The following is a 72,089-nucleotide window of genomic DNA, read 5'->3' as shown; positions in this document are numbered from 1 at the left end:
GTGACATTTTTTTTTCCTTAGCAAAAATTTCTTTTAAGGGAAGCTTTAAATTAGCAAAAATTTTCTGTTTTCTTCTTTTGTAATTATTAGCATTAATGCTGGTGCAAAAAACAAGCATACATTTATTTTCTAATCTGTTTTATTTCCATTGTACTTGAGTACTTCCAATCTAATATCAAATAAAGCACTTCCTTGAAAAATGACTTCTGAGACTCCTTATCTTGATTGTTTTAATATAAACTGGATCTACACAGGAGAAAATCCAAAGGTGCTTTTCACCTCTTTGTTTGAACTTGAGTTTTCTCTTCTACAAAGTGGGGATAACAGTATCATCCACTGTGTAAGATTGTTGTGAATGTTACTATGATCATCTGTAGAAAGTACTCTGCACAGTACCTGACACGTTATGAATCTCAAACCCATGTGAGCTATTCTATTATTATTATCATGTCTCTAAATGATGCTTAGTCCACGTTGCCTTCCTCCTGTCCCTTTTAAGTGTGTTAGAATATACTAATATGGCCTTTACCAAAGCTTGTGCTGTATTATAGTATGGCACAACTATAACTAGTAGTCTGTTTTCAGGCAAATGCTACAGTAGAGTGCATCCACACAGACCTGAGATTTCCCTTAGTTGAATCCATAAACATAGCTCAGACCAGTATTTCAGTGGTTTTCTGTGTTCCCAAATCCTTGTTCTGTATGTTTCAAAGGAATTAGAGTGGAGAGTTTTGCTTCATGGAGTCAGCACAAAAGACTTCCTAAAGTAATTATTGAAATATATTTCAAATGAAAGATGCCAAAAAGAAAAGATTGTTTAACAAAATGATTATTTGAAGATGTAAATGATGTAAAGATACCACAAACTGATAAAACATGACATACAGTGGAGGTAAAAAGAAATCCTACAATGACTTTGTGGTTTAAAGTGACACATCTGGAAAGCCCAGTAGCCTGAAGGAGTTAATGTTATTTCCAAAGTGCTAATGTTCCTTAGCCATCATTACTTATTCAAGGGAGAAAGTGCTGAGAAAGAAAAAAGCCAATGGTACTACTGGTAAACCAGAACTCTCTTTCTCTCTGAAGACAGTCTTTAGGAGATTATTAAATGAGCTCCACTGTATTTACTCTTATAAGCTAGAGTGGAAGGATATTGTGATGAAATACAGCCCCTCAATACAACTAGCCCCCAAGCACTTGTGCTCTCAACCAAATGTCCGCAGCTACAGCCTTAAAGTATCAGGCTTGTCTATTACTTGACTACACATTTATAACATATTACCGTCATAAAGCTCAAGGAAATAAAATACATCTCAGCTTTGTACAGTCGAAACCTCAGCACTGGCATTAAGACCTCAAGTTTACATTTAATGTCTCCTGGATATCTGAATTGGGCTGGCCAGCAGTGCTTTTATGAGATTGAACCAGAATGTTCCCTTTTCTCAGTGAGAATGCCAGCTACAAGGCTCACTTCTTATGGTGCTCAAGTAAATAAGGATGTATGTGTGCACAGAACTTGTGGTTTGCTGTCAGTCTGAGATTTTATTGCATTATCTTTACTTATTTCTTTCTGAATTGTCATTGTTGTTGGTAAACCTTGAGAAACGTTTAGCGGTTGCAAATCTCTGCCAAACTGTTGGTGATGAATGCTATTCTGGCTGAATATGTTCATTTTATTGACTGCTGACATTAAGGAATATAGGCAAAAGTGCCAGGATGTGACATGTTGGATGCTATGAAAACCAGGTTTTTTCACAGCATCTGATAGATTTTCTAAGTTTGATCATAAAGATATCAATTTCATTATTATCACAAATAGTTCAAAAAATATCAATTTATTTCTAGGTGACATTTTCTATACACTTTTCCTGAGAAAAAGAATTATTGGAAAATCAATGGCACCATGAGAGAGAAATTACTGAATATTTCAGGGCACATTTAACTTTACTAATGGAATATTGCTAATTCATGCTGTAACTTCCTCGTGTACTACATTTGTATTCTACTTATTGTGGGTTGAAATGTGCATGTCCCCCCAAATCCATGTGTTGAAGTTTAAACCCCCAGTACCTCAGAATGTGACCTTATTTGGATTCTTCCACAAATGAAGAGATGCCAACGATTCCCGGCAAATTACCAGAAGCTAGGCGAGAAGCATGAAACAGATTCTTCCTCTCAGCCCTCAGAAGGTACCAGTGCCTGCTGACACCCTGTTCTTGGACTTCCAGACTCAAGAACTTTGAGCTCTCGGTTTGTGGTACTTTGTTACAGTAACCCTGGCAAACTAATACATTGCCCAACCAGAGGCACAATCAATAGTTTATACCAAGCAAGTGTTCTAATTAGCCTGTCATCAGTTCTATCTGCTTTACCAGTTATTAAATTTGTGAATACTACCTGTTACTCCTCTTTTAGGAATAATCTTCAAGAAAGATACAAGAATGCCGTTGAGCCCAGATATTTGCCTTCAGTTTCCAAATTTAAAATGAAGATATTAGAGTAAATACCTTTTAAGATATTGTGGAATTCTGAAATTTTCTGATTGTTATAATTCTAGGAATGGAAAGAACTAGTATTTCCATGTTAAAGATAAGAAACCTGAGACTCAAAGCAGTTGAGATGGACTAAGGACACATGACCTGGAAGTGTCAGAAGAGGAATTCAATTTAAGACATTTGACTCCAGAGGGTTTTTCAGTTTGCCACTGTGTGCTCAATATGGTGGTTTCTCATACAAACATTGAGTATGCAGTAGAATATAACATGGATATAAAGTAAATCCTGGTCAAGTAAGTTTACCAGTTTATTGTCAAGAAAGTGTTAATTTTTTTTAAAATACGGGATAGATGTTTTCCAAATACCATGTAATTGTAGGCTTTATTATAATGTTATTGTGTCATGGATGTCCTTGAAAGAAAGGAGTTGCTCAAGCAAAGCCAGCTGAAAATCAGCAAACTGTACTTAAGGATTACATCTATGGCTGTAAATAGATTTTTAGAGTTCACATTTTATTTGTGTGTTTTTATAGCAATCAATAGGAAGCCATCTATAGCATTTAGGTGTTCCCATGCTGATTACTGTGACAGCTACTGAATCGCTGCTAGGAAATTCAATGTGTTAACAGCTTATATTGGCTAGCTGAACACATCACTTGAATAGAATGGGAAACAGCAGTAGAGGGTCAGTGTAAACGAAAAATATAAAAGTCTAGTTGAATAGAGAACGAAGCGGGGAGAAAGGCTGTTCCTAAATTTTCTCTTAAGGATTGGAACTCTCCAATTGTACTAGTATTTAATACCAGGTCAAAAATATACATTAACAATAATTCCAAATCTTTTCCTTGTCATATATTCTGCAAGAACAAAAGCCAGATTATCCCAAAAGAGTATACTGAGATTTTGGTTTAGCAGTTTTTGTGTTTTTGATAGTGGAAAGAGGAGAGGGGTGGCCCAAACACATTCCCACATACCGCTCTCCTTAAGTGAAATCTCAGGAAAGTTCATTAATCCATTCCCATAGTATAAAAAAATTGTCTTATCATGTTCCTTGTAATCAAATCATATTTCATATAAGACCTCTCCAGATTAAATCCCAGAATCTTGGAAAAAATGACTCAGAGATTGCTATTTTCTTGACTGGAATTTTAGGAAGTATTCTCTAAAATGATTAGAATCTAAACTACAAAAGAATTTATTTTTCAAATCAATACCTCGGAACCAGTTACAGGCAACCTTAGCATGTTTATTCCATCAGGTCAGGTGCCATCGACTAAACCTAAGTGACAGCACAGCTCCCACTGGATTCACATTCACTTTAGAACAGTCTTCAAAGGATGCTTCTCAGGGATGAAAGTTGCAGTACAATTAGTCTGGAAAAAGTAAAGACAACTTGTGACATATTTCGAAATACTTAACCAGAACATCACAAAACAGTAGAAATAATTTAAAATTGATTTAAAAAGGATCAAGACAATTTAAAGTAAAAATTAAAGAAATTAAAGTTAAAACATGCAAATATAATTGATTATATGTTTGTATGTTTGTTTTAAACTTTATTTGAAAAATAACCTACCTAAAAAATTATGATGAAAACATTTATATATTCTGGGTTTTAAAATACAAATTGAGAGATTTAGAAGAGGCCTATGTTGTTATGTTTATATCAGTATATTAATTACTTATTTGGAGCATGAGTTTCAGTTGCCTGTGGAGAGTAATAAGGTGGGGCAATGTAATTGCATTTTTTAAAGGCATACAGCAGGCAGATAGGTGATTTAATTTGATATATTTCTTCAAACACACAGAGATTCGTGGGAGCTTTATAATGCAAAATAATTAAATTATTAGAAAAACACACCCTTTTAAAAACAACTTAATTGACAATATTCTGATTCTTTTATAGAAACATAACCATCTTTTACTTTGCTTTTCTAAAAAGGGAGGTAAGATGTAATTTAGGCATGAAAAGTATTTCAATGTAAATGTAGTAAAACTAATGGAAAAAATAGATCACTAATTTATATGAAGAACAAATGGAGGATATTAAAATATCTTCGCAGATGATTTTACATTCTTCCATTAATTGTGGAATTTATAGATTTATGATTTCTATTTGAATTACTTATATTTAAATTATGAATAAAAATGCACCCTTAGTCAATATAGGGTCATATTAAATTATTGAGTGGCTTGCTAGTGTGATTTATTTTGTTATAATCTTAACTTCCTCTGATTGTTATTTTGAATGTCCTTACTTATAGATTTAGGAAACACTGGGCAAAAGGAAAGCTGTAGAAAAATTTAGAATTAAAAATGTGTGTATGTATAAAATATCATTTTTTGATAATATCCTTTGGTAATTTTTTAGGAGGAATTATGAGTTGAATTTCAATACACTTTTTAAAACCTGGTTATTAGGTACCATAATCCCAATTCATTATGAGTTTTGAATTTGAACATACCTCAAGGAAGAAAAATGTTTTATCAGCAAAATTATTGCATCTCAAGGCAATATTTAATTATTAATTTTATAAGGCTTCTATTTTGGTGTCTTTTGCTGCCTTAGTAAAGAAAATAATAGAGGATTCAATAATACTGCGGAGAAAATGCATCCAGGCTGGCATTTTAAAATATGTTGGTCTTTGGAAAACTCTGGACTCTCCTCTAAATCAGTGCTTTTTAATCAAAGCCTGAAATGAGAAACTCTTTTTTGTCATTTGAAAAATTATGCTGTGAATTATTGCTATTAAAAAGTTTGCTTCTGATATGAGACTGAAAATTAGCAGAGAATTCTTGACAGAATTTTCTGGTATGCTTAGAGTGTCTGAAAGCTTGGAAGCATACTAGGCAGTACTTTAAAATGTTTAAATGCTAATTTTTAAAGATATCTTTTTGCCTCTTAAAAGTAAAGGAGTCTTGGGGCTGGCCCCGTGGCCGAGTGGTTAAGTTCGCGCGCTCCGCTGCAGGCGGCCCAGTGTTTCGTTGGTTCGAATCCTGGGCGCGGACATGACACTGCTCATCAAACCACGCTGAGGCGGCGTCCCACGTGCCACAACTAGAAGGACCCACAACCAAGAATATACAACTATGTACCAGGGGGGCTTTGGGGAGAAAAAGGAAAAAATAAAATCTTTAAAAAAAAAAAAAAAAAAGTAAAGGAGTCTACTGATTAATGTTTTTGTTCTTCTGTGTTTTAACTGTAATTGTATTTTAGGTTTTAATGGTTTGGAATTCGATTTCTATAGCATTGACATAATGTTATAACACAAAATTTGCGGAATAAATGACACAAGGGCCACTAAGAAAGGATGATTTTAGTAACACTTAACAATTGTAAGATCAATAACCATAATAATAATAAGCATTTATATTTTTTCAGTGCTTAATCTGTTCCATGTTCTATGTTTAGCAGATGATAAACACAATCCCAATTTTCCCTCATAACAAATCCCTAACCTATGTACCACTATATTATCCTCGTTATTTTACACTGAGTACGAGATTTCCCAAGGTCATACAAAGTTAAAAATGTTTTCACTTGCACCTGTTTTTTGAAATAGTCAGAACCCAAATCTTGAGAAAAATGGTACATCAGCAATTGAAATGCCTATTTGACTTTAAAGCCTATATTCTGAATTACTATCCCTTAGCGTCTCATAAATTATTAGACCACGATTATCCTACCCTAGTTGGCCTTTGAGGGTTGTATTGAGAAGATATCAAGAATTTACATTCTTACGCCTATTTCAGTCACCCTCTATGTGGAAAGGTATACATAATTTAGGAAACTCCGTTATCCTTGTTTCAGTGGTACAACTGTAAATAACTCTTTTGTGGAAACTCTTCAAGGATTTGAATATTGATTTGCCTTGAATGTGTAGCTGGCTGACAGGAGATATTGCTGTACTAATCCTCCAGCTATTAAGGGTGGAAAGCTAGCTTCTTGAGCAAATTTGCTACAGTCTCTACTTTTGACCATTAAAAACTCTCATTTATTTCAGAAACTTTCCTATTTTGGGTTTCACAGATCTGTGAAAAATGACTGACACTCTGTCCATAGAGATAAACAGTCCTTGAGTAATTTTGTAGTTGCCACTGGCTTCAGGTTTTATTATTATTATTACTAATATTATTATTATTACCATCATCATCATCAATGTCAGGTAAGGCATTTCTTCTCATTCTTAAATGTAGTCACAGCTATCTGGTGGAGAGAAAACTAGACTGGGATTAAAGAAGCTGAAATCCGTCATCAAATCCTTCTCTCTTTTTGTGACATTGCATTACCTCAGGATACCTCTGTAAGGCATTTAATGTGAGAATCCATCCTGTTTCTAAAATGCCAATGTAAATTTAACATAAACTACTGCATCTCATAGTATTATGAAATAACAAATCAGGTATGTTAATTGATCTTCCGAATACTATGTGATTCTCTAACCATGTTAAAGTGGCTGATTTACAAATATAAACATTTGTTTTAAAGCCCAGTTACTTGATCTACTCCTGAAGGTAGTTCTTTTTTGTACCCAAAAATATATAGTTTGTTTTATTTGGTTTAAGTTTTCAAAGGATAACATTAAATTGAAGGTGACCTTGTCTGGGGCATTTTCCTTTTGCCAAAGAGGGTGTAAGGACAATGGGGGCAGAGAGGACTTAGAGAACAGCAATAATTTTTATATGGTTTAATATCCCCTGAATTCAAACAAAGAAAAATGAGTTGCACTTTGAGTGCATTGGAAGATACATCCCCATAGGCATGGATAAAATGTAAAAGATCTTTCCACTTGTTCTTGTATTTGGAATTATTTGGCATCAGAATACTGAGACAAGTGAGAAAGACATTAAGTTTGGAATCTGATCCCTGCTCTGCCCTTGAATTTCACATTCAATACTCCTTTTTAAAAGCTCCCATAAGAGACCATTTCCACATTATTCCTCTTTATGCTAAACTTGATAGTCAAATATGACTATTTGAAGTCTGATTTTCAAATATAAGAACCCAACCTGGAATTTCAAACACAATTGTATAATAATCTTTGGGCAGAATAGAATGCAACGATCTTCCAATGAATAGAAACACCTGCTTTACAGATACCCCATGGAGGACAAGACATACACATGCGAGCAATTCAACAAATTTAACAAGACCTAATGAGCCTTGAAACTGTAATTTAATTCTTAACTTCTGTGAAGTAAATTTAGTAATGACTTATAAGGATCATCATCATCCACACTTAGAGAGTCATTAACAGGGAAGTGGAAACACCTGTCCTTTTATGTAAGGCGCTCAGTTCACTTTATCTAAGATTTGAAGCTGCTGTCCTTTGCACAGGAGCAACAAAGATTCCAGGGTTAAAATGATCTTATAAACAAAATTCCGTACTACAAGGCATGGCGATCTTTAATATCGGATTCCACAGCTACGAGGTGAAGGCTAACAAACGCTTTATAACTTGTATCACCAGGGATAAGCAGGTATGGTGTGATCGATCTACCCGTGAGTGACAGCCTGTGTGCACGACAGTCATTACAAACAAAGATATGTTGGCTTCATATAGTTGAGTTCTGGAAGACACTATTTTCTTGCAACGAGTTTCCTTTGTTAACATCACAATGAAGTCTCTAAGCATTCTTTCTCTGATATTATTGTTTTAGTGTAAGAGTTTTTGTGTTTGATTTTAGACAAAGATACTGGTCATCATCAGTATTAAGACCATGACTGGATAAGCTGGAGACCAAGCAAAGTATTCCAATACTGAAATTTAATATCTGTTAATAAAGTGCAAGAATAATGTTTCAATACCCATTTTCCTTCCCAATCTCTCTCACATCATGACTTCTCATTTCCGCGAAGATGCCTCACGAAAGCGCTAACAGATCAAATAGTTGTGTGTCCTATTCTCTCTAATACTCTTTTAAAATGAACTCAAGTAAATTAAGCATCAAGGGCAGCTCTGAAGGATAAAATTTGTCACAAAAGCCCAAGAGGAAGTGTAGATTATTGGAAGGGATGGAGCATGAAATCTCAAGCCACCTTCTGCCACCTTCCAGTCTACTAGTCTAGTGACACCACTTGAATTGGAGGTGGCAGGAATGAGTTGATTCCGTTCCAATTCTTAATTTCTGTGTGACTCAGTTTCCTCATCTATAAATAATGATTTTGCTCAACTCCACGTTTCTTGAGAGAACACAATGAGATAAATATCTGATATTACTTTGGAAATGGGCATATTTAAGTGAAATTGTTGTTATTGTTCTCATATTCTGTATTTCAATCATTACACAAACTTAATACTGAATGTTTACCATGATCAGGCAGAAGTGTGAGCCGAGTGTGAGAAGGAATTATTGTTGAGAGGGCTCTACTCCAGGCATTATGCAGAGCTATCCAGGGAGAGCAACAATACGTTTTGTTGTTCTTGCATTACGGATGAAAATGAACTAATTTGGAATTGTTGTTATTATGCCAATAATGGTATCACTATTTATTATTTTATTTTTAGTACAACCCAATGAACACTTATAAAAGAAGGAATGAAGGAGTAAGAGATTGCTTGAAGAAGATGGGGTCATAGGGCTGTAGAGTTATAAAGAGAGGGGACCATAAGCCATGAAAGTAAGGAAAGGGGATATGATGGAAGGAAAGTGGGAGGATGGAAGCAACAACCACGTTTTGCGGTGAATCTCAGTTTTGCGGAGATAATCGGATACGGGAAATTCAACTGGCCTAAGAATATGCACTTTATCTAAAGTAATCTCAAATTAGTGTGTAATAGGAATCACTGAGATGCTAGCTAAAGTGCAGATTTCCAGGCTGAATCACCCGAGACTGTTTCAGTAGTGCTGTCCTGGACCCAGGGCATCAGGTCATGTAGCTCATGTAGTTGGTTTAAGGGCCACATTGAAAAATACAGAGTTAGGGGCCAGCCCGGTGGCACAGTGGTTAAGTGCGAATGTTCTGCTTCAGCGGCCAGGGGTTCGCCATTCAGGATTCCGGGTGCAGACATGGCACCGCTTGGCAAGCCATGCTGTGGTAGGCGTCCCATGTATAAAGTGGAGGAAGATGGGCACGGATGTTAGCTCAGGGCCAGTCTTCTTCAGTAAAAAGAGGAGGATTGGCAGCAGTTAGCTCAGGGCTAATCTTCCTCAAAAAAAAAAAAAAGAAAGAAAAAGAAAAATACTGAGTTAGTTTACCTGAATTAAGTGATTAAAAAATCAAATCAATAAAATTTCCCTTATCACTGTTAAATTGAAAGCTCTATTTTATAGGTAGTTTAATAATATTGCCTCTAGATATTGAATAGCTACATCTGTTATTTGGCTTTGTCTTTTTTTGATGACCAGAAGTTTTTAGGCGATGAAGTCTAATTTATTGTTTGTTTTTTGTGTATTATATTCCTTGTTCTAAGAAAATTTTGCCTACCCAGGGCCATGATAGTATTCTCACGTTTTCCTCCAGAAGCATTATAATTTTTGCTTTTATGTTTGTGATTTGTTTGAAATAAATTGTTGTGTATGGTGAGAGGTAGGCGTTAAGGTCGTCCTCCCTACCCCGTGTGAAGAGCTACTTATTCCAACACCATTTGTTGAAAGCATCTCTTTACTATTGGATTGTTCTGTTGCCTTAAAAAAAAGAAAATCATTTGACCATACAAGCTTGGGTCTATTTCTGGGCTTTCTATACTGTTCTCTTGATCTAATTATTAATTCTTATGCTAATATCAGGATCTCCTGATTACTGTAGCTTTATTATATGTCTTGAAATGAGGTAGTGTGTCTTCCAACATTATTCTTTTTAAAAATTCTTTTGGCTATTATATTTCCTTTGTCTGTCCATATGCATTTTAGTTCAGCTTATTGATTTCTACAAAATATCCTGCTGATACTTTGACTGAGATTGTGTCCAATTTATAGATCTAATTGAGAAAAACTGGTATCTTGAGTCACACTCCATGAATACAGTACTTTTACTAATTTATGTCTTCTATGGTTTCGTTCAACAGTGTTTGTGATTTCGCCATACTGACCTTGCATGCATTTTGTCAAGTTTCTGTCTACGTATTTCATATTTTTGGTGGTATATAAAAGCTCTGGATTTTTGTTTCAATCCCCAATCATTTATTGCCAGTATATTGACCTTGCCTACTGCAACCTTGCTAAACTCACTGATTAGTTATGGAAGCATTTTGTAGATTACCAGAGATTTTCTACATAAAAGATCATATCATGTGTGAATAGACACAGTTTTGTTTCTTCCTTTCAAATATGCATGACTTTTGACTCTTAGTTACCTTGTTATACTGGCAAAGATATCCAGGAGGTTGTTGGATAAAAGAGATGAGACCAGATATCTTTCTTGTGCCCGATGTCAGGGGAGAAGTATTCCGATTTTCTCATTGGATGCAAGGGTAGTAGTGGGTTATTTTTTTGATATCTTTTCTACTCTGAGCTGGTTGAGACTTTTAATCAGGAATGAATTTCTTTTGCTCTTGTCATTCATCTTACGTTTCACATATGCCGTAAATGCATTGCTACTCTTTTGGGTTTGGACAGTTAGCTATTAGAGTCATTAAAAATGAGGAAAAATCTTCTATATTTACAGTTATTTAAAATTCATCAAGGGGCCAGCCCCATGGCCGAGTGGTTAAGTTCTTGCACTCCACTGCAGTGGCCTAGGGTTTCGCTGGTTTGGATCCTGGGTGCAGACATGGCACCGCTCGTCAGGCCACCTTGAGGAGGCGTCCCATCTGCCACAACTAGAAGGACCTGCAACTAAGATATACAACCATGTACCGGGGGGATTTGGGGAGATAAAGCAGAAAAAAAAAAAAAAGATTGGCCACAGTTGTTAGCTCAGGTGTCAATCTTAAAAAAAAAAGAAAATTTATTGAGAGCCATTCATATGTTTGTATAGAGCCAAGTTTCTCTCTGATAATATAATAGTTTAAGAATTTATTTAAGTTTAAGAAATTATCAGGCATCCCTGATAATTTCTTCTAACATTTCTTGTAGTACAGGTGTCCTAGCAATGAATTCTCTAGTTTTTATCTAAAAGGCTTTATTTCTCCTTCACTTTGAAACCCATTCTCACCAGGTATAGAATTCTGGGATGACGGTTTTTATCTGTCAACCCTTTAAAATGCCTCCCTTTGTCATCTAGGTTGCAGAATTTCTGACAAGAAATTTGCCGTAATTCTTATTTTTGTTTTTGGGTATGTGATAACACGTTTATTTAGTGTTGCTTTTCAACAATTTGACTATGACATATCCAGGTGTTTATGTGTGTTTTTTGTTTTCGTTTGTAAATATATCTTGCAGAAACTTCTGTGCTGGACTTCCCTGTCTGCTCATTTATTTGGGCTATCTTTTTTGTAGAGACTTTTACACATAGCTTGTACTTATAGTCTCTTACTTATAGCTATTTTAAATACCTGATCTGATCCAACATCTGTGCCATATCTGAGTTTGGTCCTCTGAATTGCTTTCTCTCTTGACCGTGGGTTGTTTTTCCTTGCTTTTTTTTTAATGTGTCTGTAAATGTTTAACAGTGCTGAACATCATATGTAGGATAGTAAACTCAGGTAAATACTATTTATGCCTGAAAATTGTCATACTTCCTCTCATGCTAAGACATTAATGGGAAAGGAGGGTTGAGTCAATATAGTCAGGAGGTGAGCGGAGTGTGCACTTCGAGGCAGCTATGTTATTGTCCATCCGCTACACACTGCAAATTCTTCCATGGTCATCAGGCACTGAAGGGGAAGGTTTTTCACAACATTTCTGCTCTAACCTCATTTCTCTGCACTCATGCCGTAGAGAGGGTTTCTCACATTTTTGCCCTCCCATAGCAATAGACTGTTATGGCTTTTTACTCAGTGCCTGACAGCCTGGTTTTGGGGTAAAGGGTGTTTTTTGTTGTCCCAGAACCACCTTAGTCTTTGGCTGGGTCTGTGTACCACAGTCTTGAGTAAGAGCCTTTCTCAATGATATATCAGCCCTTGCACCAGCAGTAGGAGACCTCTAATGATCTGAGCTCAGGATTATTACTGCTCTTCCTTCAGGGGTAGGGTTTGATTCCTTTTTCCACTCCTCAGCCACAATAGGTATTCACCTGTTTCTTGGGACAATAGTTTCTGCTGGCCTTCCTCTAAGAGCTTAATCAGTTGTTACTTAGCAGGGACAATCTGAGTTAGTTTGTACCTTTCCTGCTACTCTAGCCCTTCCTGTCCTCCAGGCCCGTACCACTGTCTGGCCCAAGATCTTTCTTGTGAGTGCCTGATAGCGGTCCCTGGAGATAAGCCTATAAGTGGTCCAGTCTCCCCTTGTGTCTGTGACGCCTTGGGTTTTATATTCTCATGCTAGCTAACAATCACATTTGAACAATTAGCTAATATTTTAAACAATTCTTTTTACTCATTTGCATGTCTGGCAGACCTTCCTCCTGTGTTTGATGATAGCTGATCTAATAGTCAAGCTCCATCTCTTTTTGGAATCTCCTGGCTTTCTTCAGATTTCAGATTATTTGGTTTGTGACCTCAGTTCTCCAAAAGGTTCAAGAAAAGCCAGGGTTTTGTAGATTATCTGGTGTTTTTAGAATGAGTAAGATTCTTTCCAGCTTTCTACATCCAAGGCAGAGAGAAATCTCTGCTCTGCTTTTCAGAGACTTTCTCTAATTTCTCAGCCTCTTGTTCTGAATAGCTTTTGAATCTTAAAAATGTTTTAAGGAGGGCCCAGCTCGGTGGCACAGTGGCTAAGTTCACACGTTCCACTTCGGTGGCCCAGGATTTGCCGGTTTGGATCTCGGGTGTAGACCTACGCACTGCTTATCAAGCCATGCTGTGGTAGGTGTCCCACATATAAAGTAGGGGAAGACGGGTACAGATGTTAGCTCAGGGCTAGTCTTCCTCAGCAAAAAGAGGATTGGCAGCAGATGTTAGCTCAGGGCTAATCTTCCTCAAAAAAGAAAAGAAAAAAAAATGTGTTAAGGAGAAAACAGGCCAAATATCAGTTTCAATTTTCTTGTCTCTATTTTCAGTGCTTCTGCCTGCTCAAGTCTCTAACTTTTGAGGACTTATACTAACAAAATTGCCTAAAACTCTGCTGGTTTTTAAAATCAGATATTGATCCCTTTCATCAGTGACTCAGATTCTCAGCTTCTTGCCTGGCACCTAGAAGCAGTGTGATTCTCCTTACCATGTGATCTTGTCCTTTCAAGCTGGGCTTGCCGGTGCAGTTCTCAAATGCTTCATTCATTCATTCATTTATTTAAATGTTTACTTTAACTGTGGAAGCATTAGTCTGCACAATCCATTTCATTTTAGTTAGGAACAGACATCCCTTTTCTCCTGTTTTAATTAATTGCTATTCTCTCCTTTTCTTTTATCAATCTAGCCACTTTATGATGCACCTGTCATCTTAAGCAGATTATTTAATACAATCTGGCAGTTTCATTTTAGGGTACGTGATATGCAGCTGTAAGAAAAAGACTATCCCTTAAAATACATTGGTTTAGACAAGAATTTATTCTTCTCCCATGGAATAATCCAGATGTAGGATCCTGGTCTAAAGAGACTACATCCTGCTCCATAGGTAGATCAACATATTCTGGTTCTTTCTATCTTGTGGTTGCTCCTTCTGCTAGAATGTTATCCTAGTCTTTATGATCAAAAGTGGCTCAGCAGAACCACAGTTTTCAAAGCCTGAATGCTGCTGGTGTAGTTTTGGAGGCTGACATCACTTTAGAGGCAGGGCAATCATAGGCTTTTGGCAGGCAGGGCTTACGTTTCCTTTGACAAGAAAATTCCCTAAAAACTTAATTAGTTACTGGGCTTTTCTTTTCTTCAAAATATCTTCTGAAAATAATCACAGTCAAACTTCTCATCTTGTCGTAATTCTTGAGCTTGGAAAAGATTGTACTTATTGGTCTTTATACCATGCCCATCTCTTTCTTCCTCAACTTAATGATGACCAATTTGTGGCAAAAATGAAAAAACAAAGTCAGCTGCAAGAAAAGAAAGTTTCTGTTAACTGGGCTGTTTCCCCTTCAATACAAATTAGGTAATTCTTGTCTGACTTCATGTCCCCTTGTAGAATTCTATTAAAACAATGATCACATATCATCATTGTAACTTTTGCTAATAAGTTCCTCTAGAGGAAATAATAGGCTTGGTGGGACAATGGTCTACTTTCTGTGTTAATAAAGGCAATAGCTTTATCACCAGCCTTCTCAGTTTCCCCTGCTTCAATATCTATTTGCACCACCAACTGCCCAACCTCGGAGACCTTACTACACATTTTAGGTTTATGATAGCACTCCACCTCCAGGTAAAATTTTCTGTACAGGTAAGTTATGACATGTTATTCACACATGTACATTCCTTCCCACCCAACCACATAATTTTGATGCTGTTAGTGCTGTGGAGTTGATTCCATCTCCTAGTGAAGCTGTGTACAGCAGAGCAGAACCCTGCTCGGTCTTTCTGCATCATCCTCTCATCTTCCAGCGCTATATCAACCAGAAGAATAGAGTTTTCATGGCCAGTTTTTTCAAAAGTAGGAGGCCAGGTCTTAGTCTGTCTTAGTCACAAAGCTGGCAGCTCCGCTGAAACCTGTCCACCATGGGTGACCCTGCTGGTGTTTGAAGTACCAGTTGGCATAGCTTTCAGCATCATAGCAACACACAGCCACCACAGTATGACAACCGATAGACAGGTGGTGTGGTTTCCTGACCTGGAAATGAACCCAGGCCACAGCAGTGAGAGGACCAAATCTTAACCACTAGATCACCAGAGCAAGCTAATCATATAATCATCATGTTAAAAATAAAATCAGGTAAAGAACTGTAAGTGATACCTTATACAGAATCTTTACTGGATAAGGAACTTTAGAATAGCTCTCTTGTTAGAATAACAATATCAACTGTAAATAATAAAAATATTTTGCATGCATGGATGGGTTTCAGAAGTCAGAAAAAAATAACTCCAGGAGATGCAGTATTTTTCCAACTACAGGTAAAACCATTTTTTCTGTCTTATTTAACTATTCTTAATGTTGAATCATTTATAAGTTAATTCTACGTTAATGAACAAAGAATTGGCTTATTGACACTCTTAAGTCTTAGAAGTCAATGCTGAGAAAACAGCAAGAAATTTTCAATTAACACAAGGGTATTTTAAATATGATTATTGAGTATTTTGCTCTGATAGGCATTAGGTTTGATCTCGTGATAAACGCCCACAATTGCATGTACTTTTATTCCAGGCGTGAAGTGAAATTTAATTATAATAGCTAGTACACTTTTTTTACATAAACTTGTAACTTTATTCAAATTATTAAGCTGATCACCAACTGGTTTATAATGCATCAGTTCCTAGACTAATGAACCATCTATCCTTGTCAATTTTAGTAATGTTTTAACAGTTTTTGCCTCAGTGCCTTTGAATTACAAGTGTGTACAGCTGCATTGCTCACTGCTACAATAGGGTTCTCCCTAAGGATGGGGGAGATCATGATTTATGATTTTGAATTGTTTAACCAAGCAATAACATTTGATTATTCCATCACAAAGAAAACAAAACAATTTAATTTTATGATCTTCATTAAAACCTTTGTTCATTATAAAAGTCAAATATAAATAACTTACACAAATACTTAAATATATGACAAAATATGCACATTTAAAAAGAAACAAAATAAGCCCAGCCTCGGTGGCCTAGTGCTTAAGTTTGATGTGTCCCACTTTGGCAGCCAGGTTCAGTTCCCGGGTGCAAACCTACACCGCTCATCTGTCAGTGACCATGCTGTGGCAGTGACTCACATGCAAAAAGAAGAAGACCAGCAGAGGATGTTAGCTCAGGGTGAATCTTCCTCAGCAGAAAAAAAAAAAAAATAATAAACAAAATATTTATAGCACATGAGATAGCCTATGCAGGTATGCAAACCCTTTTCTGCAGTTGTGAAATCCAAAATACTCTGAAAAGCAAATTTTTTAAATAGCCCATTTGATGGCAAAATCTGCTCTGGATTGAAATGAGGCTATTTATTGACTGTATTTATTACACTTAATGTGTGTATTAAATATTTGTTAAAAAATATTAATGTATTTGATCATGAAGTGCTGCTCCAGACTCTGCTGTGAGTGGTAATTAATATTCCATGTATACGTATTATTGCTTTACTAAAATAAATGTATATGTGATATATGTAAATATATTTTATAATTCATATATATATATTTGAATCAAATGTTTCGGATAAAGGATTATAAATCTGTAAAATTAGATTGAACCGTAAAAAGCTGTACACCAAAAAGTAGATTGGCAATTTCATTTAGTTCAACGATATAGTTCAATCTGATGTTCCTTGATTACTTAAAAATAATTGTAAACAAATTAGTTCACTATACATATAGATATAGAGCATAAAAACTACAATTACTAAACCTTATGTTAAAGCTTCTCCCTAAAAAAAGAACTCAATTCACAAATAATTATAAACCTGCATTTCCATTTATAGCTCAAATTTTCCATCTAAATTCCCTTTTGTACTTCTACGTACTCGATAATTCAATCATTCGTTCCTCTAGTTGTTGTAACTTCACTGCACCTATTAATGATATCATGTCAGCCAGACTTGAAACCTCAGTCAGAATTGACACCAGCCTCTTGCTTGCTACTCATAACCTAGTTGTTCTTTCAATCTTTCTCACATCTTATTTTTTTTGCTACCATAGACATTAATCTAGTTTAGAAAACTTCGGGCTCATATCTGGACTATTGTAATAGTTGTCCAAACTGATCTTCTTGTATCTAGTTCTTTCACACTCCAATATGTTCTATCCATAGTTAGGTGCTTAATAGCATTTAACAACTCCTAATTTTCTCCTTAATTTATGTTCAATTTCCATAACTTAGCGGTAATGCCCTCTACAGTCTGGTCATAATTTTGTATCAAAAGCTTTTTTCCTTCAGCATGCTAGGAACAGAGGGGACTTCCTCAGCTTAATAAAGTACGTTTGCAAAACCCCACAGCTAACACCATTCTTAATAAAGTAAAGGCAGAATGTTTTTCCTTAAGATCGAGAAAAAGTTAAGGATATTTACTGTTACCACTTCTACTTAGCATAATATTGGAAGTCTTAGCCAGTGAAATAAGGCAAGAAAAGGCGATAAAAGGCGTACAGATTAGAAAGAAAGAAATTAAAACTTCTCTTTTTGCAGATGGAGTAATTATGTAGAAAATCCCAAAGAATCTACAAAAACTTCCAGTACTAATAAGTGACTTCAGCAATGTTACATTATACAAGATCAACATATAAAACTCAATTATATTTCTATATGAAAAGCACCACATCCTTTACAATTGCACCCCCAAAGTAGAATAATTAAGTATAAGCTTAATAAAACACATACAGGATCTGTATGCTGAAAACTACAAAATGATGATGAAATAAATAAAGGTCTAAATTAATGGAGAGATATAATGTAATCATGATTCAAAAACTCAGCATAATAAAAGTATTAAATCTCTTCAAATTGATCTATGATCTATTTGATGTATAATCAATTTTAATGCAATTCCTATCAAAAGCCCAGCAAGCTTTTTTGTAGATATAGCCAATCTTATTCTAAAATGAATAGCTGAGACAGTTTTTGAAAGAGAGAAAATGCAGGAGAATTCACTCTCCCCAACATTAAGGCTTCCTATATAGCTACAAAAATCAAAACTGTGATATTAGCAGCAAGAATAGATAAATCAATGGAAGAGATAGAGAACCCAGAAATAACCCCACACAAATATGGACAATTAACTTTTGACAAAAATTCATGGGCAATCAAATGGAGAAAGGATATTCTTTTCAAGAAATTGTGCTAGACTAATTGGACATCCCCAGGCTAAAAAAATTAACCTCAACATAAACCTCAAACATTATAAAAAAAATAATTTTAAATGGATCATGGCATTACATGAAAAATGTAAAACTATGAGACTTTTAGAAGAGAACATAGAAGAAAATCTTTAGCATGTAGAACCTAGTGAAGAGTTCTTATATGCGAAATAGAAAGCATGATCCATAGAAGAAAAAAATCAATAAATTGGACTTAATAAAAACTGAAAACCTTTGCTCTTTCAAAGACCCTATTAAGAAATTGAGAAGACAAGCTACAAATGGGGAGGAAATATTTGTAAACAGCATATTTAACAAAGGACTCATATCTTGAATGTATAAAGAATTGTCAAAAACTCAACAGTAAGAAAAGAAACAATCCAAATAGAAAATGGGCAAGAGAAGTGAACATACCTTTCTCCAAAGAGGATAAATGGATGGCAAACAAGCTCATGGAAATATATTCAACATTATTAGTGATTAAGCAAATGAAAATTAAAACCACGATGAAGTATCACTACACATACATTACAGCAGCTAATCGTTAGTTTGCAACCTCTTCTGGAGCTTCCCCCGTGTAGTCTGAAACTGGCTCCGGTACATGGAGGGCAAGGAGAGACTCAAGAAAGAGGCAGACCACTCCAGATTGGTGGGTGGCAGCTTTAACAAACAAGGGAACTCACAAGGCTTATCTTGGGTGGCCGCAAGGTGAGTAAATTTCTGCACTTGCCCACCAAACCTTAAAAGTTTATACAGAGCCCTCAAATGGGTTCAGTCGCATATACAGTCCAGACGGTCTCAACACCACATTTCTGTCTCAAGGCTGTGTCCTTGGGCAGCTTCTAGAACTGGGAAGGCAAGCAAATTGCACATTCCAATGATAGTGGAGACAGTGAGGCGCCTCCTATTGCCAGGTCCAGTTCACACGTCAAACCAGCAGTCATTTCTTCTTGATGACCTCCTCTAACACTAATAAAATAGCATAGTGACAATATCAAATGATGGAGAAGATGCAGACAATCTGGATCTCTCATAGATTGCTGATGAGAACTTAAACTGGTGCAGCCTCTCTGGGCATGGGTATAACTATAAAAGGTAACACAAGAGAGTTCTTTGTGCTGATGGAACAGTTTTATGGCGGTGGTGATTAATGAATCTACACGTGTGATGAAATTGCATAGAATTACATATACACATACACTCACACACACACACAAACACTCACACATGAAAAATGTGTACCTGCAAAACTAGGGCAATCTTGAATAAGTTTCATGGATTTTACCAATGTCTATTTCTTGAATTTGTTATTATACTATAGTGATGTCAGATGTTACTATTGGGTGAAACTGGGTTAAGGGTACATGGGACCTCTCTGTATTGTTTTTGCCACATTCTTTGAATTTATAATAATCTGCAAAGAAAAAAAAAGCTTATTTCGCACTATTCTCTACCACAAATTTTCTCTCTTATAAAAATGATTTACTTACCTCTCTTTGAAGAGGCTGTTGCTCTGCCGTGCTATATTCTGACTATAGTATGGAATATAATAAAGAGGGGGAATGGGAGTCACAGAAATCTGGGTTTAATTACTAGATCTTCCCCTTAAATACTCATCTGTACTTAAATACTCTCCAAATACTCATCTGTAAAATGGGCTGAAAATAATACATTCACCTTGCAGAGATTCAGTAAAAAATTAAATGATCTGGCACAAGTACAACATTTCTAATACAATGGTTAGATTATAATTTTTTACATAAATCCAATTCTCCCATTTTCCATCATGCTTTCCTTTATCCAGATTTTTTATTTTGATGCAAATCTATGAATATATATATACATATTGGGGCTAGGGACCTGATTTTTAAAATCTCTATATTCCCCACAGAATACACAGTATGTATTGGTACATACATGGAATGAAGAAATGAGTGAATAATTTTATGAACTTAGTACTATGCTATGAGCTAAAGCAAATTAAAAACTGACATATGGTATCTACTCACCAGGAAATCGAACTTTTGTTAGGGATACAGGATATTACTAAGGAAATAATTACAGAATCAGATGGAATAGATTTCTGAAAGAGAAGAGACATTTAGATGCACTTTGCAGAAAAGGTCAACTGTGAATGATGGGGGTTTGACTCCTTAGAAAAATGGTTCTAGAAGGTGGTCCCTGGACCAGCAGTATCACTGTCCTTTGGAAACTTTCTAGAAATTTAAATTCTCTGGTGTCTTGATCACCTTGCAGATATGGGATGGAACCCCCACCCCAAATTTGGTTTTGGATATCAAGACTGATGATGCCACACACACCTCAAAAGTATTTGAAAAGGTTTGTAACTCACATAAAGAGAATTTCTGAGATCAGTGTAGGCTCTCAAGCTGGTTCAAGAATGACTTGAGAAACAGGGAAAGCAGACTGGCATGGGGTTTATGGTGGTTAGACAGTGAAGCTGCAATAGAAGTTGCTTGATTGCACTTTCCACCAATGCCAAAGGAGGGACCACACAGGTTTTATCAGTGTGTGCAGATGTAGAACAGAAGGGATAAAACAAGTGGCGAGACTTGTAAGCTGTCTTGAGTGAAACATCAAAAATGAAGTCAGGCTCTATTCCACTGGGCTCTACACCAGACCGACTGAATCAGAAACTCTTGGGGTATGGTCAAAGCAATCTGTGTTTTAATCTGCCCGTCAGTTCACTAGACTCTGAAGTTCAACAACTACTGCCTTAGTAGAAGGAAGTGCTGAGAATGAGAGCATGGAGTGCACATAGAGTAGGAGGACACTTTGGAGTCTTGGCAAGGAACAATGAAGGTGGAGGTTTATTATCTGAAGCTGCTAGAAATAGAAAGTTTGTGTTGGAGTCTAATGATAGATTTGGAAGGGAACAAAAATAAGTTTGTTACTAATAAATGTTATGGAATCATCATGGCTTATCAAAGAGTGAATTTGAGAACATTTATTTTCATTTTAAAATATTTCGCTTATTATAAAATTCTCTGAAATTTTCCTTAAGTATATAAAGATAGCCAGTATGTTTTATATTAGAAATATCGCTATAATGTATTCATCATGTAGCTTACCAAAAATGGATATAAGAGAAAGTAATTTCTAATTCACTCGATTTTGTAAGTGTAACTGGAGGCTTTTGAAGACACACACACACATATGTGTGCATATATAAAGTTTTGGTTATGATTTCTATGATCTATTTAGGGTTCTCCCAAAGTCCATTTCAACCCATGGATCATTGGCTTTCAAAGCAATTACCTATCAGTAAGGCAAGTAATGTAAGTAATTTAGCATCTTAAATTTTATTTCCTTAAAGTGTAATTTTTTTGGAAAAAATATTCATCCAACAAACATTTATTGAGTATTTACCATATGCCAAATACTGTTCTGAGCAATGAAGTTACAGTGGTAAAGATGGTGGACACTCTGATAGTGGTTTTCAAGATATTATGACCAAGGAAGTCATTAGGGTCAACTCAGCCAGAAGATAGATAACAATACTCAGGCCTAGAGTTTGAGTAATTTGGTTAGCGGTAACCGAACTCAAAGGGCTTGACTACGAGGAATTAAATTCAGATAATAAAGTGGTTTGGTGTAAGACAAAAGGAGCCTTAGGACTTGTGGTAAGCAGAAAACAAAGGTCCAATCTAAAGGCATTCACAATTTAGCTCTTAAAATACTACAAACATGCAAAACACTTCCAGAGGACTATGCACCAACAGGTCGCCATTGGCGTTGCGCCTTGTTACATAACTGGTCGGTTGATGGTAGAACTGGGTCAAGTCTCTGCTGTCCTTTCTCTTGATTATCCCCCTGACAGACTTCCAGACAGGTGGCTTACCAACTCTCAGGGACTTTTGGAGGTGATTTCAGCTTCCATCTTTATAGTCCCCATTAACCTTAAAAATTTTTATTATCTGAAGCAATTGTAATGAAATAGATGACTTCAAAGTTGCATCAAGGATTTTAAAAAATGCACAGGGATGAGATAGAACCAATTCAGACTAGAGGCTCTCTCTTGGGATGAGGAGGTGGATGAAAACATCTGTCATTTTTATTTATTGGATAAACATTTTTGAATCAAATATGACAAAATGTTAAGATTTGTAAAAGGTGAAGAATGCGGGTGCTGCTAACTATGATGTTATTTCTATACTCTTTTGTAGGCCTGAAATGCTTCCTGGAAATAAAATTCTCTGATGCATTTCTAAAAGTACATGACAAGAGTATGTTTCTTTAGCTGCATACCTAAAAAATGTGTTAACCAGTGTTGTATAAATGGAATCATTTTTAAAATCTTGGACAGCTTATTATGTAAGGGATCCACCAGTAAATCACTTTTTAAGTCATAAAATTTATTATACATGAAATCTGCTTAAAACAAGGCATGCAAGTAGATGGATGAGCTCCACTGTGGGCACATAAGGGTAATTATGTGATTTCTATGATTCTGTCTCATGATTTATGTTTGACATGCCCTTGCTATCATGAAATAAATAAGAACAATCCAGCAAAAAGATATTTTAAAAAATGGCTATGGAATAGAATGATTTTATGAATATGTTGTAGTGATTCTGCTATCAATTAAATGGGAATTAGAATATTGCATTCTTTTACAGTTCGTTTTGTTTTTTTAAATTTTTTTTCTATTTGGAAGCAACTGTCACAAAAGGAGAAAATGTTCAAAGGATATAGTAACAAAAATTTTATTTCATTTACCACTGGAGTTCTGACAAGTTGATATTAAGATGAGCTAAAATTGCTGGTAATGCTGTGCATAACAGCTGTGCTTACACTCCGTGTGGGAGTTGGAACTAAGGGTGAACCATGGGGCTCCGGATTGCCTCTGGAGAAGTGGTTGGGGGTATAAAGAAAGATCTAACCGATTAAAGGAGCATCTTGTCTTTTTCATTATAATTATAGCTGCCTGCTGATCTTAAAAAGGATAATCTTCCCATACCTTGCCATATAAGTCAAATGCTTACTTCCTCTAGTTAGCTGGCCTAAAGACAGCGGCACAATTTGAATGAAACTTAGGATGTCAGTAGATAGACCCAAACAGAAGACTAAGGAGAAGATGGTTCACAATGTGGGTAGTAGTAATTACCATCAGATCCTTCTACATAAGCACCAGGGTATCTAAACTTTAAAGGCCAAATAAACAAACAAAATTACAAGATCAATATCAATTATTAGTGAGCATATGGAACAACTGAAACTTTCACTCTGCTTCTGGATTCTAAAGTTGATACAACTGTTTTGGAAAACTGTTAGTGTCTATTAGAGCTGAATGTATGCATAAGCTCCAGCTCCAGCCCCACTCCTGCTCAGCAGACTCTGTGCACCAGAAAACATGTACAAGAATGTTCATCATATCACCATCTGTAATAGCCCCAAACTTGAAACAACAGTAGAATGGATAATCTGAAGTAAATTTTTATCATACAGTGGCATATTACAGAGTATTAAAAATGAATAAACTATTGCTACATGCAACAACAAGGAATAGTCATAAATATAATAGTAAGTGAAAGAAGTCAGACACAGAAGGGTACATATTGTATGTATTAATTTTATTTTGCTGTATAACAACTTGCCACAAATTTAGCAGCTTCCCACAACATACATTCATTATCTCATGGTTTCCATGGATCAGGAGTCCAGAAATGAGTAGCTGGGTCCTATGCTCATGGTCTCACCAGGCTGAATCACGGTGTCCACTGAAACTGCAATTTCATCTAAGGTTTGGAGTCCTCTTCCAAACTCATTCAAGCTGTTGGCAGAATTCTGTTCCTTGCGATTGTAAGATTGAGATCTATAATTTTCTTGCTGGCTGCTGGCCAGGGTTTGCTCTCAGGTCCTGGAAGCCTCTCTCAGGGCCTAGCCACATGACTCTCTCATAACATGGCAGGTTATTTCTTCAAGGCCACTAGGAGAACATATATGGCTTTGAAACTCTCTTAGGAAAGGCCCAGTCACCTGTAAGGGCTCATTTGATCAGGTCAAACTCGCCAAAGATAACCTCCCATTTGGAAACTCAGAGTCAACTAATTAGTAACCTAATCACAGGAATGGAATCCCATTATATTCACAAGACCTTCCGACTCTCAAAGGGAGGAGAATATACAGATCATATACACTAGGCAGAGGGATCTTGGGAGCCATCTGAGAATTCTGCCTATTTGCATTGTATAACTTTCTTCATATAAAGCTCAAAAACCAAATGTTGGAGAAAGAAATCAAAACAGTGTCCACCTTTAAGAGGGAATACTAATGGCTGGGATGGAGCTTAAGGAAAGATTCCAGGTGCTAATAATCTTTTGTTTTTTTTGCCTGGATGGTAGTTACAAGGATGTGTTCACTCTTCAAACTGTTCAGTTATGATTTGACATTTTTTGACATGTACGTTATAGCCTAATTTTTTTATTTAAAAAAACAAATAAAATATTACAGTTTCCCTCCTTCCAAGAATATATGTAGGTGGACATATATATAAAATAATAACATTCCCAGCCAAGAGTGTGTGGGGACAAATTACTTGTAGACAAGGAATTCTTTGATGACGTAGCTCTGATTTGTCATCTAACATATGGGGAAGTCAATCAAAATATTTTTGAGTCTGCTGTCAAAAAAAATTAGACAAACTTTTCATTTTAAAGAATAAAATTTATATATCTCTCTTTCAAGAATCCTTCCTTGATATGCATAGTCAGAATGAAATATAGCAAATACTGCAAAGAAGATTGCTGAGCTACAATGCCAATTTGTACAAAATTCAGTTGATGATTGGCTTTCAGCCTCTGTAAAAGGATGGCTAAAGTTTTATTTTACTGGTGAAAATGGGGATGAGGGTTAGTTAGTAAGTGACACTGTCTTATGATCATTTGGGACTTTTCAGTTCAGTATATGGTCAATTACATATATAATCAATTACATATGTAAATTCTACTGTCTTTGCCTCTGTGTTTTTTGAAACAGCATGGATCAATTAAAACAACTTAATTTTCCAAAAACATAATCCTCCCACATAAGTTATTAACTGTGGACCATAATTCCCAAATTGTGATGGGTTTTACTATGTATGCTTCTCTCTATAGTCTACTAATTTCTTTTCCATCTTAGACTTTGTATCAGGAGGAATGGTAGCGAGGTAGATGTCTTTGAGTTCTTATTTCATGTTTCAGAGAATTTTCCTTCAACTCCTCTAAAAACTCCCACCTTTGGATTTTATACCATGAGATTTTATAATCTTCTGTCCTTCACTTGTAGTTGTTATCTCCCAAACCGTAGATCATTCTGCGTTATTTCTCCGTGACTCATTTCCTAGCTCATTGTCACTCTCCAATTACTTCTATCCTAAAATTCTTGGTGATTTCAATTAACTTGTAGATAACACTCCACTCCTCTGGTCTCAAGGTCCTTAAAAAAATCTGTTCTCAATAATCTTTTCCTCCAGAATACCTCAGCCACTTACTCTCTCCACATAGTTGTTACCAATAATTGCACTCCCTCTGCAGCATCAATTTTGTACAAGGTATTCTCTGACCACTGCCTCCTGTTTTGTTTTGCTTTCTTTTGTTTCCTTTTCCTTTCAAGGACTCTGCCTCTACGATTTTCCACCCTACAATCCATTGATCCTATCAAATTTCCACTGTCCCTCATCCTCTCACTATTCTCTCTCTTCTGTTTAAATTTTATGGTCAATCTTTAAAATCACGCTTTGCACACATGCTTTATTCTTTTGTACCTCTTATGCTTTGTCATACTTGCTTAAGCCTAGTTAATTTCAACTCACCATCAATTCCCTGACCTACATGTACATATACAAATGTGTAGCTGAATGTGTTTGGATAAAACATATAAACTTATTAATTGTTCTCATTATAAATTCACATCCATGAAAGTCAAATGGGTTGTTAATGTTACCGAACAATCATACAATATATTCTAGTCTGTTCACTCCCCATTTCTCAAATCTCAAACACCACCTTCTCCATCTTTATTCTGAGATGATGATTTTGTTTCATCTACAGCCAATCCCTCCACTTCAATACTAGATTCCATCTTGTGGCACAGAGGACTAAGAGACATGAAAGATACACGCTTTCTTTCAATAGTAAAGAATTTTGAGGGGCGAGCCAGTGGCGCATCGGTTAAGTGCACAAGTTCCACTTTGGTAGCCTGGGGTCTCCGGTTCAGATCCCTGGTGCAGACATGGCACCACTTGTCAAGCCATGCTGTGGTAGGCATCCCACATATAAGGTAGAGGAGGATGGGCATGGATGTTAGCTCAGGGCCAGTCTTCCTTGGCAAAAAGAAGAGGATTGGCAGCAGACGTTAGCTCAGGGCTAATCTTCCTCAAAAAAATCCCACAAAAATGAATTTTGGTAGTAAGAAACTATCCATCCTAGAGTTGTATTTCTTAGCTCCCCTTACACCTAGATGAAGCATATTATTAGTCCTCACCAACTGAATGTGAGGAGAAATAGTATGTGTCACCCTGGGCAAGTGATTAAGAAGCAAGTATACCTTCTCCATGCTGTCTTTTTCCAATCACTAGTTAGAGTGAAAAAAAGAACTCTCAGGCCTTAGGGGATAGACCAAAGCACAGTATTGAAGGAGCCTCCATCCCTTGAAAATTTTATATGGAAAACAACCTGCTGAATACCCTCATGAGACTTGAGCAGTAAATAACTCCTATTGTGTTAAGCCATGGAGCTTTTTGGATATAGGTGTTAGAGCAGGTAGTGTTAATTAATGTATGCATGTCTCCTCTGACCGTCATTCCATTCCACCCCATCAGTTACCACCAGGGTATGTTGCTCCCTTTTGCAGCAAAATTCCTTGAGGAAATTATTTATACTCATTGTGTTTCTTTTCATTATCTTTTAATCTCACTCCAGTGAGGCTTTCTTCTCCATTGTTCCAGCAAAATTTCTCTCCATGAGATCAGCAATGACTTTCAACTTGCTAAATCCTATGGTCAATTCTCAGTCCCTATCTTAATTGACTTACTAGCTGCATGTTAACAACTGTGCTCCTTTTCCATGCACACTCTATTTAGTTGTTCTTTAAAACACCAGATTTCTTAGTTTTCCTTCCACTTTACAGGTCACTCCTCAGGCTACTGGGTTGCTCATCTTTTCTAGTTTGAACACTTCATGTTGGATTGCCCCAGGGATCAGCTTTGATTCTCTTGTTTGTCAACACTTACTACCTTGGCGATCTCATCCACTCTGATGGAGTTAAATGCTGTCTACATGACATTGATGCTAAATGTATATTTCAAGCACAGACCTCTCTCCTAAATTACATATTTCTATAGCTATTTGACTACTTAGCATCTCCACTTGGAGTTTAATAGACATCTTACACCTATTGTCTGAAACTAAAATTCTGTTCTCAACTAAACCTCTCTTCCCACAGCTTTTCTGAGAGGTCGGATATAATTTTTATATTTGCTCCTCTATAGGTACGGTGCTTTTTTTTCCTCTGGTAATTTTCAAGCTTTTTTCTTTATCTTTGATTTTCTGCAGTTTGAATATGATAGCTCTTGATGTCGTTTATTTTTGCTATTTATCCCACTTGGTGCTCTCTGAGAGTTCTAGATCTGTGACTTGGTGTCTGACATCAGTTTGGGGAAATTCTAAGTAATATTGTTTCAAATATTTCTTCTGTTCTTCCTCTCTTCTCCTTCTGGTGTTCCCATTACACATATGTTATACCTTTTGTACTGTCCTACAGTTCTTGGATATTCTGTCCTTTTTTTTTTTTTCAATCTTGTTTCTCTTTGCTTTTCAGTTTGGGAAATTTCTACTGACATATCCTCAAGCAGGTAGTGTTAATTAATTTATGCATATCTCCTCTGACCATCATTCCATTTCACCCCATCAGTTACCACCAAGGTATGTTGCTCCCTTTTGCAACAAAATTCTTTTCTCAGCCACATCCAATCTACTAATGAGCCCATCAAAGACATTCTTCATATTTGTTACAGTGTTTTTTATGTCTAGCATTTATTTTTTATTTGCTCAGTATTTCCATCTTTCTGCTTACATTATCCATCAGTTCTTACATGTTGTCTACTTTTAGCCCTTAGCATATTAATCACAGTTGTTTTAAATTCCTTGTCTGGTAATTCCCACATCCCTGCTATATCTCAGTCTAGTTCTGACGCTTGCTCTGTCTCTTCAAACCATGAGCTTTTTTTGCCTTTTAGTATGCTTGGTAATTTTTTGTTGAAAGACAGAAATAATGTACTGGGTAAAAGGTACTGGTAAATAGGCCTTTAATAATGTAATGGTGAGGGGCAGTTACAGGAGTCAGGGAAAACAAAATAATGTAATGATAAGGCATAGGGGTGAGGTGGTGTTCTATATTCCTGAGATTGTGTCTCAGTCTAGTAAGCCTGGGCCCCTGAGTGGTGAACATCACAAGTATTTCTCAGTCCCCTACCTCCCTTTAGGTGGGACAAGGTGGCTAGAGGGGGCTGGAGTTGAGTGATTCCCTTCCCCCAAGTAGGTTAAGCACTGATAAAATTCGAATAGGTGAGCGTCTGGTAAAGTAGCTTCTCTTGAGGGCAGGCCTTGGTAAGAAGAACAGAATGCTTTGACGTATTTCAAAATAGTTGAAAAGAGAAGGGACTAAATAGAGTGTACAAGGAAGAGGAGCACAGTTGTTAACATGTGGCTAGTAAGTCAATTAAGATAGGGGCTGAGAATTGACCATAGGATTTAGCAAGCTGAAGGTCATTGCTGATCTCATGAAGAAGCTGTGATGGCACAATGGAGGAAAAATTGGAGAGGCCAGTAAGGCTTTAGTGTTTCAAGGTTCAGCTTGAGCATTTCTGCTCTGCTAAGTTGTGGTTCTCTGTATCTGCCTGTCTGTAACTCCAATTTGGGGGCTAGTATTTGCCCTGTGACCTCACATCTCTGACAGAACTAAGAAGAGTTGTTGATTTTTCAATTTATTCAGCTCTTTGCTTGTTAGGATAAAGTGACAACTTCCAAATTCCTTACATGCCAGACCAGATGCTGGAAGTCCCCTTAGCTTTTCCATTTATTGTGATGACAACTCCATCATTTTTGCTGCTGAGGCAAAAATATCTTGCAATCATAGGGGAAGAAAAATAATTTTACCTATACCCTTTTAAGTTTTGGGCTGAGATACTCTCCTCCCCGTAATAAAAAGACAGATTAACAGGAGAAAAACAGATTTAATTTCATACATATGCACAGGAGTCCCACAAAAACATGAGACTCCAAGGCAGCCAGGCAATTGAGGCTTATATACCATCCTGAGCTAAAGAAAGGGGTAAAGGTCTGGGGCTTCAAGGAAGAGGAAGACAATTCACCAGAAGATGAGAAGAGCAAATGTTTGGTAAACAACGTTTGCCCTGCCGTGTAGATATGTCTCTCAGATGAAAAAGTTATCTCTGGTAATAGTTCTCTTTCTGGTATGCGCCCCCTTTCTAAATTTTTTTAGGCAGTTAAATGAGAGGTAAAATCTTTTCCTGAGTTAGTTAGGTCTTGATTTCCTTCAGCTCAAAGTCATCCGCATGCCAAAGTGGAACATTTGAAGGTGGCATATTGTGTTCTCCTTCACAATCATCCTTAATTTCTCTCATTTTTCATATCCCAATGAAATGTCAGTAAATCCTGGGGCTCTACCTTCTAGATGTATCCTGAATTTGAACACATCTTACCATCTCTACTGCTACTTCTCTTCGGAACCACCACTGCCTTGATTCCAGCCGTTTAGTTCTTGTACGGTCTCTACTCCTACCTTTGTTCACTGATAGTCTAACTCTGAAGCGTCAACAAGAAGATCCTTTTAAATTGTGAGTCAGATCATGTCATTCCTTTCCTATGAACACTTCAATGTTTTTCCATTCAAATAGGAGTAAAATGGAAAGTTCCTTAAATTTCCTCTAAAGCTATGCATGACCCCTGTTACCTCCAACCTCATATCCTAATATACTCTACCTGGCTCATTCTGCTAAAGCTTTACTGGCCTCTCCACTCTTTCTGGAGCATATTGCACTGTCTTGACTCAGTATCATAGCACTGGCTTTTTCCACCTCTTGTCCTCCCCTATTCAAGATACCCACACTGCTAATTTCCTGGTTTCCTTCAAATATTTGCTTGAATATCTTCTTATTTTATTTTATTCCATTTTTTGTTGAAGAAGATTGGCCCTGAGCTAACATCTATTGCCAATCTTCCTCTTTTTACTTGAGGAAGATTGTCACTGAGCTAACATCTGTGCCAATCTTCCTCTATTTCTTGTATGTGGGATGCCACCACAGTATAGCTCGATGAGGACTGTGTAGGTCGCACTGGGATCTGAACCCACAATCAAGATCTGAACTTGCAAGCCCAGGCCACCAAAGCAGAGCACACAAACTTAACTACTACACCACTGGGCCAGCCCCTTGAGTATCTTCTTGATGGCACCCACTATGAAAAACCATTTTAAAGTTTTAACCGATTCTCCCACCCCCTTACATTCCAAATCTCCCTTTCCCTGTCCCACTTTTAGACAATTTTTGACAGCCTTTATCACCTTCTAATACACAGTATGATATACTTATTAATTATGTTGATTGCAGTCTGTCTCTTCTCTGCCTCCTTACTCTTACAACATGCTACTAGAATGTAAACTCCATGGGGAACCCAGGCAGAGATTTTTGTCTGTTCTATTCATTGATGTATTCTAAGCACCTAGAAGAATGCCTGGCACCTAATAATTTGCAGACTGCGTGAACAGAGGCACAATATCATTCATTGATTTTATATTTAAGATAAATTGAATTACAGATTGTGACCCATACACACACACGCACATAGTATATGCGTGTAGTGTCTAACACATGCCTAGCCCAGCAACAAGTGCAATAAGTTTAGATGATTCTGCTGCTCAAAAATATTTGTAGTATTAAATTTTATTAAAATACTTACAATTATTTAAAAAATAACTGGTGGATCTTAGCATAATAACATACTGCTATCTCTTAATTAAAAGCACCAGAGATAATTACTCACGCTCAAACATTTCCTGCAGTTCAATTGTACTTTTTAAAAAAGATCTCTTCTCCCTGTGACTATTGATACAAATGTGGCATTCCGACTCTTTCTCACGTATCTACTATCCACTTACAGTATCAGGACACATCAGTCCTGAGTTTCACTGTTCTACTCTTTATTAACAGTGATCCTTAGTCAAGCTCAGCTAGGGCTTTTTATCAATCTCTAGGAATTAATCAGGACATCTTGATTATACTAAAAACTGTTTTTGTATTTTACTGAAATGTGTAGAGTTCAATTAATGTTGAAATTTTAAAGACAGTTAATCTCTTTCTAAGATTAAATGCAAAATATTAAAAAAATTTATAATGTTTTCTAATGACTCCATATGTGGATAGCTCTGAAAATGATATTAAGAGGATAATATCCCGGATATCATTCCAGGCACTCTGCACACCCATCTACTTAAAGATCAGCAAATTATAAGAAATACTGTGTTTGATAGCATTGCTCACTTGTTCTCTACCAATACATTTATAAGATTTATGTCTGCCTTCAAAATTGGCTCCCTACTCCAGATTTCTTAGAAAAAAATACATATCAGATGGTTAATAAAATTCATTCTACTTTCCATTTATTACAACCCATAGTTGAAAAAATTTATTGAGCATTGAACTACATACTTGATATACTGTAACAGAAAGGGCTCTTAGCGTGCCTAAAGAGGAGAATGTCATGCTAGTCGCACCATTAATTAATCCTTGGGAAAAAAAGAAAGAGAAAAATGGAAAACTATTATCAATTTGAAGTGGTAATGATGCTTCTGTTCTGAAGAGAGAAAAGTCCCAGAAACTCTCAGTATTTATTATTGAGTAAAAGAGTGTTTACTTGTTCCCCAGGCTTTACTCCAGTAAAGCTCTCAATGGCAAAATCACGAAATGATGCCTTTATAATTACGATGACTAATTATAAGTCAATTTTAGAAAGGGAATTTGGGATCAGAGACTGTGCATTACTTGTGTCTCTGTACTTTGGGGACAAAAAAACCAGACAGCTTTTTCAAATGTATCATCATTTGTTTGTTGTTTGTTTGATAGAATAACCTTTTATTTTAGAATAGTTTTTGATTCAGGGAAAAGTTACAGAAACAGTTCAAAGAGTTCATGTGCACTCAACACACAATCTGCCTGTTGTTAAGACCTTACATTAGTATGATACATATCACACAACTAAAGAACCAGTATTGATACATTATTATCAATGAATCCATGCTTGATTCAAATTTCCTTAGTTTTTACCTAATATTATTTTTCTGTTCCAGGATCTCATCCAGGATATGGTATTACATTTCATCTTCATGTCTCCTTAGGCTCGTCTCAGCTGTGACACTTTTTCTGACTTTGTTTTGGATGACCGTGTGAGTTTTAAGGAGTACTGGTCAGGTATTTGTAGGACGTTCTTTAGCTAGGATTTGTCTAATATTTTCTTATGATTAGACATGAGTAATGAGTTTTGGGAAGGAAGATCACAGAGGTAAAGTGCCATTCTTATCACCCTATATGAAAGATACATGTTAGCAACATGAGTCATCACAATTGATGCTAACCATCATCAGCTGGCTGAGGGATTGTTAAGTTTTTCCACTGTAACATCCCTCTCCCCAATTTCCTATACTGTATTCTTAGGAAGGAAGTCACTATGCACAGCTTATTCAATATTAAGAACAGTTATGTTCTATCTCTTTGAGGGGCAATAATAATATAAATTATTTGGAATTACTTTAAATCTATGAATACAGAAAATCTCTCCTTTTACTTAAATCTTCTTTGATTTCTTTTGTTAGTGTTTATAGTTTTCTGTGTACAGATCTTATACATTTTATGTTAGACTTACAACTAAGAATTCAATTTTTTGATGTTACTGTAAGTTTTTTTTAACATTCATATTCCAATTGTTATTTGCTAGAACATAAAAAAGCACTGACTTTTGTATACTGACCTTGTATCCAGTGATCTGATGATACTTGCTTATTAGTGTTCCTAGATTCTTTGAGGTTTTCTACATAGATAAGCATGTCATCTGAAGGTAAAGACAGGTTTATTTCTTCCTTTGAACCTATATGCCTTTTTTTTCTTGTCTTATTTTACTAGATAGGACTTTCAGTTAATGTTGAACAAGACGGCGAGGGAGGGCATATTGCTTAATTATTGAATTTAGGAGGAAAGCGTTCAGTCTCTCCCTATTAAGTATGATGTTAGCTATAGATATTTTTGTATATACCTTTTATTAGTTTAAGAGAATTCCCTTCTTTACATAGTTTTTTTGGTCGGTTTTTATCATGAATGAGTGACACATTTTTTGAATGCTTTTTCTGCATCTTCTAATATGATCAAATGTTTTTTTCTTTTTCAGTCCATTAATATGATGGATTACAATAATCTGAGAACATACTTTGCATAATTTCTATCCCTTTAAATTTGTTAAATTGTGTTTTACGGTTCAGATGTGATCTATTGGTGAATGTTCCATGTGTGCTTGAGGAGAATGTGAATTCTGCTATTGTTAGATGAAGTATTCCACAATTATCAGTTAGATCAAGTTGATTGATAATGCTCTTCAGGTCATCTATTTCCTTACTGATTTTCTGCCTACTTGAACTATCAATTACTGACGGAGAGATGTTGAAGTTTTCAACTAGAATTGTGAATTTGTCTTTTTCTCCCTTCAGTTCTATCAGTTTTTGCCTCACGTATTTTGATGCTCCGTTGTTAGGTGCTTACACGTTTAGAATTGTTATGACTTCTTTAAGAAATATTAAGAAATAACCCTTTTATCTTTCCATGCCCTTCTTTTTTTATCTTTTCTTTTTCTTTACAGTATCTTATATCATTGTATTTCCAACTCCTTTCTCCCATACCTTGTGACATTGCTAACATTCAATTTACATATCCATATACTATAATTACTCAATACATTGTTAGTGGTTTGCTTAATATTTATCCTGTGCACTGTTCTCTAAACGTCTTCAATCTGTGGTTTGTTGTTTGTTGCTAATTTTGGAAAGTTCTTATCCATTATTACTTCAACTATTTCTGCCCCATTCTGTGTTTAGTTCCTCTGTTATTCCAGTTTACTTTCTTTTACACCTTTTCATATTGTTCCATGATTCTTAGATGTCCTCTCTTGGTTGTTTCATTCTTATTTTTCCTTTGCATTTCAGTGTGAGAAGTTTCTTTTGACCTATCTTCAAGTTCGTGTTTCTTTCCTTTGCTCTGTCAAGTCAACTGATGGGTCCATTGGAGACATTCTTCATTTGCTTTACTCTGATTTGTACTTCTAGCTTTCCATTTAATTTTTTACTTTTAGTTTCCATTTTTTCTTCTGATATTACCCATTTGGTCTTGCATCTTGCTCACATTTTCTATTAGAGCTTCTATCTGTCAATCACAGTTATTTTAAAATTTTTTGTCTATAATTCCATATTGTGTCATATCGGAGTCTGGTTCTGATGATAGCTTAGTGTCTTCAAACTATGTTTTTTCTTGCCTTTTGGTATGTCTTGTAATTTTTTGTTGAAAGCCATCCATGTATGAGTGTTAAAATAGATAAGCCTTTAGTTAAAGACTTATGTTAATCTTACTAGGAGTTTAGATTAAAATTCCTTGTGTCCTTGTTTTTGTCTCTCCGTTCTTTGGGGCTTCTGTTCGTGCTGCTACTCTGATGCAGTCTGTGGGTTGCAGCTCCTTTAACTGAAATCCACTGGAGGCTTTGTGGTAGGTGGTGGGGCTTCAGGGAGAGAAGTGCCCTATCATCTTCTGATTAAGTCTCAGGCTATTAGTGGGCCTACGTCTTGGGGTGTGGCTCTCACCAGTGTTCTGTCCCTCCTCCAGGGATATAGCTGTTTTTCTCTTCCCTGCCCCTTGCTTTTCTCTTAGGCTACAATAATCCCAATATATTTCTTTGGAATTCTTTCCCGTGTTGTGTGGTTTTGGTTGTTGGGTTTTTCTTTTAGGTGAGACAGGTAAGCTAGAAAGGGCTGGTGTTAAGTGGAAATCCTTCTTCCAGGATCCCAGATCAGAGAGGTTTTCTATATTATGCTTTCTCGAAGTCTTCCTTGGCAGAGTGGGCCTTTTTTTGGAAAAGGACCTGGGAGAGTTTCACATTGACTTCTCTTCTCTCCCTGCCAGGGCCACCTCAAGATTCTCCTCGGATCCTCACTGTGAGAACTTCATGGGGTTCCTAGAGGGAAATACTAAGGAATTCTGTGGACCCCACCTATGATTGTGGCCTTACAGATTTCAAACTCTTGCAGTAGTCTAGACCACACTCAACATCCAGGAATTCATCACATTTACTAGTGAGGTAAGTTGTCTTATCACCTAAGGTATCCAGCAGTTTCTACTCCCGGTAAGCAGGACCCAGGGATGGATCACTCTGTCTATTCCTATTTGGGTGTGTCAGTTAGCTCTGCAACCTCAGTTTTCTGACAGATACAAGAAAGTCATTGATTCTTCAATTCATCCTGCTTGTACTGATAGTAAGGACAGAGTGACAGTTTCCAGGCTCTCTACATATCAAAGGTGAAAATGCATTATTTATTTTCTATTCCAATCTTTGTGGTTTTTTGGCAATACAGTTTTTCTTTTTGGTCTTTCTAAGGCCCTTCTTTGGGTATGTAAAGGTTTATAGTATTTGGTTGGTATAATGAAACAAAGAGGGAGAGAGAAAGGGGTGTGTATGCATGTATATCTTTATAAGAATGTTTTTTGACACATGAGTATAGAAAACCATAAAAATAATGGTTAAATATTTTTGAGCACTTACTATATGTTAATCATTCTGCTCAGTTACTTCATGTGCGATCTCATTTAATTCTTACACTAACTCGGGAAGTCAGCACTGTACAGTACTATATTACATATAACAAAATGAAGCTCAGAAAAATTCAGTGTGTTTTGCAATGAAATACAATTAGTAATTGGCATTATGAGTTCAAACCCAGAATTATCTAACTTCATAGCTGTGTTCTTAAGTCTTTTCACTCTACCAATTACTGACACTCTCATAGATCTCTGAGAAGTCCCCCTTTTAGAGGAGAGACATAAAAATATATCCTTTATTTGTACTTTTCAGTTATTTTGTGCATAACGCTGATCTTAGATCTTTCTCCTTTGTCTGACTGAGGATAGGCAATTGGCAACAATTCATGAAATGGGTTTCAGAGGAGCTCATCTATGGTTTTGGTACATAAAATGGAAGGGAAGAAGTTAGTATCATAGCCTGAAAGTGTGCCGAACAATAAAGATGAACAGGTAGCAGAATCCAAGCAGATTATTTTGAGACTAAAGGCAAATATAGCAGTGACATAGGTGTTGATACGGGAGACAAGAGTTCTTGAAAAATCAAGATGATTGAAACAAAGAATGGCAGAGTGAGCAAAAACAAAAAAAAAAGACAATGTCGAACAAATAGAGATAGAGAGTGAATATCCATGATTTTTTTTAAAGATGCACTTCTATGATATGCATAGGCTACTAAACTCATTTAAAGATACTTGTAGGTAAATGCACTTCAGAAAACTTTTTTCTCTCTTGATAGTCACACTTGTCATTTCAGTTAACAGTACAATGATCCAGTAACTACAAAGTTAAAAGCGCATATCAGAAGAGATGCAAAGTAGGGGGGATTTCAAAGAGAATTATAATCCTCAGCTCTGGTATTGTTACTGGTTAGCTTAATTCATTTCTATGATAAGGGACAGTAAAAGTAATGGATAATTTTTAGATTAAGTGTCTTGTTTGTTGTCAATTTTCTCCCTAATGGATACCTTGGTACACACTGAGCAACTTGTAACTTCAGTTTCACAAAGGCGATTGCAGATTTTGTTAGATGGTAACATTCATGGATAATATTTAAAATTTTATAAAACTACTCACAATATTGTACTTACTCAGGGAGTCAGATACTTATACTGGAGTTTGGGCAATAGCCCTTGTCAAACAATTGTGGAAACCCACTTATGCCTAGTATAAAGTAGTTACGTGATTTTTTTTTCAGGTTTTAAACATTTTATGTCTTTTAAATTATGTTTTGAATGAATAATTAATTTTGGATGCATAAGCCATTTTTGAATGAAACAGTTAAATGATTTTCCTGAGAAGTTTTGAGATCTGCAATATGGTATAAAGTAAAAATAAGATAGAAATAAGGAACTAATACAACCATCCCTTACAGTTAGAGATTTTTAGCATTAAATTGGCAGCCAAATTAAGAATAAAACAATTAATAATGGTCTTTTATTAAATTCATTTTTAGTTACTGCATTTAATGTTTCACTTAGCTACCATGTAATTATCTTTTCATTTTGGAATGTTCTTCTATGCTTTCTTTTGTCTAAAAATTGCATGGATTTCTGACACCTATTACATTTAGAAATACATTTTTCAACTTTTCTAGAGTTAATAATGGAGAAGGTCTTCATGAGATCAAAACTCAAATCTGTTCTTAAATAGAAAAAAATAAAAAAAAATTGCATGTTAGAATACAATGTTGAGTTTATAACACATCTGTTGACCCTTAACAGTAGAAAGCCAGGGTTGATAATAATATTATCTTTATTTTGTATTAAAAGAAACTGAGATATAGAAATAGCCAACTGTTTAAGGGTTACATAGGTAACCTGTGCACGTAAAATACTATGTCTTGAGTTTCATGATTTGTAGAGCAATGACTCAATTTAGTACCCTTTCTTTGTGGCTAACTATATCATTATTTCTAAAACAGGATCAAAGAATGTATCTCAGAATTCTGTGAGTTTTACATAAAAATAATATTTTTCTTTTTAATTATAACCTAGCAGAAATTATTATAGCCTCCAATATCTGAACGGCCACCTTACGACTGAGAACTATAATATGCTTTCCAGGGCTATCTTATTGGTGTTTACTATTGCATCAGTTCCAAGCTCTATGGTTGTTTGGTTATTGTAGGCTAATGAGAAAAGAACACAAGCTGGTTTTATGTGTAAATGCTGCACTGCACAAAGGATTTCACAATGTTTCTAGTCATCGGATTTTGTTGTAGAAATGAAGCTTAACAAATTCATAGAAATTGCCAAAGGAGGAGTGACTCTTCTGAAGGCATTAATATTTTGTTGAAAATGGCATTTGCTATCTGTAAAATATCATCCCTAATGTTATTTATTATTTAATGTTGTTAATTTGAGGTTTTATTATTTGGCTGGATTGTATTTAATTTGTCAAAATATTTTGGTTTTAAAATTATAAAAAGAGCTATTATCATAAGGAACTTATACCCAATTTTATGTTTATACTTTTAAAATTTTATAATACAATAATTTGCCACTGAAGAATTCTTGATTTTTTCCGCCTTGATAAAGACTGAAATTGGGGAAACACTGCTACTCAGGAAGCATGCAGGATTAGCTTGTGTGATGCAGCGCATAACCATGCAAGTACAGTTCCACGAGAGCAGTGATTAAAGACAGCACATGTATTTTACAGCACATCAAAGAGTTTGCTTTTGTTTTTGATTGGAAAAATGCACACAAAAATGCCATCAGGTCAATAGCTTAGCAATTAAAATTTTATTTTTGCCTTCAAACTAGAAGGAAAAATGCTACCTCGTTAGGAAATCAAAGCTGTCAAATGAGACAAATTGTTCCATAGATCTAGAGTGCTAGCGTTACGTTCAGTTGGGTCACATATTATTCTGAAGTACCCAGCACGTGGATAAAGATTCTGGTTCACGGGCAGACTTGGCTGTGGAACAGACATGCACTAGGTAAATAGTTAGATCTATGTTATCAAAGAGAAATGATTAGACAATTCAGGTAGCCACTTTTCCTTGGTCGGAGGAATATTTGGAGCAGTAGATTGTAATTTATATCCAGGTTCCAAGAGATATATTAACCTCATAGTTTTCTTTCTTATTTGTGTGACTCTAAGTGTCAACACTGTTTAAAATGTCAAACCATTCTGCTGGTTAGGGAGTGCTACAAAGCGGCTTATATTCAATCTCAGTTAGACCTTCACCGTATCCAGCAATCCTTGTATCTACCGCAAATGGCCTCCTGTCTCTCTACGCATCTATCCCTTTTCAACCCTTCTTTTAGTGCTTCTCAACCTTGGATCCACCTTAGAATCACCTGGGATGCTCTAAAAAGTTCTGATGCTCAGGACACAATTCAGCTCAATTAAATTTGTAACTCTGAGAATGGGAAGCAGTCACAATAGTTTTTAAAACTCTCCAGGTGATTCCAATGTGCAGTCAAGATGGAGAGCTACTACCCAAAGCCATAGTATTTCCCTCCAGATGAGATTCTTTTCCTTCTTTTAAGAGCAACCAGACTCTATGAACTTTCACCATCCTTTGTGAATCCAGAGCCACTGTCATATCTTTATTATACCCCTCTTTCTTTGCTCCATTCTGAAGGAGCTGTGTCCACCTTCAGAACAGCAACACTTCTGCGTCTTGGCTCTTGATCCCAGTACTTTATGCTTCTTTTGGGTCCTTAGGACATCAGCTAGCTCCTCACTCGCTTGCAATTTGCATTTGTCACTTTCTGATTGTCTTTTTCTGCCAAATTCTTTCCTATCTCAGATGTAAACAATGATAATTTTTAAAAAGTCAGTGAACAGATGAACTGAAAGTGAATTGGCCCAATGACAAAGTATGTTGACAAGAAACCTTGTATGTCTTGGTCCTGGTATAGGATTGTGGATAAAATATTTCCTTTGAACATTTTTATCCCATCTTGTTCTCATGTAGTTTGGGGGTTTAAATTTACACTGCATACTTACTACAGAAAAGCACAAGCCAAATAAACAAACAATAATAAATAAATAAATAAATAAGATTGGGGCCTAGGTTGGAAATCACTGACGCACCTGCCAAATATATATGTAAAACAACTTTTTAAAAATTTATTTTTATTTATTTATTTATTTATTGAGGAAGATTAGGCCTGAGCTAACATCTGAAGCCAATCCTCCTCTTTTCTGCTGAGGAAGACTGACCCTGAGTTAACAGCTGTGCCCATTTTCCTCTACTTCACATGTGGGATGCCTACCACAGCATGGCTTGACGAGCAGTGTGTAGGTCCACACCCAGGATCCAAACAGGTGAACCCTGGGCTGCTGAAGTAGAATGTGTGAACTTAACTGCTGCACCACGGGGCCAGCCCCTCTATATAAAACTTTTTGTAAGAGGACACAATCAAATTAGACACTGTAGGATATTCAAAGAGAAGTTTAAATGAGAGCCAGCTCAGAATCAAAATACTGGCAAAGGAAGAGACAAGACTCGGTGAGAGTCAGTAGTACTCTTAGACTGCTTTCAAGAAAGGATGGGCTACATTGTATTTTCTGCAGCAGAAAGTATATACTTACATCACCAACACAGGGCCATATCTACTAAATGATGCCAAATGAATGGGTATAAAGTGGCCTTTCTCTACTGTTTAATTTGCCTTTCTGCTTACTATTGAACGTTAAATGTGAGCTTCTCTTCTAAGTGTCTTGGCTTTTTGGCTAAGCCTTCTGTTTTCTCTCTGTTCATATAAATTCTTTCACTGGATTCCTGACTTTTCCTTGTTGACTGACAGGAGTGCCTTATTAGTCATCTTCACGTAGATCAGTCATCTTCAAAATTTTTGTTCAATTCCCAAAACATTGTTGAATATAAATGTATGCTGTTGCAAATTATTGTCAACTTCTATATTTTATCGTATTTGTAAATGATGTATTTTCTAACACATTATAAATAGTGATTGTTAAAGTTAACCTTTTATGATGCAAAAATCAAAACATCACATTCCTGCTTCCTGATTATAACAAAGTTAAGAACTTCTCATATATTTTAATATACTATGTATCATTCATATATGCATTTTTAACCAAAATATTATCATACTGTATATGCCAATTTATAAACTACTCTTTTCAGTTAATAAAACTTCTCCTTCCTAGTAAAAAGATTTTTATCTCATTTAAAGCCCAAATTCATAAGCAAATTTTCCCCCAAATTTCCTTTATAACTAGTTTGTTAGAATTGCTTATAAAAATACATTTTATGTGGTTATAATGTCCTTTTAACATCATTTTGTTTTTAACATGGATTTATTTTATTTTTCACATTCTTAGCTTATTGAAGAGACCCATGCCAGTTATCCTCCAATATGTCCCATCTTCTGGATTTATCTGGTTGCTTTTTCTGTGGTATCATTTAGATTATCTATCACCTAAATTTAGATTTAAAAGTTTGATAGATTCAAGTTGAACATATTTGGGTAGAACACATCACATATGATGTTATACATCAGTTCAGGGGCCTCCTAACATCTGGTTGGCTCTCCATTAATGATGCTAATACTGACAACTGCTTACAGAGGTGATGGGTGATCCCTTCACTGTGATTTGTCTTTTCTCTCTTGAGACTAGAGGACAATCTGTGTGGTTTACTTTGCATTTATTTTACAAAGTATACATAGTATTACTATGTATACTTTGACATGATCCATGTAATTGCTTTCACTCCAATGGCTAATCCTGGTATGAGTCAATAATTTCATTAAGAGTATAGAAGGGTAAGGAATTTCTAATTCTGGCATTAGTCCTGCAATATTCCCTTGAAGTCTTTTGTAAAATAGATCTTTCCCTAAATCAAGCATCCTTATTCAGTTAGTTTGAAAAGAAGTGCCTAAATGAAAACACACAATTCTTTGCTTTTAGTTAAAATAGAATTGTGAAAATCTTTTTCTAGATTTCTCTTTTTTTGAGTAACATTCTGTACTCATGGATTTTATTGAATCATTGTTCTTGAAACAACTAATACCATTATTATTTTTGATGCTTATATTGCCACAATTTTCACCAGTGCAGGCCCCCGAAGGCTGATTCCTGATGCTTTCAAAGTGACCCTAACAATTTTTTGAAATTTCTTTGCTTTCTGGTAGAAAAAGATATCCCAGGTTTACTCTGTACCTTTCCTGACTCAGACCTGAAATCAGTCATTTGTCTGAAGAGTTCTGGTTCCTTTTATGAAGAAATGACATTTAAGATCAAGATTTAGGTTCCAGGGGGCCTTACTGCTCCCGCATTGGTATTGATTTTAGGTCATGTCGGTGGACAGAGCTAGATGATACGTATTTTAAATTTTTTAAGATTGTTTTTATTTCAATGATTTTTAACACTGCTATGTGTTTATGTATTTCAAACTTTTATTATTGTGTTTTAGCTTTTATACTAAAAATCTTAATTCCTCATAGGTAGTTAGTATAAATTATAATATAAAAATATTTCTAATATGCTTATAATATAAAAATATTTCCAAAATGATAATATCAATATCAATACAAAAATAAAATTGTAGAGTAAAGATTATAATTTTTGGCTAGTTCCTTTTGCCCTTAGAACATATTCCACTAAGTTTGTACAGTCAAAACCTTGTGTTTTAAAGTCACTTATGATAAGTTCTTTCTCTGAATTTTTTTTACCAATTTGATATATGGTTAGTTTTATTTATCGTTTATTTTTAATTTACAAATTTGTGAATTACATCATTTTCTGAAAAGATTATAAATCAAAAGTAAAAACTATTTAGACAGTTTTATTATACAAGGGTCTGTGCTCCCATAAGTAGCAATTCTTCTCTATTTCATATTTATCCTTCTATTTTCTTTCAAATGCAAGACTGTGTGTTTGTGTGTATATAAATAAATATATTTTTAAATTTGCTTAATTTCTTACACAAAGTAATAATATTGTTTATACTATTTGCTCCTTGCTTTTAAAAATCAACTATGTACCTCAAAGATATCATTTCCTAGAGATTATTCTTATTCTTTTTTGAACGCATAGTGCATGATTATGTGGTTATACCGTTTAACCAATCCTTTGTTTTTTGACACTTGAATTCTTTCTAATATTTCATTACTAGAAATAATATCATAATTAATAATCTTGCACATATATCCATGGATTGTTACTGAAATGAAAACCTTAGCATTATGCATACTTACTTCCTTATACTACATATACTTTTTACATTAACTAATTATTTCACTTTTTATTCTTTCCATCCTATTTTTATAAGGTACAGTGTTGGTGGTTAACATTACAATTTAGTAGTTAAATTATAGGATATTTCAGCTGAATTTCATTGAAGTAGATGAGGTATTAAAATTACCTAGTGACAGATATGTTGAATAATGGGATTGGGGGGTGGGGAGAGGGTAAGAGTTTGTTCATTTTTATAAGGTAGAGCTGCATCATATTAAGCAGAATTTTTCTATAATTATTGTTGTTCTATGTATTGTGTATTGCATTGTTGGTCAGAATGGGTACTTACTACCCAAAGAGGTAGGCTGTGTGGTTACTTATTTGCCCTTAATTCCATTTCTACCCAACCATGATCTTCTCTTTATAGTAAGGGTCTAGAAACATGCAAACTACGTTTATCAAACTCTCTTACTAACAAGATTCCCATTAAGTTCTGCCAATGGGAGGCACGGGAAAGATAATTGAAAGCAAAGGGAAGAAACGATATCTTTCTTCTTCCAGTGGTGCTTTTGTCAATATGAACAGGGGCAGGGAAGTGCAGACGTCTGGGTTTCCCTCAAGGAGCGAGTTTCTAGCAGTGTTGACGGTAATGTTTCGGTAGTGTTCAGCAGTCTCAGCAAAACATGGGCAGCAGTGGTGGCGGACAAATGCATGCTTGTATCTTCTTGCATTAAAGCAGCGGTGCAGGCTTTCGGCTTGGGGGATGGTTGTATTTTCAACATCAGCAGCAGAGGCTGACTGTGCACGCTGGGGAACACCATTTTCATTTTATGTTCCTCTAGTGTAAGGATTATTAAAAACTTCCTGAAGTTACTTATTTTGGAAAAATCTCATCTTTTCATTTTTTCTCATCTAACCCTTCCAACGTTTTCTAAAAACCTCCCAATATTAAATTTTCTTCCTTGAAAAATCAGGAAAGGCTTTTATTTTCTGTCCAGACACAAAATGAAGTATATTAAAGTTCATACCTCAGCTTCTTTTTATTCATATTTACCTGTTGTATATTCTCTCGTATTTTCATTTGCCATCTCTGTCCCCATTGCAGACCACATATGCCTAGATTTTTATTTGATTTGATTTTTATTTTATTTTTTAATCCCATCTGAAATTCTCTTTAATTTTTAAATTTATCCTACTTAAATATATTTTAAATCTCTTGTTATGTTAGGAATCATTTCTGCCATCTTGTTTATTTATGCCTCACATTTAAGGTATTTTATTTTTTCTTTCTTTGTTTCTCCTTTCCTGCTTTCCATTGGGTTATATTACTTCTGCTGGTTTAAAAGCTGTACGTTCTTTTTTTCTAATTTTCTTCTTAGCCTTGTCCTAATCTCTTCCATTTCTTATGGTGCCGCCTCCTCTACAGCTTTATTAACTTTTGCTATTATTCACATTATGGCAGGTGAAGTAGAAGGCAAACTGAACTTTCGAAAACTTAGCTTTTGATAGGAAATTTGTTGTAGAGATTTTGATATGACTGAATTTCACCAATGATATGCTCCAAGTCTGGATAGATGTTGGGGAGCCTTTCACCTCATATATATTTTATATATATGTACAAAATTTATATAAATTTTGCATACATTAAAAATATAAGTATATTAAAATATAAATATATAAATTTATATATATAAAATCTATTTAGTAGAGTTTTATTAACAATGTCACTCGTTTAGTCCCCTAGATCCTGTTTTCTAAATTGTCAATGTGCAATAAAGCCAGATAAGGGGTAGGGATGTTTGGGAATTAATGACATTGCACTCTTGAACATGCTGGGCACATGGTAGGCATTAGACAAATGACAGCAACAATAATTTGTACTGGTAATATATCATGGGTTATGGTTTTGTTTTTGTTTTTAGTAGCTACTGGCTTTTTCCACACAATTTAATGTGTTTTCAGCATCACAGAATAAATCCTGATTGAAGGGACTACTGGACAGCACTTTTCACTTTGATTGACATAGAATTAACTGGAATATTAAACTTCCAACTTGCAAATTATATGCTCCAATGTGAATTCTGGAAAATAAAGTTAGCAGACACATACACTATCGTAGATGCTTTTTTTTTTTTTTCTCAGCTGATGATAGGTGGTTGTGAGTGGATATTCTGCTTTCATAAATTTTTAAAGAGATGAGTTTACTTGATAGTAGTTCGTTCTTAAAGCAGGATGGCATTTATCACATTGTGGGCCTCTTTCTCTTATGATATCTTTCAAAGCATGTATATTTTTGGAATCTCTGTTCTGAAGTAAGAGATAAACAAACTATCATCCAAGATATATAGTGCTTTACATAAACAGCATAAATCTCTTGTGTTCTCCCATAAATATCCTTTTATGACTGGATCTTGGGATTTCCTGGAGGAAAATGTGCCTTTGGTAATTGATGCTTCTCAGCTAACATCATTAATCAAATGAGTTTATGAGCAAAAATTCTAAAATGCCCATTGATACTTTTCTCTGACTTGGTAGATGGAAAGCAGACTTTAATAAGCAGAATGGCAAGATTGTTTTAAGATTTCCAAGAGAATTTCACTCCCTTGTCTTCCAGTTCAACTCATCTACCCACCCCAAACCTTAATCCCCCTCCTCAAACAGTTCTCCCTAGAATGGAATAAATGTCCATTTCAAAAATGCATTCTTTAAATTTATAGGATCTTTCCAACTGTTACAGTGAGGCAGAGAGCACGGTCTCATTGGAGGCAGCCAAAGAGCACAGTGGTTTGTGCGTGGGCTCTGCAGTTAGACTCCCCAACTACAAATCTCCTCCTACCCCGCGTTAGCTATATATTCTTGGACAAATTAAGTAGACTATGTTTCCGCATTTCACATCCACGAAAAATGGGAATAATATTTACCCGTTTCACTGGATTATTTTAAAGCTCAAATAAGATCATTTATATAATGTCCTTAGTGTTGTACCTTGTCTATAATAAAAGCCTTCAAATTTTAGTTTTTATCAAAGGTCATATACACTTCAGTGTGAATTCAATTCAGCTCCTTCACATTTTTGACTAACAATACGTTGATGAGATTAGAAGCACCAGGAATGTGTACTGAAAATGCTGAGAAAATAAAAATGGGTGGGGGAGGAAAGCAAACAATTGTGCATATGGACAATGCTGAGTAATGACTGATAATTCATTAAAATAATCTTAATCCCTAAACTTTTGCTATTTCATAGGTAGCTTTAAATGCATAAATAAAATGTAATCATTGTATAAAACTAGAAAGTCAAAAAAAAAAAAAACAAATAGGAATTAAAACACCCAAAAGTTCACTACCCAGGAATGACAATGACAGAAATTTTGGTGTAAATCTTCCAGTCCCACTCATAGAGGAATATATCTTATGTAAATTAACATGTTACTAAAATGGATCACACTATTCTCTATTCTTGATTAGACCAATCATTTGAAATACATAAAAGTATTTCCATCACAATAAAACAATAGCTGTGTATAATAATATTTAGTGAATTCAGAGGATAGCAATATTAAGAATATTACATAAATTATTGCCCCAAGCCCCTCTTGTTGGACATATAGGTTGTATGTAATATTGAGCTCCCTGCCAGGCTGTATCTAGGGCTTCTTATCTGATATGGTATTAACAAGAAGGAAAGGTAAGGCAACACGGACTTATGGGATCTTGGTTTATCTACATAGTAGGGACAATGCCAGTGGGAGAAATGACAAGCTTGCAAGCTCTGTGTGTTCCATGTGTGGCTGATCCTCATTATTCTCAGATTCCATTTGCAAATTTGACTACTCCCCCAAATTTACTTTTTAACCTCAAAACCAATACACATGATGCTTTCACAGTCATTTCTGGACCTGCAGAATGGCAAAAAATTTGAGCCACCCAACTTTCACATTCCCAATTGAAATCGAACAAGGTGACCCTCTGCCTTCTGTTTCAGCTCCTATAATGGAAACAAGAGTCCTTTTCACACTCTTTTTAGTGCCATGGCTTTTGCATTTTCGCGCCTTTTGTTGATGATTTCTCTGTTTGAAATGGGCCCACAGCATAGTGCTGCAGTGCTGCGTAGTGTTTCTAAGTGCAGGAAGGCTGGGATGTGCCTTAGGAAGAAAACACGCATGTTAGATCAGCTGCACTCAGGCACGCATTGTGGTGCTGTTGGCTGTGAGTTCAATGTTAATGAGCCAACAATATACATTAAACAGGGTGTCTTCAAAAGAAATACACATAAAACAAGTTTGTTTTAACCAGTTAAAAATGTTGTCATCAGAGGCTTGCAGGAATCTCATCCTATATTTCCCCTAGAAGCAATGGTTCTGTATTCTCTAACTCAGTGTATGAGACAACTTTGCAGAAATAACTATTGTGAACAATAAGAATTGACTGTATTTCCATCCAAGTTTTCCCCTATGATTTCCTTCTTTATCTTCTATTGGAAACACCCCTGACATTCTCCTTAATGTCTGCTCCAAAATAAAATTTGTAAGATTTTTCCCTTGAATGGCCCATGATCACTAATTAATTTGTTTTCATTATAATGTTATTAGTAGAGGGATGGAGTTCTATAACCAAAGCAACAGGAATCATCACCTACCCAGATTAATCCTGGCTCCCATCCTATTGTACCCAGTTATACATATTCCCCTGTTTTTTGTCATCTGCCTATTCTTGTATCTCATTTGTATTTTCACACATCTATCTGTTCCAGACATATTACCCTAAATCCACTAATTTAGTACATTCTACTTCTACCAACATTACGCACAATGTATTTGAAATCATACATAGATCCGGTGATATGCTGACATGAAGAACCCTACTTCCCCGATGTAAGAGTAGAAATGCAAATTCTAGACAGGCCCTTCAACCAAGATACACACATATGATTTAGGGTCTGCCAATAGATGTAAATCAATATGACTTCAATTCAGAAATAAGCAGTTTCAAAAAGTATGTTGTATGGAGCTTTCATTTTTGCCACCGCATGCCGCCAGCAGAAGTGTTGGATGTTTGGTGGTTCCAATTACAATGTCAATGGCAGCACTTGACTGGTGGTTGTAAAGCAAAGTTCCCTGGTACACAAGCTGAATTCGGAGGCAAAGACAGCAGGGATTTATTTACGGTTCACTCAAGCACCAGATTTATTATTGAGCCAGATCTATCATCCGGTATTGGGCTTTGATCTTGGATGATTTACTTTAAAATTGGTTTGAGAACCCTCTTATCAATTCTGTGAATTGGCATGTATCATGTTATTAAACTGAGATAAAATCAGCTGAGATTATCTTCTCTTGCATATAACTATGAAAGCCTTGACTCACAGAATATATTAGTTTTCTAATGCTGCCATAATATGTCACAAATTTAGTGGCTTAAACAACATGAATTTATTATCTCACAGTTCTGCAGGTTACAAGTCTGCCGTAAAGTCTCATCAAGCTAAAATCAAGATGCCTGCAATCCTTTCTGTGGGATTAGGGAAGAAACTACTTGCTTGCTCACTCTGGTTGTTGGCAGGATTCATTTCCTTGTGATTTTAAGACTAAGACACTTTTTTCCTTGCGAGCTGTCAACTGAGGGGCATCCCCAGTTTCTAGAGGCTGTCCTCATTCCTCACTTCTGCCTCCCTTCCTCCATCCAAAGCCAGCAATGGAAGGTTGATTCCCTTTTAACCTTAGAATCTCTCCAGCCTGTTCTCCCATTATTAATAACAAGGTTGCAGGATTCAAGGTTAATATACAAATGTCAATTGCTTTCTTATATTCCAGCAATGAACAATTGGAATTTAAACTTAACAACACACTACTGTTTATATTAACACTTAAATGAATTGCTTAGGCATAAATCCAACAGAATATGTCCAGGATCTATATGAGAAAAGCTACAAACTCTGATGAAAGAAACCAGAAAAGATCTAAATAAATGAAAAGATAGTCCATGTTCATAAATAGGAAGATTCAATGTTGTCAAGATGTCAGTTCTTCCCAACTTGATCTATGGATTCAATGCAATCCCAATCAAAATCCCAACTAGTTATTTTGAGGATATTGACAAACTCATTCCAAAGTTTATATGTGAAGACAAAATACCCAGAATAGCCATCACAATATTAAAGTCAGAGGACTGACACTACATGGCTTTAAGATTTACTATTAAGATATAGTCATCAAGACAGTTTGCTATTGGCAAAAGAATAGACCAATAGATCAATGGAACAGAAGAGAGAGCACGGGAGCAGAGCTACACAAATATGATCAATTGATCTTTGATATCAGAGAGAAGGCAATCCAATGTGTTACTGGCTCTTAGCTAATAGCAGCCCTGATATTAGTTCCCCTACAGTGAACCTAGCATGTGTAGGGTTAAAGCTAAAAGCCTGTGTCCCCAGTTCCCTGGGTCTTTAGTGACACTCATATGTAAAGGCTTATTTCTTTAACCTTTGACTCCTTGAGCTATACTCCCAAGTAGAAGTTACAAATTGTTAAAGCCCAGATGGCCTCAAACTGGGTTCCCACTAAAGCTGTAGCTGATCCCAGGACCTTGAAGTTCTTTTACAGAAAACAAATGTCCAGAGAATATCAAGAAACCAAAATTTCCCAGGCCCAACTCCTAGGCTTCCTGACGTCAGAGTCTACCTTCCACCATGGAAATAAACAGCTAGGGCACTCATCTGAGAAATCCTTTGTCTCCTCTGCTGGAAGCAGCCCCAGACACAGGCTGGGGAAAATGCTGACCAAGAAATCCACAGCCCCCCTCCCTTACCTAAAACCCCAAATAAAAACCCCTACCGATTTCTTAACAGGAGCTAGCAAATTTGGGGGCACTTGCCCTTGCTTTGCTCCCTCTGCCTGGCAAAGTAAAGCTTTTGTTTTTCTCCCAAGACTCTGTTCTCATTATTTGGGTTGGCATTGGGATCAGAGACCGAACTTTTAGCAAGAAATGGGGAAAGGACAGTCTTTTCAGCAAATGGTGCTGGAACAACTGGACATCCACATACAAAACAATGAACCTAGATACAGACCTTTCTTTCAAAAAAATTAGCTCAAAGTGGATCACAGACCTAAATGTAAAATGCAAAACTATAAAACTCCTAGAAGATAACATAGGAAGAAATCTAGGTAACCTTGGGTTTGGTGATGGCTTTTTTTGTACAACACCAAAAGCATGATCCATGAAAGAAAAATTGTTAGGTTGGATTTAGAATTAAAAACTTCTACTCTACACAAGAAACTGTTAAAAGAATGAGAAGATAAGACATAGACTGGGAGAAAATCTTCATGAAGCACGTATCTCATAAAGGACGATTATCCCAAATATAAAAAGAACTCTTAAACCTCTACAATACGAAAACAAAGAATCCAGTTGAAATATGGGCCAAAGACCTTAAGAGAATCTCACCAAAGAAGATATACATATGGCAAATAAGCATATGAAAAGATGCTCAACATCATATGTCATCAAGGAAATGCAAACTAAAACAATGAGATACCAATACACACCTATTTGAATGACTAAAATGCAAAACACTGACAACACCAAATGCTAGCAACTATGTAGGGCAATAGAAACTCTCGTTCTTTGCTGGTGGGAATGCAAAATGGTACAGCCACTTTGGAAGAGAGTTGGCAGTTTCTTATTAAACTAAACACACTTTTACTATTCAGTCCAGCAATTATGCTTCTTAGTATTTACCCAAATGAGCAGAAAACTTATGTTCACACAAAAACCTGTGCACAGATGTTTATAGCAGCTTTATTCATGATTTTCCAAACTTGGAAGCAGCCAAGAAGTCTGAATAAACGGATAGATAAACTGGTGCATTCATACAATGGAATATTATTCACTGATGTAAAGAATTGAGCTATCATGCCATGAAAGGACATGAAGGAGTTTAAATGCATATTACTAACTGAAAGAAGCCAATCCAAACGGCTATGCACTGTATGATTCCAATATAAGACATTCTGGAAAAGGCAAAACTATGGAAAGAATAAAAAGATCAGTGGTTGCCAGAGGTTAAGGAGAAAGAAGGGGTGACTAGGTGGAGCACAGAGGATTTTTAGGGCGGTGGAAATATCCTGTATGATACATGTCATACACATTTGTCCATAGCTCCAGAACATACAACACCAAGAGTGAAGCCTAATGTAACCAAGACTTTTGTTAATTGAAAAAAATCTTAAAGTTATGTAAACACTAAAGATTAGATTTCAAGAAAAATAAAACTGTATAAAATCTAAGACAATTCCTTTGAGGAGAGACATAATAAATTTTAAAATAATATGAGTTCAAGCATTCTCAAAGAACCAACAGCATGAGCAGTGATGAGACCTGGAGGATCGATTTGAGGCTCAATCACATGTCTTCTAGGAAGTTCCAACAGGATGTGGTCAAAAGGGAGAGAAACAAAATTGAAGACAGAGTTGCTGAGATTCGAAATCATTGTATCTTTAGATCAAACTTGCACTCACATAGAAAGAGGATGAAGACACTGAAACTGCTAAACAGTGAGAATAAGAATCAGTATGGTAAGCTGTCAGAGAAAAAGCAGATTATTTATAAAGAAATCATTCTTAGGCAAAAAAAAATTCAGAATTCTCTTCAGTAACAAATGCATTTTAGGAGACAATAAATTAAAACCTTAATTGCTTGAGAGAAATAAATTTCAGCTTTGATATTTATATCAAATAAAACAGCATTAATATGTGGGCAAAATAAAGATATTTTCATTCATATCAAGACTAATGAAATTTACCATCATTTTTCTTCACAAAGCAAATACTAAAGGTTAGATTTCAACAAAAGGAAAGTAAGAGAAAGACAGGACTTCAAAGAACTTTAGATATTTTTATGTCAGAGATTCAGAGTCTAAAAGCTCAAGGAAAAATTGTGATTGGTGGGACCTAAGGCTCATGAAAAAATATTATAAGAGACGTGGAAATGGAGTGGGGGAGATTAGAGAATAAACGTTATACACTAGTCCACAGGAATCAGTTATTTTATATATTAAAGGCATTGTTCTAAGGATTTTTACCTCCAGCATTTTTAGAAAACTCCTTGTTTTGGTTCTTGATTTTGCCAATTGCAAACGACAGCCTCTCTACCTACAGGCAAAATAAAAACACTCCTGTATTTTCCAAACTAACTACATTAAAATTCTATTTGTTAATGTTTAACAAGCCCAAAGCCGTTAACAGCCAGCAGTCCCAGAAGCTCCTTCTCATCCCCGAAGTCGTTTACATTCTGGGTCATACCCTTCTCCAACAGTGTCTTTCTGTAAAGGATCACGTGAAATTGAAGTTTCATTTCAAAGGTGAGGGCATCCTGCTTAAACTGTTACTTTTAAAAATATGTGTAATTAAATAACTCCCTCTTTCTTCTTTGCAACCTAATTCATAGGGACATCTCCTTCTAGTTAGATTATGCTGCTTTTTTTCTTCAATTCTTTTTTCCCCCTCATACTTATTTCAACCTGGCTACAATTCCACTCTGCTCCCGGGCTGTTCAGCCTTTAAACCTTAGTAGATAGCTATCATTTATAGTTCTCATTTAGCTAAGCCACACCCATTTTGTGGTTTGTTTCAATCTTTGTCCCTAGTCAGAAAATTGAATAAAATAGCATATCGCCTGCTTTCGAGTATGATGGTTTTCTTACTGAGTTCAGAATAGCAACTCTTAGTACAAAATTTCAGACCTCACCTCAAAAACTTACCACTGGCTGCAATGGACATAATAATGTAACAGCATTGCAGAAAGATCCTCCCTAAGTGACATTTATGCAAATTATTGCCTGACCTAATAAGCAAATCAGTTCTTGGTGGATAAAGGAGACTCAGAGGGAAGGACCATAGTCAACAATTGTTACATACTTTTGTACTAGCTGGTAAAATGCTCCTTAGCGCTAATAAGAGAAAGATTTATATATTCTTTCTTTTCCTTCTTATTTCTGTTGAGTTTTAGTGCTATAATTTTAATGCTAATAAATAGCCAGTCTTTTCACTAAAGTTTGTTTAACCTCTTCAGATGAAATACTCTCTGTTATATTATAGTGAAATTGAAAGGTTTAGATAATCGGTATATTCAACAGTCTATTAATAATCATATCATGTAGAATGTCTTCTTTCACAATCAGAGGGTTTCCGCACTTTCATTGAGCATACCACACAAAAATATACTCACATAAATTTTTAGAAATTCAATAGTTTTGTTGTTGAATTTAGAATAAAAGATTCATTAGGCAAAGCAGAATCTGGGATGTTTCCTAGTCAGGTGTTTAAGGAATTGTGGGAAGAGAGTTATGGTCTCTCCATCAGTTGCGCTTTCTGTGCTCTATCTGTTCTTGATCCCAATGACCCTCTTATATTCCTCTCCCCAAAAAACTCCTTTACCCAAAAAAATGGCTCTCCCATTAAAAACGCATTTCTCCATTTCACCTTCACCATCTCACCTTCTCCCTTCTCACCATAGTATTTGCTTATTTACTCTATTATTTACAGATAGAGTCCATCTTTTCTCTGAAATTGGATTATGATGTTTTGTTTTAATACTTTTCCCCCTATACTTATTTCAACCTGGTTAAAATTATACTCTGTCCCTAGGCTGCTCAGTCTTTAAATATTATTGGATCGCTATCATTTACACTTCTCATTTAGCTAACCACATTTACTGTAGTTAGTTTCAATCTTTGTCCATAAATCACTCTCTCTGCCCTTAGTCAGAAAACTGAATAAAATAGTGTATCGCCTGCTTTCCTATCTAGTGTTTTTTTCTTACTGAGACCAGAATAGCAACTCTCACTACAAAATTACAGACCTCACTTCAAAAACTTACCACTGGCTGCAGTGGAAATAATAATGTAACAGGATTGCAGAAAGACACTTGGTAAGAAGACTCTTCCCCTCCGAGCTCCTGTTTGCAGGATGAGTACTGAGTGAAAGCCAATGAGCCAGAGCAGATAGGATAAACAAAGGACAACTGACAGGAGAGGACCCGAGGGATTTCCTCTGCTCTACCCCTCCTCTCTGTGTACTCTTTTTTTCCCCATTCTGGAAAGGACCTCGCTACTGGACCAAAAAGTGAAAGGTCAGATTAAGTTAACCTAATTTTAGTAATAGCATTTTTCTTGTTTTGAAATGCCAGTCGGACAAAGGTTTATCAGTGCCTTTCTGATCGCACATCAGTGAGCCTTACCAGGAGACAAAGCACTAGTCTTCGGGAAGCACAGTCTCGAAAATCAGGAGGCCTGAGCTTCAGTCCTAGCTTTGCCAATAAGAACACCTGTGTTTGTATGTAAATGACTTATGTTCCGGATTTCAGATTTTTCTTGTTCTGTATCAAAGGTCCCAATTTACTGATGAAGAACTTTGCAGGGGTGAGGAAGAGGAGGGTAATAGTGTAATTTAAAGTAGTTGGTGAATCCACATGTGCCCCAAGTGTTGAGTGTACACCGAATAGAGAAAATAATCTTGAAATTGTGTGTATAAATTTACTAACAATATTGAAATTATACTAACTTTTTAAAAAATCTTTGAGTGTTCCTTAAATCAATGAAAACTGAAAATATAACTTTTGTGTTTCATGTATTTCAAAAAAAGATTCTCATGTTTAAGAAGCTTTGAAATCTCCAAACTAGATATTCTCCATAACTCTTTCCAGTCTGAAATTATAGGCTTCATTGACACTCAGGAAATTGTTTTAGTCAAATTTGTAAGAGTTGAATTCACCCTTGACACCACTGAAACAAACCTATTTTTACTCTAGACTCACCATATTTTCAAAAAACAAATCATTTTCATTCCTTTTTTACCTTTATCCAGTAAAGTACAAAATAAAAAACCTTACCTATTTATTAATCTTTTCTATGTAATGTTTTCTTTTGTGAGACTACCCAAAATTCTCTTTCACTCTGCTTGGAGCATTTCTTATTCATAATGGCAATGAACCGATATCTAAGTGTCAGGTCCCTAAGGTTGGTATGGGTTTTGACATCCAAACACTTGACTTTTAAGTGAGTTCTAATGCCGGCAACATGTGCTCTATCCCTGGGCAACACTATTCTTTCAAAAGCAGTTACATTAACAATTACTGCAGGGCATCTAAGTGGATGCTGTGCAGTAAATAGAAGAGGGATGGACCGCAGCAAGCAATGCTGGAAAGGGAAATTGGACCAGATCCCTTTGAAAAATCACTGCTAAGACTGAAGCATCATCATTTTCACAAGTCTGGAAGTCATAGCAGCGTGCTGACTTTCCTGGACTCTGGTAATCCAAGATGAGGTGTTTGAGAGGAATTTTGTCCAAAAACGTAGAAAAAAAGAGTCATCATAAGATATCTCTCCTTGGTAACTCATCTGTGTACTTTCAAAAAACAAACATAGATTTTCTATTTTTTGTCAACAGTAATTCCCCTATTTATGTGTTTAGCTATGAGGTATGTGTGTGCGTGTGTGTGTGTGTGTAGCTACTGTGTACCTATCGCCATGCCAGGCACCATTATGACACCTTATCTTAGCTCCTTATATTGTGTCTCCTTATCGTCCAGGAATTTAGAACATACTTGGGAACATAAGACTTATCATGGGATGCTGCCTCTTAAATGCATTCATGTCCCATGAAGCAACTAACGAAGCTACCATAGGTGCCAAGTTTACTCTCAGAAATGGCACTGCTTTACCTTGAATAATGTGGCTCAGAGTGTTTCACAGAGAGCAAAATTTAAAGTCAGACTAAAGTTATTTATCCAGAAAAATAATCAATAAATTCAAGAAGTATTCTCTTGTTTACCTTTTTATCTCTAAAGTCTTTTTTTAATTAAGAAAAACTTCTTCAATTAGCGATTTTTTTCATATCGAAGTATTGGCAAAATATGATTTCTTGGAAAGAAGAACAACAGTGGAATCCAAACAGGTAGATTTATTAATATCCTTATTCAAAGTAAAGCTTCCTAATTAAACAAAGTAATCAGCAATTAATTTTTTAAGAGACGAGAATATTTAATTCTAGTCAATTATTTATTTAAGTGTTCTTCCTAGATATGAGCATTGGCTTGAGACATTCTGCAGCATATGCCTAGTATCTACTATCTATCTATCTACCTATCATGTATCAATCAATCATCGATCTATTTATCGATCTTCAGTTCAGTAGGTGCCATGAATAGAAAAATATGCAATGCGAAGTCAAAAATAATCAGTTAAAATTGTTGATATTCTTAAACTAATAGGATAAAAATATTCTTCTCTTTTTTTTTGAGGAAGATTAGCCCTGAGCTAACATCTGCTGCCAATCTTCCTCTTTTTGCTGAGGAAGACTGGCCCTGAGCTAACATCCGTGTCCAACCTCCTCTACTTTCTATGTGGGACGCCTACCACAGCATGGCTTGCCAAGTAGTGCCATGTCCGTACCCGAGATCTGAACTGGCGAACCCCGGGCTGCCAAAGTGGAATGTGCACACTTAACCACTGAGCCACTGGGCAAGACCCCCCAAAAATATTCTTTTAAAAAGACGTATTTAGAAAGACATATTTAAAAAGACATATTTAGGGGCCAGCCCTGTGCCCTAGTGGTTAAGTTCAGCGTGCTCTGCTTTGGCACTCAAAGTTCAGTTCCCAGGTACAAACCTACACCACTTGTCGGCAGCCATGCTATGGCAATGATTCACGTATGAAACAGAGGAAGACTGACACAGATGTTAGCTCAGGGTGACTCTTCCTCCACAAAAAAAAAGAGACATATTTAAAGACAGTAATCTTTGGGGTGCTGGTTGAGAATAGAAGTATAGAAGTAATTATATCAAATTACTAAATAATAATTAATAATAGTGAGAGGAGGGATGTTATAAAAGCAGATCACAGCCTGAAACCCAGTTACAAGGAAACTTCTGAAGTGGAAAAATACTATGATCTGAGATGAAACAAGTGAACAGACAAGTGAATCATTAGGAATGCTCACAAAAACAAAGCATGTCAGAAGTGATGGTCCATGAACACACAGCTTCCCCACTCTAGCCAGGCTGCTTGCTCACTCCCAATGTCACCCACCATGGGGAAGCCTCCTCTTTTCAGAGGGTCTGAACTAAAGGCTCTGGGACCAGGGAAAGATGAGTCTTCTGGGTTTCAAGAACAGAATGGAGTTGGTTTACAACTCAAAAACCAGAAATGCTTCTAGTGAACCTTGCACAGTAAGAAAAATACGACAATATTCCACGTGTTGGGAGGTCCCCAGGCCCACTTCAGAGCTGATGATTCTCCAGGAGGACTCATGGGACACAGCATGGAGTCATACTCAAGGCGAGGGTTTATCACACCAAAAGAACACAGAGAAAGCTCAGCAAAGTGAAAAGGCACGTGAGTCTTGGGAAAACTAGGCACAAGCTTTAAGAGTCCTCTCCAGTGGCATCCCACAGGATGCACTAGGTTGTGGTAACACATGTGAAATGCTATCTCTCAAGAAAGCTTGTTAGAGACTCAGTGCTCAGGTTTTTTTTTGTTTTTATTTTTTTCAGTGAGGACGATTGGCCCTGAGCTAACATCCATTGCCAATCTTCCTCTTTTTCTTGAGGAAGACTGTTGCTGAGCTAACATCTGTGCCAATCTTCCTCTATTTGGCATGTGGGATGCTGCCACAGTATGTGCCACAGTATGGTTTGATGAGCAGTGTGGGTCCATGCCTGGGATCCAAACCCGCGACGCCCAGGTTGCTGAAGCTGAGCACGCGAACTTAGCCACTATGCAACTATGTGCTCAGTGTTTTCACCGGGGGCTAGCTACATAGCTACCCTCTACCCAGCATGTACCAAAATTCTAGAGACCTCAAAGGAAAGCAGGTATTCAGTATAAATCATGTTGTTTGTACAAACATTTTATGCACAGGGAGCCACTTTTATCAGTTCTGGGAATGGTGACACCTTCCTGAAATCCACGTTCTCAGATGCCAGGTGAGGGCCTGTGTAAACAGGCTTTTCAAGGATAACAGGCAGGCTTGCTGTATTAACTCTTTTCTGCACGCTCCATTACGCGAAATTCTACTTTTAGCTACATAAGCTAAATGAGTGTGTCCCAAATATTTCCTTGGCAAGAAAATCATAATATTTGAAGACCCATTAGAGTAAATAAATTGGGCTGTCCTAGGAGGCAACAGGTCTGGGCTCTTTCTCCTTTGCCACCAGCTGCTCAGAGGCCTGAGGGTGCAATCACCTTGGTGTACCCAGAATCCATTTGCTTCACACTGGGAATATTCTCTGCCTGAAAGGAAATATTGAATTTATGCACAAGAAGTCCATGGAGGAAAAGGTTCTTTGCAATCTAATTTTTAATACTGAAAAATTGGAAGGACTTAAAAGCCTATGAACTGGAGAATGAATTAACAGACTACATTAATACACTATAGAATATTTCTAAAAATGAAAATAAATGGCCAAAAAGTGCATGAATCAATATGGGTAACTTCTACAAATTAAGGTTATGTAAAAATGGCTAAGTTTCAGACTTGTCTTTAGATAAAGCGATATACTTGCAAAAATACTAAAGATTGTGTTTGAGTACATAGCTATATAAGTTAAAAAGACATATAGGAAAAATAAACACCAAATCAAGATAATTCTTCTCTTTGGGATAGTCCCGAAGAATGAGATCTGGGAGGGAAACACAAGGGATTTCAACTGTATCTATAATGTTTTAATTCCTTAAATCATTCTGAAGCAATTATTGAAAAATGCTAATATTTTGTAAAGTTGGGTGGCAGAGACATAAGTATCTAAGATTTTGTTCTCTATGTCTCTCTCTGTGTTAGAACTGTCTCCTAATATAAATTCAAAACAGATTTTAGTACCTGTATCTCCACTTACGTCGAAAGCATTTTAGCCTCTCTCGGTAAAGATAATCTAAAAGGCTTACTGAAACTCTCTGCAATAGTCTTTGACACAAAGTTATTCACATTTGTAAGCACCATGGACAATATTAGGAGGGTTCTAGGTGAGTTAGAAAAGTACATTCTATTAGGACTAGAAATAGAAATAGTTTTGATTATACAGGGAGGAAAAACAGTAGAGGGTCTCAAAAGTGGAAAATGCTATCAAGGGGTATTTTATTTTGCTCTGAGTGGTTACTTAAAAACAAAGATAGCTTTTATTAATCTAATTTTGTCTCCAGTGAGGGCTGTAAAGAGTTGGCCAGGGAGCTTCTGAATCCCCAAATTCCACACATCCAGCCCTTTTAATAAATGCTAATCCCGCAAATGCCAGATGCTGCTACTTCGACAAGGGATTTTGCCCGGAATAATTCCAGCTCTCAGCACCGTGGCCCTGTTGTCCTCATGCAGTGCTTTTATCCTTGATCTTCGGTGCACAGATTCACCTTCTCTGTCAATATTATGTCAGATGATAAGGCAGAAATAGGAATACAAATAATAGCTATAATTCTTTGAGTTCTTACAATGTGCAAAATGTAGTTTCAAGACTTTAATTATTATCAGAATGTCCTTAAAATCTCCACTTTGACGTTAAGCAGATGTCCCGACAGAGCCCTCATGTCTGTATTCTTCTTCTTCTCTCCTGGCATTGTCATTGGTTCCAAGGCAAAAACTCGGAACATTCACATTTCCTTCACACCCTCCGTGTGACCTATCCGTGAGACAATTCTGCTAGCTCTACCATCCAAATCTATTTGTAGTCTCTTTCTTCCCTCTTACTTTTACATTTCTGCTCCACTCCAAGCCACAACCACTGGCTAGACCACTCTTATACCTTCTAAAAATTTCTCTGCATCTCCTCTTGACTTTCCTATGTTTCACTGTGCACCTGTGGTCAAATGGAAGTCATATCGTGTCATTTTCTGCTCAAGGGGATGTACCTTCTCACTATACGTAGAATAAAAGCTATGTTATCTGTCTCCTGACCCTTTCTGACCATATCTCTTATTACCTCCTCCTTGATCATGTAATTTCAACACCGGAATTTCTGCAGACCCTTACACATGTCCAACACACACCATCTCCAGGCCTTTGTACTTTATTTTCCTCCAGCCTGAAACAAATACTCCCCTAATATTTGCTACTTGAGAGGTTACTTTCTTGACAAACCTTTTAGCTTTTATTGTTTTCCTTATTAGCACTTTAACTGATTTGTCTCTATCTGTTTATTGTCAGTGTCCTTCAGTAGAACTTAGTTTGTGCAGAGTGCGTTTGTTGTCCAGCATTACAGTTAGTCTCCCCTTATCCACGGAGGATACTTTCTAAGAGCCTCAGTGGGTGCCTGAAGCCACAGATAGTACCAGACCCTGTGTATACTATGTTTGTTCCTATACGTACATACCTATCATAGTTTAATTTATAAATTAGGCCCAGCGAGAGAATAACAATAACTAACAATAAAATAGAACAACCATAACAATATACTGTAATAAAGGTTACCATAGATCTTAGCAATCTCAGCATAAGATTTTTTTTCTTTTCTTATTAAGTAGAAAACTTTCACCTTTTCACTTAAGGGAAGCTCTTGATGGTTTCCCTTTGGCTTATCCGAATTGCTAGCATCACTACTCTTGTGCTTTGGGGCCATTATTAAGTAAAATAAGGGTTATTTGACCACAGCACTGTGAGCCGGCTACTAAATGACTAATATGTGAGTAGTGAATACAGTGAGGATAGACTGGACAAAGAGATAATTCATGTCCCTGGCAGGAAGGAGTGGACAGCAAGAGATTTCATCATACTACTCAGAATGGGCAATTTAATAATTACGAATTGTTTATTTCTGGAATTTTCCATTTAATATTTTCGGACTGCAATTGGCCTAGGGTAACTAAAACCACAGAAAGCGAAATCACAGATAAGGGGGGACTACTGTATATTCTAGATCCTAGGATAGTGTCTATCAAGTAGCAGGGGCTCAGTCAATATTTGATGAATAAGTGAATTAATAACATTACAAGAAATGCATTTTTATAATCTTGATTTTACAGATCAGGAAACAAGGCAGGATAGTTAGGTAACTTACACAAGCTCATACAACTAACAAATGGGAGATCCATGGTTTGAACCCAAATTCTGAGCACACACTACAGCTGTCTATAGGAAGAAACTGATGTAGAAGAATGACTTTTTGCCTGGGACCTAGAATCTGAAAGCTCAAACATGCAACAATCAATCTCTTATAGCACCGACTTAAAATTATCCTATAGTAATACGGGCTCCCCCATACTAGTTTAAGTTCTGTGTTCCACTCAATACGGTCTCCTCGGGTACCAGCCTGATCACTATGGGGCAGCAGAGACTCCTCTCACTGAAAGGAGGCAGACACGTTCTAGCCCCTAAATAGGCCAAGAAATCTACTTGGTCTCTTTCTCCCTAAACGTACTTCCAGATGACAGTTCTTGAAAAATTACCACTCCAAGGAGAAGAAAAGACCAGACAAAAGAAGAATAAAGAAAAAGGTGTTGTTTTTTTTCTCAATGTTTAGGGTAGAACTAGATGAATCCAACCCTCTTAGGCCTTCTCAGAGATGTACCTCTTCGTATTTAAATAAGCCTTCATTTCATCCACTTACCTCCTAATTACCTGGGAGACTAGCGCTCCAGTGTGACAAACCTCCAGGGAGGCTGCACTGGGAGAGCATGAGAGTCCTGAGGTATGGAGAGACAAACTCACTCCCATCACCCGTGCCCTACCAGGTTCTTTGATTTAGCACATCCTAAGGGAAAGAATAGGGGGATGAAGGAATCTTGAGCTCCTCCTTGTGATCGGCATCTGCCATTAACTAATCATTCTCAATTTTATGAGAAAAATAAAATTGAGTAAAAAGGAGTTGGAATTATTTTTGACTTAGATAACTGTGCTTTGGGGAAACCTAAGCATTCAAACCACAAAATTAAAGTTAAAACAGTCTTATCAATCTGTTAGCAGTTTATCTAAATTTTAGTTCAAGCATCTAGCAGAATATAATACTTTCAGGAAATCTAGACTTACCAAGCCAAATCTATAATTAGCACTTGATATGCCAGTGATAATGTCTCTCTATTCATATATCATTTCTAATCCATACCTTAGTCAAGTAATTTGGATGTTATTATCATCATTTTACAGAGGAGGAACTGAGAATAAAAGAGTTTAAGTAACCATTTCAAGGTCACAAAACCAGTAAGGATCAAAAACAGGATTTAAACCATGGTCTATCTGATTTCAAAGCCCTGTGCTCTTTTTTACTATGCCATGTGGCTTCCACTAAATTATGACAAATGTCTCAATGTTGAGAAAATTAAAAATATATCATTGATGTTTCATATCTCAGCTTAGTTATTATTGCTGATGCTGTGCTATTTATGTGAGGATGACTGAAAGTGGAAGAAAAATGAGTCACTGTATATACATCACTGTTGCTAACATAGTCACTGTCTCCAGAGCCTGTCACCATTTGTAGCTTTGCCACTTTCCTTCACCAGCTGTCCAGGGTCTTTGCACAAAATGGGCCAATCCATATCTGATTGCTAAATTCCCAAGTTAGTTGGCTGCTCTTGTCCTTCAGCATCCTGCAGTTAGGTCTCAGTGCTGGAGGCTGCCTGTTTTGCACACCCAGAGCTGCTAAACAGGCCACTGTTTGATGTACCGAAGCGGTAATTTGAGAACAGGACCAGGGCCACCTCAAAGATTTAATGCTCTTCCAAAGATGCTTAATATAATTTTCAGGGAAAATTTCGCTTGCTCTGCAAGAAATCAATTCACATATTAAGATACAGAAATAGGCAGTTTAAATATTTAAAATCAATCTTTTAATCCTTACAATGTATTTTCCCCCAGAATGAGTTGAACAAATTTTCAGAGAATCACATATGCTGAGTGTCTGACATGACAATTTAATGCTGAATGTGTTGATGGCTTTAGTAAATAGACCTTGTCAGGACCAAAGTTCATTCTTTTGACTCTCACAGGGTGAGAGGATGGGTAATGTGTGATTCTGACAGTCCTGGGCCTAGAAGGAGGATTTTTTCCCCCAAATGACCTAGCTCTGTGACTTCTTGAAATTTGAAGAGCAAATGCCAGAAAATTGGTTCATTTGCATCATTGCACAGTGTTTCAATGTGACACTTCCTGGTCCTGTTCCCTTGTTGCCTTTCTCATACTGTAGGTCACATGTTGTGAATTTTCCCACGCACTTCATGCTCAAGTAAGGCTAGGGAGCATCTGGGCAAGGAAACATCGGAGAGCTTGGCAAGCCGTGCTGTACCTGTGTGCCTCTTGCGGCAGTTGGTGTTGGTCTGAAGCATCTGAACTGGAAGGGAATTAAAGTAGCAGCATTGCTGAGACTGGGCAATTTGTAACCTTGCTGTGAGTTACCACAAACTAATTTAATTCTGCTGGTGGTCGCAAAGGTGGCATTTTGTCTGAGTTATGAAAATAATCATATAGAGTCTTTTAGAATGCAGACTTTGATGTGGACTCCTAAGCGTTAGGATTTTGTCAGCCTACCACATAGTTCATCAAATGCCTTCTTTCTGGGACTTGCTTTGCCAAGTGCTGGATGGAAAGATTTGGCGATTAATTTGAACTCTAATGAAAATTAGCTGTGCTGTTTGGTTTCATGTTGTAATTGTCAGCATGGAGGTCAGTACTAATGGTGTGTCAGGCTGTCTTTGACAGTTTGCATACAGGCACAGTTTACTGAGAGCTCAGCACTGGCATTCTCAGAAGATGAGGAGGTATTGAACTGTCAAACGGGGCCTGCACAGGTGACAGCTGATGCATTTTAGATCAGCTCCTTAACAAACTGCTTTTCCTCTTCTCCCCGTAACAGTGAAATAATTTATTTTATCAAAGTTACTAGGATGTTTATAGTAAACACTTTCCCACCAGATTTTTTGAAATCCTTGTGAAAAGAAATTCAATCTCTTGCAAACCTTTTAGAAACTTTATTTAATAAAATATAAAAATATTTGTGCTACATTGCAACTTAATTATGTTAATGCTTTTTGTGATTGCAATTAATTTGTGTGTACTGAATTGTTTCAGGCAAGAAAATATAGGTTAAATACCACTATTCACAAAAGTATATTTGTTTGGATGTAACATAATTTTGTATTAATAGATTTTTATAAATTCATGTCTTAAATAAATTTCTATTATTCCTTACTCTGAATATGTAGGTGTGGAAAATTTTTCCCTTCTTCTCTTCTAGGTTCTTTGGCTGCTCTAATAATTAAATTGACATAAGGCAGATTAATGGGAGAAAAACAAATTTAATTTTGTATGTATGGGAGCACCATAGAAATATGAGAGCCAAGGATAAGTAGGGCAATTGAGGCTTATTCGTAAGCCATCCTGAGCTAAGGAATGGGCGAGGCCTGGGGCTTCAAAGGGGAGGAGGGTAATTCACAGGCCCATAAGAAGAGCAGATGTTTGGTGATTAGATGTTTGCCGTGCTATACAGATAGGTCATTCAGACAAAAAGTTATCCCTGGTAAGAGCTCTCTCTCTGAGCCACCCCTATCTAAATTCTTTTCCGTATTTAAAGGAGAAGTAAAAGTTTTTCTTGACTCTGATGGGTCTTGATTGCCTTCAGCTCAAAACAATCCACATGCCAAAGTGGCACATTTGAGGGTGGCTTATGCTGCTCCCCTTCCAATATTTTAATACTTTGGTAATTTTTTAAATAATTAATAAAGGTACAGTGGCTGGCCCCGTGGCCGAGTGGTTAGGTTCACATGCTCTGCTGCAGGCGGCCCCGTGTTTCGTTGGTTTGAGTCCTGGGCGCAGACATGGCACTGCTCATCAAACCACGCTGAGGCAGTGTTCCACATGCCACAACTAGAAGGACCCATAACGAAGAATATACAACTATGTACCAGGGGGGTTTGGGGAGAAAAAGGAAAAAATAAAATCTTTAAAAAAAAAAATAAATAAATAAAATAAAAGTAGAAATAAATTTTACCTCAATGCTTACTTCTTATTACCAAGAAAAAATGATACAAAACAATTCAGAAAAACAAGCAGCTATTCCTAACTGATTTGTGTATCTTATTTTTGCACCTCTAAGCATAGGTTTTCAGGCAATCTATGTATGAGGCAGCAAACCCTTTCATATATTAATTTCTCATATATGTTAGCATTTGAAAGATTCTTTTGTGTCACGGGGAAAGATGGTTTGCTTCAGAGCTTTAGTGATTAACCTTCCCTCATAGGAGATACAAAGTTCTACTCCTAAAGTAAACATTATCTTCTGTAATAGTTTAATAAAAGTATGTGTGCATACCTAAAAGTACTTTAGGAACTCTATATGATCAGTTTCCAAAAGGTTTATTTCATCGTCATACATTTACTTACATTAATCTATTTTAATATATATTTTGTTGAAGTATCAGAAATAGACCTGTGATTCTACAAATTATATTAATTAGAAATAGGCTGGACAATATAATTCCATTTATATATAAATGAACATAATAGCATTTATGCTGAAGTCACTTAAATGACATTCTCTTTATCTTCAGGGCAGTAGGGAATACAATAGAACTAGAGATGATTGACATTTCTTCCTAACCTCTCTGTCCTTTCCTCATGAAAATGCTTAGCTACTCCTGAGAAGCACAGCTGTTGGACAAAGCACAGGGTCCAAGGTGGTGCCTTTGGGAGGGATAAGAGAGAAATTCAGCCAATTGAAAGGCAGGCTGGAAAATGTCAGATCAGATATGCCAATCACCATAAAAAAGGCGATGACCCAAAGAGGTGATAGCCAACCTGAGGCTGAACTCAATCTATAAAGCACCGTTCTCTAGCTACTGATTTGACTTATTCATTTATCTTTGGTATCGGTAGGAACAGGTGCAAAAAGTATAGGCTAATATATAGAGTTAATGCTTCAAAAATGGTGCAAAAACATTTTTGTTTAAGAGAAGGTAAATTTTCTTTTACCAAAAGAAAACCTCAGTTTATCACATAAGTGAAAAAGAAAAAAACCTCTGAACATGAATTTTTCTAGGCAAGAAAAAATGGCGCACAAATCTCTACCCTACATTTAATGCAGCAGAGTTAAATTACATTGCCAAGAGAGAAAAAGGTCTTTAACACAAAGAATGTAAGGTTTTTTAAAATGCTAGAGGCCTTTTTGCCTGATAAAGTCAACAATTAATTCAAAATACTGTATGATAAAAATGAAAATAAAAAAACAAAACATCACAATCTTTGAATTAGTGCAAGAGCTAATCAATGTCCAGTGAGAAGAAATACAGTTTTACTCTAAATTATTGTTTTTAACTTGTTTTTCCAATTTGATTTCCTTCTTTAATAGAAAAATATTAGAACTCATTGCTACCTACCACACTTGCTGCTATATTTATATTTCAATTACATTTTAACATTAGCTGCAAAACATCCTGAGCTGTGTAATGTTACCAATTACATTGTTAGTGGTTATATAATCTGACAATTACAACTAAAAATAAATGCCAGGTGTTTTGATCCCAAGTCATTAAAATGCGCATGATGAGCTGGGACTGACCCTGGGGCTGTCTTACTAGCATTCAGCATAAAAATCACAAGAGGAAAGAACCAAAAAACAAGCACATGGACAGGAAAAAAAAACATAGGAGACAACGAGAAGGAGAAAAATGTGTCTTCAGTGTAAGACTGACTTATTTTTTTGCTTGTCTGTTTCTCCCTTCACTCTTCTTAATTTTTGTTTTGTAGTTGTACTCTGAGCAATAGTAGAATATATTTTGCAAGCCTAGAAGGTATTACAAATGTTGGAATGTGCATCTTCTACCCAAAAAGGGGCAATTTGAATTTCATTTGTTGACAAGGAAAAATAATTTTCCCTCTACCCTTCTAGAACTGAGACCCCCCCTGTAATAAGAGGACAGATTAACAGGAGAAAAACAAACAAGTTTAGTAACATGTATACCTGCTGTATGTAAGGGAGATACCCAAGAAAACTGAGTAACACCTCCAGATGGCTCAAGCCATCCTCTTAAATACCATCTTCAGATAAAGCCAAAAGATGTTGGTTGGGGTGAGAGGAGGTCAGTTATGAAAGGCTTTCAGGCAAAGCCCAGTAAATAAGGCTAAGGTTGTTATGCAGATTTAAGTCTCTGCCTCCTCTATTGATAAGAATGTCTAGAGATTTAGTCATCCCTGTCTTCCTGGTACAGCAAGAGAGACACCCTTACGGATGGAGATTTCCCTTATAGATGTGAATGTGTCTTACAAAAGGGTAATTTCTCCTCATTTTCAGAGCTTCTCCTGTGTCTGCTGTTTATTAAAAATAGTTAATAATCTTTATGCTAAAGAAGCGTATTTTGAGGTGACAAATTCTGCTCCCCTTCACATTAGATATTAGAATGTTTTCTCCTAAACATGAAAAGGAAAAAGGAGCAGGAAATCTAGATGCTTCTTAGGATAAATTTATTGATTCAAGATGTGAGAAAACTAAAATAATTCAAATTTACAGATGAGTTTTAGGTGTTTTTATACTAACTGTAGATTTTTGATTCTTAATTACCTTCCAGGAAATTTAGAATCTGCAGTCAATTTTTCAATTCACCTCAATTTTTGTTATGTGGTGTCTTCTTCATTGGCCTGTATGAGGACACCAAATTTAAAAATGCTCAGCAAATAGTTGCCAAGTACAGTAGATGAATACATGAATGAGCATCGTGATACTGGGTATGTTGTTGTGGGGGACTGGAATTGGCCACCCCAAAATATGTCCCTTTGGCATAAGGATTAATTTGGGCTGGTTACTTTAAAAAACTGCAGACAGGAAAGAAACTCTGAAAAGTAGAAGTTACCCTTTGTAAGAACATTTACATTTGTAAGGGAAATCTTCATCTGTAAAGGTGTCTCTCTCTGTACCAGGAAGAAGGGGGATGACCTTGTGTCTAAAAACTCTTAACAATGTGAAGGCAAGAACTTAAATCTGCATAATAACCTTACTCTTGTTTACTGTACTTTTCTGGTAATCTCCCACAATTGACTTCCCCCACCCCCAACATCCTCCTTTGTAGCCAAAGATGATATTTAAGATGAGAACCTCTGCCATTTTGGCGAATTGCTCAGTTTTCCTATCTGCTACGTATACATGTTATAAAGCTTTGTTTAATTTTCTCCTGTTATTCTGTCTCATGTGAATTTAATTTATAGTCCAGCCAGAAGGACCTAGAGTGGGTAGAGAAATGTCTTCCCCCCCAACATTGTATATAGTTCAAATCCACATATAGCTCCATATAATTTGCTTTCCATAAATTATCCATGATCCCAGCAAAGGCCAGTCCTTCTATTTGTACCTTTCCCACCCACTCAAAGACAAGCACTCCTACAACTGTGCACTCTGACTCCTGCATCACCAATTGTTCCATCTTTTTTTTTTAGGAAGATTAGCCCTGAGCTAACATCTGCTACCAATTGTCCTCTTTTTGCTGAGGAAGACTGGCCCTGAGCTAACATCCATGCCCATCTTCCTCTACTTTATGTGTGGGACGCCTACCACAGCATGGCCCGCCAAGTGGTGCCATGTCCGCACCTGGGATCTGAACCAGTGAACCCCGGGCTGCCAAAGCGGAATGTGTGCACTTAACCACTGGGCCACTGAGCTGGCCCCTGTTCCATCTTTACTGTATCATTCCAAGATCATCCAAATATCCTATACTATTTCTTATTTTAAACAAAAATGAAACTCACATCTCTTCATAGCTACTGTGCCACTTCTCTGCTCCCATTTACAGTGAAAGTGTTACTGAGCAAGGGTTCACTATCTAATGAGCATAAGGAGCCAATTATTATGGCATCAGCTTTTGGGAAAAGAAAGCAGCTTTATTGCGAGACTGATCTGCAAGGAGACAGTAGCGATATGCTCTCAAATTTGTCTCCCCAGTCCAGGACTTGGGTAAAAATTTATGGGATGAAGGGCAGGGTGGGCTGAAGTGTGGAGACAGATGATGGAGGTAACGAGAAGTGAGGTAACTGATGATCTGCACAAACTTAGTCAAACTTCATGGCTCTTCATAGGGTGCATGTTCACGAAATAGTCCTGTCAGTATGATCTGAGGGCAGAGTTTTTAGCCCTTTGATGTCAAAAGGGTGACTTATTGGACATTTGAGCAGGCCCAGTTGATGGGTTGGTGGCCTCAATTGGCCTGAACTGGACAAGGGGGGACTCTCAGATCCTGAAAAACAACTCTTAATTACTCTTGTTACCAAACCAGGTTCGCTTTTGCCCATCGCCCAGAAAGCCAAACCCCGAGATGATGAGATTGCAGTAGAGAGAGAATGTTTTAATCACCAGGCAATCAAGTGAAGAAATGGGAGAGTGAGTCTCGAATCCGCCTCCTCTAAAATGGGGACCCAGGGATATTTATGGGGTGGGGGTCAAGGTGGTCTGAAATGTGGAAATAGATGATTGGAGGTGAGGAGGGGTGAGGTAACTGATGATCAGTACAAGTGTAGTCAAACTTTGTGCCTCTTCACAGGACTCATGTTCACAAAATGGTGGCATTAGCATGATCTGAGGGTGGAGTTTTTGGACTCTTGATGTCAAAAGGTCACTTATCAGGCATCTATGGGGGCCCATTGATGAGTTGGTAGTCTCAACCAGCCTGAAGTGGACAAGAGGTTTAATTCCTGAAAAACAGCTCAAACCTCGATTACTATGGTGACCCAGGCTCCAGGGAGGTGGTATCTATAGGAAGCGAGTGGAAGTCAGATGGTATAGTGCCTAAACAGCACAGTTAACAATGGGTGGGGGAACAACTCAAAGCTATGATCAGTAATTGCAAAAAAGAAAAACAACTTTAGTTACCAGCCATCTAATCATCAATGGCTAACTATTTACCAGTTTGACTCTGTTGATAAGATGGGGTGAGTTGAACTGGTCCTAGAGGGCCCATGGTTACAAAACTCCCCAAAGAACATGGTTTATCTGTACATTTTATTTCTTGAACTCACACCAGTCAGGTTTTTTCCTAACCACTCCATCAAAGCAGTTATTGTAAAGGTCACAAATGACCTTCAGGTAATAAATACAATTTTCAATTCTCAAGTAATATCTTATTCAAGCAATTAGGAGCAATTGACAGAGTTGATCATAATAACTTCTTCTTAAAATGAATGTTTTCCATTATTTTTGAGTCATCATTCTTATTTGTTCTCATATTACATCTCCAATGTAATATGTCCCAAACTGAACTTTGATTTCCCTCACCAAACATCTTTCCAATCTGCGAAAGAAGGCAGTTCCATTCTTTCAATTACTCAAGCCAAAAGTCATGGAGTCCACTGACATTTGTCTTTCTCTTACACTCCAGTTTCTTTTCATCTTCACTTCCTGTCAGTTCTTTGCATTGCTATCAATCTGATCTAAACATTCTTACCCGGGCATTTGCAATAGTTCTCTAACTTCTCTCCCTGTTTCCACTCTTGTCCCATCCTCTCCATTGTTCATTTTCCTCAAAGAAGCCATAGCTATAATTTTAAAACATAAGTCAGATCATATAACCATTCCGATCAGAACTCTTCACTAGCTCCCATCTCATTCAGAATAAGCTAGAGTATTGATAATGTTCTACAAGATTCTATATGATGTAGCTCCTTGACCACTCTCCGATACCATCTGCTATTACTCTCCCCTTTGCTCATTCTGTTCCAGCTATGATGAAGTACTTGATATTCACCAAACATGCTAAATCTGTTTCGGCCCGAGGTTCTTTGCTGTTTCCTTCAATACAACACTCTTTTGCAAAGTGCTTAGCTTTCCCTGTCACTTTCTTCAGGTCTCTGAATAAATATCACTTTTTCAGAGAAGTCTCACGTACCACCTTATATAAAATAACATGTTGTAGTTCTCTGTTTTCTTTCACTGTGCCTTACTTCTCTTCAAAGCACTTATTGCATCTTATATATTACATATTCATTTGTTTACAACTTCATGTCTGTCTCCCCAAGACACAAATCTAACAGGCTAGTGCCTTTGTTTGCACCTTGTTTCAGTGCTATATCCTCAGCTCCTAGGAATGTGAATGGTACATGGTAAATGCTAAATAAAGATATTTGAATGATGAATGAATAAGTAAAATGAAGAGAGACTTCTTTGGCACACTGCAGGAGATTTCAGTCCATATTAAATAGTTGTATAGTGAACTTTCATTGGGTTTAGTTTTTCCATCAGCAATATAATAACATATCTATCAAAATTTATGCACCCAACATCTTTACCATGTCAACAAGACATTAAAACTTGAACAAAATATATATATTTTTAATGTATATTAAAATAGGTGTATTTCTATATTATACATATAGTTAGGACTATAAATTCTTAATTTCATGGCATATACTTATTTGAGAATTCTATGAGTGCTTTTGGGAAATAATTTGGAATAATTTTTTCTCTTCTTTCTTTCGCTTTTTTGCTGCAGAGTTTTCCTTTTGTGGTAGCTATTGATGATTCCTTTCTCTTCCAGCATTTCCAAACAATCTGTGTAGCAATTCAGGCTAGATTTTATTATGATGATTTTATTACCACCCTTTAATTTTGGAAACAAATTGGTTTAGTTTTAATATTGCTGCATTTATCCACCACCTCACTTTAAACAACTCTCTGATTCTCCATGATTGTAA

Source organism: Equus asinus, chromosome 16 (assembly GCF_041296235.1).
Source record: "Equus asinus isolate D_3611 breed Donkey chromosome 16, EquAss-T2T_v2, whole genome shotgun sequence".
In the NCBI taxonomy this organism is placed as follows: domain Eukaryota; kingdom Metazoa; phylum Chordata; class Mammalia; order Perissodactyla; family Equidae; genus Equus; species Equus asinus.
Note: the sequence above shows the minus strand (reverse complement) of the source record.